Genomic DNA, 72,089 nt, shown 5'->3' with positions numbered 1-72,089 from the left:
TACCCCTAATTTAACCCGGTTTAGGGCCCCTAACGGCCCTAACCCTGGCCGTTTTGCACCCTAGGCTGTAGCCTATTCAGCCTATTAGTTAAATTACCCCTGGCCTTTGATCAATTAGTTTAACTAATTTTATTTTGGAGACATATATAGAGTTATCAAACATATTTAACATAGGTATTTCAATATTTAAAGCTACCACAAAAAGAAGGCACTAAAAATCAATATCAATTTTCAACCTTGAAATAGCAATACATAATATGATTATAATGTTAATTTTAAATTAAAATAGTGAGGATGACTAAAATATTATAGGGATTTGTAGGTAATCAAATTAAAAAAAGTGGATGTCGCTCTGCTGTACAGTAGGTTACAAGTGGGTCACTGTAATGGATGGTGTTAAATTTGAATTCAATGATATAATATCATTGTATAAGAAAAACGATTCTGAGCGAAAACGGTCAGTCAGCCTATGATATTACCAAGTATATTTGATGATATTATTGTGAATAAAGTAATTTATATATAACCTATTTACGTGGAGCCTTGTTTTAAATTTTAAATCCTTAGCCATAAAAGTTAAACATTTTATACATTTTTAACCACAAAATAATTAATAAATTATAAATTTGATAAATGTTGTCAAAATTTGAACTTTAAATGCTTATAAAAAAAAAATTGTGCCTATGTATTTTTAATATTTTTCAACTGCTATTAGAACGATATATCAGGAGCCTTATATTAAATTTTCACGCTTTTTTACCCGACAAATAAAAATTTATTGTTATTTATAGAAAAAAAAACTAAAAAAATTGAAAACTGACAATGTCCGTAAACAGCTCAAAAAGAGTCAAAATATTTTCAACATTTTATGGTGTATAGAAAATGCTAATATGAACATTCAGTGAAATTTTCAAGTATCTACAGTCATTTGTTTTTTAATTACAATAAAATAAGAAAATTGTTACATGAGAAATCGAGTAAATATCAAATGTTGTAAAAATATAAATTTCAGACGCTCATAAAAATTTAATTTAAGTTTCTTCTAGACATTTTTTTTTTGATAAAGGTAGACAAACTTATGAGTAATCTTATATTACATTTTCAAATCTTAGATTTAAAAAGAAAAATTTTTATGAATTCTCAACTCAAAATAATTTGCTATTTTTCGTGATTTTTCCGTATTTTGTCAAAATTTGAACTTTAAATGCTTATAATTAAAAACTGTGACTAAGGATTTTTAATTTTTTTCATCTGCCTTTGAAACAATAACCTAGGAGCCTTCTATTAAATTTTCAAGCTTTTTTACTCAACAGATAAAATTTTATTGATATTTATAGAAAAAAAAACTAAAAAAATTGAAAACTGACAATGGCCGTAAACAGCTCAAAAAGAGTCAAAATATTTTGTAAATTTTATTGTGTATAGAAAATGCAAATATAAACTACCAGTGAAAATTTCATGCATCTACGGTCATTTGTTTTAGAGTTACACCAATAACCAAAATCGATTTTGTTAAAAATCGATTTTGCGTAAAAATTCCCGTTTTTCCTTAATTTTTCTTTTGTTTTTCACATCGCTTTTGAAAACTACTGGGAAATTAAAATTTTGACCTCCCCAATGCACCAACGATATTCACTTTCCCATCGAACAAGATACTGAAGTCGAAAATCGAAGCATTATTTCGACTACTTATCGTGTACACAGACACAAAAATAAAAAAATAAAAAAAAAAATAAAAAAAAAATAAAAAAAAAAAAAATAAAAAAAAAAACACACATCATTGTAAAATCAATACATTCATCGTTTCACTCAGAATCTAAAAGATACATTTTATTATGTATTAGGTAAAAACTCACAACAAAATCTTATATTATAGTACGGACTATTATAATATATTATAGGTACCTATATTATTATTATTACATTAATCAGTATAAGAATATTATGCATCAACGATCAACGTATTTTAAACCCAATATATTCGTATATTCTTCAACGTAAAACGATTTAAGTTCGACCGACCAATAATATACGAATGATCGACGTTAATTATACGCAGTTTTACCACTGAAAATATACGAATATGCATCGACGTATTTTAAGCCTAATATATTCGTTATCCTTACACGTAAATCGATTTAAGTTCGACCGACCAATAATACACGTATTATTAACGTATATTATACGCAGTTTTTCCGCGGAAAATATACAAATATGCATCAACGTATTTTAAACCTAATATATTCGTATATTCTTCCACGTAAATCGATTTAAGTTCGACCGACCAATAATATACGAATGATCGACGTTAATTATACGCAGTTTTACCACTGAAAATATACGAATATGCATCGACGTATTTTAAACCTAATATATTCGTATATCCTTACACGTAAATCGATTTAAGTTCGACCGACCAATAATACACGTATTATTAACGTATATTATACGAAGTTTTACCACGGAAAATATACGAATATGCTTCAACGTATTTTAAACCTAATATATTCGTATATCCTTACACGTAAAATCGACCGACCAATGATACACGTATTATTAACGTATATTATACGAATATTAATTACGTATATATATACACCAACATTATCCTTAATATACCCGTATATTATACGTGCTGTGTTTACTGGGTAGTTCATTATAGTTATCCATAACAGATAATAAACTAGAATATCGTAACGTCTACCTAGTTGGACAAAACGGTCTTAGAGCAGTCACGTTCTCTTCTGTTTGTAACATTTTAAACCAAGATCCTCTTGGGTGATTGTTTGATAAATGTAATTAATTCTCTTATAAAATTTAGTATATCTCTAGCTTTTTCTACATTTCGCATACTATCTTGGGTAACAAGATTTAAAGAATGAGCTTGACAGTGAACAAACAATGCTCTAGGTTCAATTTCTTTAGTTCTAGCTTGTAATCCTTTGTGAATTCCAGAAACATTGCTAGCACCATCAAAACATTGTCCTCTAACATTATGAATATTCAACTCTAATCTACATAGAATATCTTTTAAAATATTGAAAAGAGTATTAGAATCAGTTTTAGGTGTTTCATAAAATCCTATAAAATATTCTTCAATTTCAAATGATTCTTTGTCCACTGTTCTTAAACAAAATGAAATTTGTTCTTTTACTGTAATATCACTAGTTTCGTCTAATAAAATAGCATAAAATGTGTTTTCTTTAATTTTTTTAATAATGTTTCTAATGACTTCTCTTGAAAGTATACTAAGAATTTCATTTGTTATATCGTGGGAAATCCATTTATAAGTAGTTCTACCTAACCAGTTTTTTAATTCAGTCGAATCTTCCGATCGAAGTTTTAATAACTGATTGAAATTTGCAGATTCATCAGTATGCCCTCTTATTGCTACGCCTTGTTTTGCCAAAAACACTATTGAAGATAATATTTTATCAAAAGCAAATCTTGATTCTTCCATAGATTTTTTATGACTATCCGAAATTTGAGCATATACATTAGCATTTGTTTTAATGAACTTTTAACAATATTTGTTTTGTGCAATTCTGAACGTTCATGCATATTAAACCTTTCCACCGCTTTTTTCCAATTATTAAAGCCCTCCAAGATAAATACAGAAACATTATTATTGCTATTACTACTCAGTCTACTCATAGATTTACATAATTTGCAAAAAGCTTTATCATTAATTTGATCATGTTCTAACCAGTCATATTTGTTTAACCAAGATGTTAAAAATGTTCTTTTTTTTTGTTTTGAAAAATCTAATGTAGTCGATGTAGATAAATAATTTTCAGAATTAATTTGATTATCATAATTTTCATTAACGCTTGAAGTTGAACTACTATTAGAATTAATTTGATTATCATAATTTTCATTAACGCTTGAAGTTGAACTACTATTAGAATTAATTTGGTGGTTAATTAAGTTTGAGTCAAGTTCGATATTTTTTTTTTGTATATATTTCCACATAGACATAATTGTTATTTGTTGAAGAATTACTTTTATTATTATTTGTAATGCCCTACAAAAGTTTTAAAAAATTAAATATTAAAATTTATTTTAAAATCTGATTTTGCCATAACTATTTTTAACAAAAACTAGATAGGTGCGTACGTAAAAATGTGGAAAAACGGCGTAGGCGCTAAATTGCATTTGTTCCAATATGATTTATAATATAAACTTACCTTAATGGCTTATTGTTATAATCTTCGAATAGTACACTTCGTAGGAACAGTAATAACTAACAATAATAAAATAATTGAATAGGTATTGGTATTAATACTGTAGAATAATCAGTACAAAAAAGGAAATACTATGGATCACTAGTTAAGTTAACACGTAATACGTATATCACCGCAGTCTATTTTCCGTTGCGTTACTGTGTCGCCACAATGGAGATACTAGTCGACTAACGAGTAGGTAACGACTACGTGTCGACTAGTTGGTGCATAGATACATGTATATCATTATAAAAACTATAAATATATTTGCTTATAATTTATAAAATGCCTATACAATATTATCATGCATGTTTTTATTTTTATATAGTATTAATGGTATACTATAAAAGTAATAAAATCAGCTCTGTCTCTACATTTTGGGAATAATTGAAATTACAGATGTATTTTTAGACCAAACATAAAACCAAATAGTAGTGAGCGATCTATAGTATTTTAGTATTTATAATTATTATCGATGATCATATTTAGGTTTTATATAAATATACAATCGTCGATGTTCATGTTCTAATGAATATTTTCATGTCATAATCTGGTATTTTAACCAAATAATTATTATTATACACAACGGGGGCGAAATAATACTTTTACCCCCGTTAAATCAATGCACGGGGGCGATCGCCCCCTTTGCCCCCGCGGAGTCGGCGCCTATGAATGTGGCAATAAATACTATTAATTGTTCTTTTGATAAACTAAACAACTCTATATATTTACAAAACTCAATAAATATTTTCACTATGAATATCTGTAGCATTAAAAAACATTTTGATGAACTATGTATCAATTTAGATAACATGAACACCAAATTTGATGTAATTATTTTAACAGAGGCTTGGTTAGGGCTTGGTAATATATCAATCACTAATTTCTCAATTTCAGGTTACTCAACTCATACAACTTTAAATAATAAAAATCAAAATGACGGTATTGTAGTATACTTAAAAGACACCTTATCCGATGTCTCGATAATTGAATTTAACACATCAGCACTAAAAACCTTAGAAATCTCTTTCAAATTATCAGAAACGGCCTTTGTAATCTATCCTACTTATAGATCTCCTAATGGTATTATTGATATAGCCCTAGAAGAATTTAACGATATAATACTGAGTAGTTCCAACCTAAAAATAGCTAAATATAAAATTATATTAGGTGATTTTAACATCGACATACTAGAACCTTCAAAAACAAGAGAAGATTATCTTATGTTAATGGCCCAGTTCGGATTTACACCTGTAATTAAAAACATAACTAGACCTGCGTCCAATACTTGTATTGATCATATTTTTGTTAAAACAAAGTCTTTAGATCACATAAAGCCGATAGTTATTAAATCCAATATAACAGATCATTACCCAAACATAATTAGTATAGGGAACATACTAGACAACCGACATAATAAACCAAATCCTTTAAAAATACTTATAGCAGATGAAGCGAAGTTAACTGACCTAATTCAAAATTTCGAGTGGTCTGAAATGTATAATATTATCGATACTAACAGAGCAGCACATTATTTTACTGGAAAAATAACTAGTCTTAAAAAACAGGCTTCTTCCGAAATATCTTTCAATTCTAAAACTAAAAAAATTAAACCATGGGCCACCACCGCATTAATTAATTCCATAAGGCATAGAGACCACCTTCACCTTCAAGTTAGGAAATATCCTTTAAATCTAAAACTAAAAGACTTTTACCTTAAATTCAGAAAAAAACTAACGTATTTAATAAAAGAAACTAAAACTAAATACTACAAAAAATATCCAGAAACAATAAATCAAATAATCTTAATAAATTACTAAATAATATAAAAGCTAATACTGAACCTAATGACAGAAAACCAGCTTCAATCTTAGCCGATAATTTTAATGACTATTTTATAAATGTGGCAACTGATCTAGTAACACAACTAAATAAGGATGCTAATATAAATAATTTGTCTAACATCCATCAATCTATCAATACAATTATGCCAAATAATTCCCCCTTAAATAAATTTGAGCTGATAACACATGAAGATATACTAGAAGCAACTTCTAAATTAAAAAATGGTGCATCGCCCGGTATCGACAACATATCCTCTAATCTTCTAAAAAAATATATTACTTTTCTTGTTAAAACTCTCACTCATCTTTTTAATCTATGTATAACCCAAAATAAAATTCCAGATGTTTTTTAAGTAGCAATTATAACACCCATTTACAAGAAAGGTCTAACTTCTATCATTAGTAATTTTCGGCCAATATCTGTAATATCAAATGTAGCAAAAATATTTGAAAAAATTATAAAAGCAAGATTATACTACTTAGAATCGAATAACTTACTATTTGAACACCAATATGGTTTTAGACCCGGTAAAAGCACTGATCAAGCCATAGTTAATGTAACCAAAATGATCTGTAATACACTGGAAGAAGGAAAAAAATGCGCAACTATTTATCTTGACCTGGCGAAAGCCTTCGATACTGTGGACCATGTAAAGCTTCTAAAAAAAATGCACGACATAGGTATTACTGGTTCGGCTCACTCACTATTCGAATCATATCTGGAAAAAAGGAAACAGAGGGTTAAAATAAATGATACCATCTCTTGTGAGTAAACTATTATATGTGGTGTTCCTCAGGGTACAACACTTTCTCCTGTACTCTTCAATATTTAGCTAAATGATATAAAACTTCTTAACTTAAATAGCAATATTATTTGTTTCGCTGACGATACGGTATTAATTTGTAATGGTTTAACCTGGGAAGAAGTTTTCACTAATATTGAGGCTGATTTACTGTCAATTAAAATCTGGCTAAAGAAAAACAACCTATTTCTTAATTTAGATAAATCAGCCATTCCTCTTCACTCCCTATCTGAATGTACCCTACCTACCTTAAATGAACTAAAAATCCATGAAACTTTATTATTAAATCACTACCAGTGTAAATCGGTTTCCATTGTCAAAAATTACAAATACTTAGGAGTAGTATATGGGGCACTTCTGGACACTTTCATAATTATCAAAATAAGATCACAAAATGAAATAAATCAGAATAAGATCACACTTTCATAATAGTTCAGAATAACATCAGAAATAAAATAATTAATATAAGTTCAGAATAACATCAAAAATTTAATAATTATTATAACATCAGTAAAAGATCACAAAGAAAAACAATGTGCAAAAAGATCAGAAAAACGAAATGCAATAATAATTGAAATATTTTTCATAAAACTTATATTATTAATTAATTAAATTCCAAATGAAATATTTCTTAAAAATAATTTCCTATGGGGGGGGGAGGGGCACTTCAGCACACGTGTCATTTAAATGCAAAATCCCCAGAACATTTTTTAATAGAATTGTTCTATCAAAAATAAAAATCAAAATTGAAAAAATTAATTAAAAAATTAAAAATATAATAAATAATGGCAAATATAAATTCTATAAGCATATTAGAAAATATGAAAGTCTCTGAGCTTAAGAGGATGTCACACCAAAATATGGTAGACAAAATATGGCATAAAAACATTGTTTCGTAATTCCAGGAATACGGCTTATTGAAGCGTTTTACAGTATAAATACCTATTACAAAAATTGTAGAGGAGAATTTTTTCTAGAAACGTAAGAAGCCCGATTTTCGATATTCTTATTAATTAGTAAAATAATTAATTGATAAAAAGTTTAAAAAACGTGTTAATTTACCATGCAATATTGGACGATTGGAACAAGATATCAAAAATCGGGCTTCTTACGTTTCTAGAAAAAAATCTCCTCTACAATTTTTGTAATAGGTATTTATACTGTAAAACGCTTCAATAAGCCGTATTCCTGGAATTACAAAACCATGTTTTTCGGTAAAAAAACATTTAATTACGCTCGTCATGTGCTGCGCCCATTATAGGCAGCGGCAGCGCTCGATACTAGGTGTTCATACCACCACCCCGCGCGCGATAACAGCAGTACCGCACCATAGGTCAAAACGGGTTTTCTATCGCAGCCATGCGCCCGTACATAGTTTATAAATAACCCAGATAAGAAAATGATTATTATATTATATTTCATAAAATCATGACAAATATTATTTAATTTTGTTCGGTTTTATATTTTGTATTCGTATCCGAATTTCATACCTACTAATAAAAACAATACTTTTGTTCTTCAAGTAATACGGCTTATTGAAGCGGTTTACAATAAAACTACCTATTATAAAAATTGTAGAGGAGAACTTTTTTAACAATCGTGAGGAATCCGATTTTTGATATCGTATTTCTATCGTCCAATATCACATGGTAAATTAACAAGGTTTTTAACTTTTTATCGATTAGTTATTCAACTAATTAATAAAAATATCGACAATCGGGCTTCTTACGATTGTTAAAAAAATTCTTCTCTACAATTTTTATTGTAGGTAGTTTTGCTGTAAACCACTTAAATAAGCCGTATTACTGGAATTACGAAACCGTGTTTTTATGCCATATTTTGTTCAATAGTGCGGCCACTTCGTATCCGAATTTTATACAAATAAAAACTATACTTTTGTTCTTCAAGTAATACGATTTATTGAATCGGTTTACAGTAAAAATACCTTTTATAAATATTGTAGAGGAGAACTTTTTTAACATTCGTAAGGAATTCGATTTTTTATATCGTATTCCAATAGTCTAATATATCGCATGGTAAATTAACAAGTTATCTTCTTACTTTTGATCAATTAATTATTTAACTAATTAATTAAAATAACATAACGTGCATCGTACGATTGTTAGAAAAAATTCTTCTCTACAATTTTGGAAACTGAAAATGTCCGGAAACAGTTAAAACAAATCAATATTTTTTGATTTTTGAAAATTTATTGTGTATAGAAAACGTCAGTATAAACAACCAGTGAAAATTGCATGAATCTATAAAGGTTATTTGTTTTAGAGTTACACCAAAAACCAAAATCGATTTTGTTAAACCAATTTTGCGTAAAAACTCCGAGTTTTCCTTCATTTTTTTTTGTTTTTCTCCGTGCTCATGAATTTTTAACTGATAAATAAATTATATTTAAAAAAATTCTCATGGCTATAAATAGCTCAAAATGTGTCAAAATAAATTGAAAATTTTACCTGTGAACACTTTGAGTTATTCGTTTCTAAATTACAACAAAATATCAAAAATCGATAAATAAAAATTCTTTGAACTTTAAATGCTTATAAAAAAAAATTGTTTCTATGTATTTTTAATATTTATCAACTGCTATTAGAACGATATATCGTGTATAGAAAATGCTAATATAAATATTCAGTGAAATTTTAAAGTATTTTACAGTCATTCGTTTTTTAATTACAACAAAATAAGAAAATCGTTACATGAGAAATAGAGTGAATATCAAATGTTGTACAAATATGAATTTCAAATGATCATAAAAATTTAATTTGACTTTTTTGTAAATATTTTTTTTTGATAAAGGTAGATAAACTTATGAGGAATCTTGTATTACATTTTTATATCTTAGATTTAAAAAGAAAAATTTTTAGAAATTCTCAACTCAAAATAATTTGTTAATTTTCGTGATTTTTCAGTATTTTGTCAATATTTGAACTTTAAATGATTATAAATAAATACTGTGACTATATATTTTTAATATTTTTCAAATATCGTTGTAAAAATATAGTAGGAGCCTTGTATTAATTTCAAGCATTTCTACCCAACAAATAAAGTTTTATTGACATTCATATAGAAAAAAAGACTAATAAAATTAGAAACAGAAAATATTCCTAAACAGTTCAAAAGAAATCAAAATATTTCGAAAATTTTATCGTGTATAGAAAATGCAAATATAAACTACCATTGAAAATTTTATGTAATATACGTTCATTTGTTTTAAAGTTACACCAAAAACCAAAATCAATTTTTTCAATAACAGATTTTGAGTAAAAATTCCCGCTTTTCCTTCATTTTTTTTTGTTTTTCACGGCGATTTTGAAAATTACTGGGAAATTTTTACTTTTGACCCGCCAGAGTACCAACTAGATTCACTTTCCTATCAGAAAAGGATACTGTTGAAGAAAATCTAAGCATTTTTACTGTGATAAAAGGTGATGACAGATACAAAAATAAAAAAACCCACATCATTGTAAAATCAATACATTCATCGTTCCACTCAGAATCTAAAATAAAATGCCTACCGGAAAGTTGAATTAAATTGTTATGAGTGTTTGAAGCTTACATTTTTACAACATTAGATATTGACTCGAATTTTCATGGAACGTTATTCTTATTTCGTTGTAGTTAAAAAACGAATAACCGTAAATTCTTGAAATTTCCACCAAATGTTTATTTTCTATACTTGATAAAATTTTCAAAATATTTTGACGCGTGTTTTGAGGTGTTTGCGGAAATTTTTCATTTTCAAATTTTTTATTTTTTTTCTATAAATATCAATTAAATTTTATTTGTTAGATCAAAAAGCTTGAAAATTTAATACAAGGCTCCTCACAAATTGTTACAATATATCTTTTTAAAAATATTAAAAATTCATAGTCCAAATTTTTTTTTATAAGCATTTAAAGTTTAAATGTTGACAAAATAAAAATTTGTTTTTTCTGTAACCAAAAAACCTAAAAAAAAAATATAAACACAGTGTTTTTAAAAGCAATTTTATGTTCATTTGTGGACAAAATTAGATATTTTAACCAAAATAAAAGATTTTAGTTAATTTGTTGTAACTTAAAAATATTGTTCTTGAGTACTTGAAACTTTTGAAGTATATTATTATATTATATTATACAGACAAAAATGAATTTTGCCTACTGTAGTACGAATGCCTAATACTAAAAAAAATGAATTTGACATCCAGCTTTCAGAAATAATTTATCAGAACTTTTTAATGTTAGTTTACGAATAAAAGATCGATTGTAACAAATTATTGTAATTTATTGTAGTAGGCTTTTTCACAAACCAATTATTTTTTTATTGTGTAGGTTAAGTTATAGAATTTTTTATATTTATGATATATTTCATTGAAACTATAAACAAAAATGTCAACAATTATTGAACAGTAATTGCTATTTTACCAAATAAAATATTTTGTCACCATCACATTATCTGTTTATAAGTATACAGTAGAAACTCGATTAATCGTCACTGTCGAGACCAGGACTATGAGGGTTAACCAAATAGACGATTAACAGAAAATCAGCCATAAGCCCATAAACTTACATATTTTACAACGTGTGTACATATATTTTCATTCAAAAATAATACAAACAACTACCGTACAAAATAATCTGTCGAAAAATAAATTACAAGACACCGTTTGTTATTTAATTTAAATAGGAGTAGTATATAAATGTATGTCCTGGGACAGTTTTCAATTTTCATATTATATCAATAAAAGATCACAAAGAAAGCAATGTGCAAAAAGATCAGAAAATTGAAATGCAATAATAATAAAAATATTTTTTCACAAAACTTATGAAATGCAAAAATATTAAAAATATTTTCCGCAAAACTTATTAAATTAATTAATTCAATTCCAAATGCAATATTTCTTAAAAATATTTTTTAATAGAATTGTTCTATTTAAAATAAAAATCTAAATGAAAAAAAATGTATTAAAAAGAAATTGAATAGGTACCTTAGTTAAAGGAAATGAAATTTATAATAAAAGAATGGATACAATTATCAAAGATTTTAATAAGGCACAAGAAATCGAAATGCTAAATGAAATAGAAAAATCAATATTATATAATGAAATCTTTGTTAAGTTTTGTAAATATGAATACTATAATACTAATAATAATAATATTAAAATAATAAAATATAATCTAAATACAATTCCAATTAAAGGAAATATTTTAATTGTCGATCATGGACACAATATTTCTGGAAATGGAAATCCTTATGCTTCTAAAATACTAGATTCGCCAACATGGCTTGAAATTTGTAAAATAGCTAATGATTTAATAAATACAACTGGTACTTATTTTTTCAAATATCTCTATGATATTTGTGTTGTTCAAGATTTAGGAAATATTAAAATATGTTGTCTTAGCATGGGAGGTGCAGATTCCGATCACAAAATGCTTAGAATATAATAATATTATTAATTAAATTTTTAATAGAATTGTTCTATTAAAAAAAAATGTTCAATATTTAACGCTCACCCAAATAGGGGACGTGTTATTAAAATCCAAAAATCTTTGAAAACGATTTTACACTATGTTACTTTGAGGGGGACTTATAAAGAATTAAAATTAAAAATGTTTGACGTAAAAATAAACATTCTAACATGAATATTCCCGGAGTTATACTTAAATGAACAATATGAAGCGGGGGGTAAACTTTTAATATGTAGTGTAGATAAGCATATAAAACATATCTGTGTTGATCCGACTTTAAAATACCAAATAATAAATGAAATATAGGACTTGTAATATTTAACTCTTAAAAAAATGCAAAAAAATTGCAAAATATCTGCGTTGTACAGACATCCAGAACGGTGGCCACCTCTCACTTTTTTTATTTTTTTATTTTATTTTTTTTTAACTGGTTGTCTGTACAACAGAGATATTTTTTTTTTTTTTACCTAAGCACTGTGACGTGGTGGGTTAGACATGTATATATTTGTAGAATTTAAAGTCAGAGGTGGACATTATATACGTCAGCCTTGAAACAAGACTGAGGTAGATACAAATCAAGGTGACAACGTAGGCCGCACCACGTGACAACCTACATTCGCATGTAAATCACCAATCGCCCGAAGCGCTACAATTGCCGGCTTTATAATGCCCCCCACCTAATTTCAAATCCCACTACGAGAACAAACACAGTAGGAACAAATCTGCTGCAGTCAGATTCGAACCTAATATGTTCAGTCTCAAAACACACGCCTTAACCCACTGCGCCACAATGCTTAGGCATGTAATGTATACTATGTAACACTATTTAAATAAAATTAAACTAGTATAATTATACCACGCTGTATACTTCACACTGTATACATCACACTGTATACTTCACATTGTATAGTAGTCAGCAGATAACATTCCACAACAGGATGTTAAAAAATAATCAGTCGAGTTACATATTATTATTAAAACTAGGTCATTACACTTTAATTATTATTATTCGAATCATGTAATTCCTCTTGTATTAATTTACGTAGTTTGTTTAGTGAAAGTTTAATTTCATTATAATATAAGTTTTTAATAAAACTTAAAATAGTTTCGAAACAACAATTATTAATTAAATGGAAGTTAAATGATTTTAATTGATTATTTAACTCGAGACCTGAATATATAATACTACGTAAGTATTATATGTTTAAAAAATAATTATTATTTATGTTTTTTAAATTTAATTCTTTCTAGTCGTTTAAAATTCTTAACATCATCATCACTATCATTATCATCACTATCATTGTCGCTGTCAGTGTTATTGTATTCATTAATCATATTAATGATATGTAATATTTTATGTTGTTGTTCAATCAACTTTAAAAGTAATTCCAATTTTTTATTTACCATTTCTATTATTTATTATAATATAAATATATTTTTTTTAACATCGAATTATTAAAACATACATATGAGTACATCAACGACTCGTTAACGTAAAAAAACGACTCGTTAACTCGTTAACTCGTTAACTCGAAATAATGAACATCCATTGTTTGGTGTTGTTTTTTTTCAAAAAAACAGATTAGACAATCAAGATAGTAATGCTGCTTTTTTTGATGATTGTAATGTTGTAAATTATTCTTTTAAAGTTAATGGAAAAAAATATCCTAATGAATTGCAAAATCTTGATTTTAATGATATGAAATTTTGTCAAGCATATGAAGATCATATGAGTTATAAAAAAACCTATTATAAATCACATGAAGAAAATCCATTAATGTATTTAGATAAAAAAATGCTTAGAAAGAGACCATTTTTTGTTGTTAACATATTTTATTTTCTACAACATTTTTTTTAACACCTTTAGCTTTTTTAATTTTTTTTCAGTATCTAAGATTCGATGTGAATATAATTTAGATCTTAAACCTATAAATTCAGTCATAATTTTTCCATTCAATTCATCTTTGAACTTGCCTAAGACTTTTTTGTTAACTAAAGGTAAACCATAAATATTATCTTCTGTATTATCTTTTGGATAATTTGAAGTGTCAAAATGATCTAACATAATTTTCATATCTTGATAAAAATCATTAATTTTTATTTCTAATATAAGTGAATCTGTATCTGTGTATAACAATCTAACTCTATTTCCATATTTTTTCTTTATAATATTATAATAAAATTCATACATTAACATTTTAGATAAATCTAAAATACACATTCCTACATATATTGGTTGTTCGAAAGTTATTTTACATCTTTTCATATGTACTGCAGCTAAATGTTCTGTAAAAATTGTTCTTCGATCAAAATTTGGTTTTGCAATTATTTTTTCTAGTTGGACTGCATTAGAACATAATCTTATATCAACATGATTTCGAACATTCATCATAGTACGTCCATAAACACTGTTGTTCATTAATTTGTAATATTCTTTTTCAAACTCATTCTTAGCTTCTGATCTGAGATTAGTATTAAAATTAATATACACTTTTAACCAAGGAGATTGACTAAATTTTAACACTCTGTGAATTTTCTCTATTTTTAAACCTAAATTAATATATAATTTTAGTGTTTCATAATGTATTATATATTTTTTCTTGTCATACAAAGTTGTTAATAATTTTGGGAGTTTTTTGTCATCAAAACGTCATTCCGGTGCTAAAGGGAAATCTGAATGTAGATCATGAAGATCTTTAGGGTAAGTTAAATCGACTTCTAAAATATAACCTTTACATGATTCATCAGAAATATTCATTACATTAAAATCATTCAGATTATCAACCCATTTGAAATCTCCAGTAGGTAAATATTTACTCATTGCCCACCCATAAAGATTATTTGCATCCAAGTATTCTAAAAATATTGATTCCTTTTTTTTTTTTAATATATCTCCCATGTATTTATTGTTTGCTTTTGAATACCTTTGACTACATTGAGATAAACCACCTCTTATTCCATTTTCAAACATCAACAATTGATCAACATCTGTTAATAAATCTAATTTTACTTTTGTCATTCTTAACATACTATTCCACGCAAATCCTGGTGTTGTAAAATACCACATAGGATCTAATTTATAATTTTTTAAAGAAATATCCCTAAAATTTTCTATTATATCTGTTAACAATAAAACATCAATCATATTATATAAACTTGTGAATTCACGCATATTTTGTATATTAAACACTTTCCAAATTTTTTGTGAGTTTTCATATTCCTTTTTAGTTATATTTTTATCAGTGAGAGAACTATAAAATTTTTCAATAGGAGGTAAACATGTTTCATTAAATTTTTCTTTACTATCCATATACTCATAGGGATAAGCTAACTTTCTAGTAACTAAATCTAAATGTTCTTCAGGAAAATATTTACTAAGTTCTTTAAATTTATTTTTTAAATTTAATTTTGAATCATTTCTTAAATTATTTGTTAATTTGTCTAAAGAACTTAAAATTTGAATGAATCTATAAATCTTAATTCTGTAGATAATTTTATGTCTTTACCATTCCTAGTTACTACACGTGATATCACTTTTGAAAAAGAAATATATTTTTCCTCATTATTTGCGAGCAATTTTATTTTTTCAGTATCGTTCCCAAATTCTTTTATAAATAGATGGGCATCATAACCTGAAAGATTATGAAAAACAATTGGAATAAAACGAGGATTTTGGTAATTAAGATTACATATAGAATGTGCTGCTCCTCTATATTCTCCAGTTAAGTGGTCATGATCCCATATGTTCTCATATTTTTATTTTTATTTTCTATTTCGTTTTTAAGTTTATCTTCATACAATTTAAATTTTTTAACATAATCAGTATTTTTATAAGATTCAATATCGTCTTTAATTATTTTAAGTTTATCTTCATACAATATAAATTTTTTAACATCATCAGTATTTTTATAATAATCAATAGTGTCTTTAATTATTTTAAGTTTATCTTCATACAATTTAACCGTTTGAGGACAAAGAACTTGTTTTATAAGATTTTTTATTTTACTTTTTTGTTTCAAAATAAATTTGTTAAATTTACAATATTTTATAATATTTAATAATTTATAATATTCAATAGCGTCTTTAATTATTTTAAGTTTATCTTCATACAATTTAAATTTTTTAACATCATCAGTATTTTTATAATATTCAATAGTGTCTTTAATTATTTTAAATTTTTTCTCTAACATTGGAGGTAAATCTTTTTTTTTTTTTTTTTAGAAGAATATATACAATCTATATCGTAGACATAATAAGTATATGTGCGATAGGGAGAGAAACAATAGGGTGATACTTAAGTTTGAGGAAAGAAGCCACCCACTGATGACACTTTCGTCTTGATTTAATTAAATGCGAGTTTAGTTAAATATTAGTATTTATATAATATATAATATATTATATATTTAGTTATAACTTGTATAATTATTTAAAGTAGTAAATCTCTGCACCATTTACGTTTAAGTCGCCTTGGTGGGCTACCTGGGATTGTGAGGGAAGATAAGTTTTTAATGAGTGGATAGACAGTTATGAAATTTTTTATAAAAACGTTTAGCTTCGTCATGAATAGTATTTAAGTTACAATCTAAATGTAGAGTATGATTTGATACATATGGAGGTGCGTTAAATACTTTCCTTAAGGTCATATTTTGGAAAGCTTGAATCTTATTCAGGTTTGACTTTTTAGCATTTCCCCATAGCTGCAATCCGTATGTCCAAATGGGTTTTAATAAGGTTTTATACAAGAGAAGTTTGATATTAATCGGGGTGGCTTTGTTGCCAATTAAATTCTTAAGCATACGTAGACGATTGTTTAGGTAGAGTCTTTTTTCACGTATGTGTTGAGCCCAGGTTAAGCGTTGATCGAGGGTTAGACCGAGGTATTTTACTGAAGGTGATGAAGGAATGGGGATGTCATAAAGTAGTACCCTTGGGTAAGGTACTTGTCTTAGTGTAAAAGTAGTGTGTATTGATTTATTTTGATTTACTTTAAATTTCCATTTGGTATACCATCTTTCCATCATACCTAGATGGGTTTGCAAATATGCGGAGGCCAAATATGGGTCATCGTTAATCGAGATAATCACTTTATCATCCGCGTAGTCCGCGACTGAGGTATTTGGAGACATGGGTTGATCAGATACAAAGATATTGTAGAGTAATGGGGATAAAATGCCACCTTGAGGAACTCCAGCATTTATACTTGCTATTTCAGACGTGGCAGTTCCATAGCAAATTTTAAAAGAGCGATCAGAAAGATAAGATTTGAAAAGTAGGAAGTAGGATGTAGGTAGGAAGGATTTCAGTTTGTATAACAGACCTTGATGCCAAACACGGTCAAATGCCTGCGAGATATCTAAGAAAGCACATGTGCAGTACAACTTTTTTTCAAGAGAGTAGGAAATTGCATCTACCAATCGGTGGACTTGGTGTATAGTAGAATGTGAGGTACGAAAACCAAATTGATAATCTGGGAGGATTTGTTTTTCAGCGATACGTTTGAGCAGTAGTCTTTCTAGGATTTTTGCAAAGAAAGGTAGAAGGCTTATTGGTCTGTAGGAAGAGGTAGAATCAGGAGGTTTATTTGGTTTTTGGATCATGATTATATTTGAAAATTTCCAAAGCAGTGGAAAGTATGAAAGTCTGAGTATTGAATTGTATATATGAGTTAGATGTACAATGGCCCTTTTTGGTAGATTTTTAGCAACTTCAGACGTAATGAGATCGAAACCAGGAGACTTATTGCGTGGGTCTTTATGTATGAGATATTTAACTTCGTTAGGTGAGAAAGGCTTAACTGATGGCGAAGGTTGAAGAGGAGCATCAAGAGCAGTATTCACAACATTAGTGTTTTCTAAATCTACAATATCTAAGTGTGGGTGAAATATTTCGGAGAGGTGTAGTTTGAATAGCTCAGCTTTTTCTAAATCAGAGGTGGTTAGACTCCCGTCGGATTTTTTTAATGGTAGATTAGAAGCTTTATGGCGTAAGAGTTTCTTAGTAGCTTTCCAGAGACTGCCGGCTTTTGGAGTAAGATTGGTTAAATTGTGAGTGAGAACTGTATCCTTGTGTTTAGCAATCAGTTTTTTCAATGAGTTTGCTAAACGGTTATAGATTTGTTTATGAGAGGGTAATCGAGTACGTTGGTAGAGAGCTCGGGCTCTGCGTTTTTCAACTATGATGACTCTTAACTGTTCTGGGATGGGATTGTATTTGGGTGGAGGTAGATTTGTGTTTGTAGCAGACCAAGCAGCAGTTTGTATTATTTTCGTTAAATTATTCACTGCAGAATCAATATCATCAGGCGTTTTTAGTTTGATATTAAGTTTAATATTTTCGTCTATAGATTCTTGGAATTTGTCAATATCAGTGAAACGGTTGAAGAGATAAAGAGGAGCTTGGTGCAACGAAGGAGAAGCATTAAGAGTAAATAGAACTGCAGAGTGATCAGAATTTAAGTCAAGAAGATTTGAAGCGTGGCAGTGTATATGATTGGGTATTCTTGTTACAAAGATGTCCATAATGTCTGGGTTTTTTTGGGGGGAAGAGGGCCAGTATGTAGGCCCGGGAGGGGCAAATATTTTCAGTTTTTTTGTATTTATAAAATTGTGCAGAGTGATACCTCGGGGGTTATTTGTACGACAACCCCATGCTTGGTGCTTGGCGTTATAATCGCCGCCGATAATGAAATTGTTTTTGATTGTAATAAAGTACTCTGAGAACTTAGAAAATGTAATATTATGTTTTGGAGGCGCGTATACAGAAGCTATGGTAAAATGGTTATTATTTAACTTTATGTTAATTGCACAAGATTGTATGAAGTCATGAGAAAAACTAGGAAGGAGTTGGAAAGAGATGTTTGACTTAATATAAATAGCTACACCTCCATGCGCCGTGTTGTCAGGATGGTTAGTATGGACTAATTTATAACCAGAAATGAAGATTTTAGTATATTTGGTGAAGTGAGTCTCTGTGATTAGTGCGATATCAATACGTTTATTATTTAAAAGTAATTCTAGTTCATGAGCATGATTTTTTAACCCGTTCGCATTAAATTGCAAGATTAAGAGAGAGCTGTTGGTGACAGAGTTTTTATTGAGAGAGTTAGTCATTTTTTTTGTCTAGGAGATTGGAAATTGCTTTGGTAAGTAATGATAAGAGCGGGCTTATGAGAGATTCAAATTTTTCTAAGAAGCTTGACAAAAATTTATTCACATCAGCATCAGGAGATAGAGGAGTTGAGGGGTGCGGATGAGTATTGGATTGGTTTGAAGTAGCTTGAGCATAGGTTTTAGATTGGTCAGAGGATAGGTGTATATTGGAAAAAGAGTCATTTTGTGGGTGGCTACTTTGTACATTTGAAAACTTATATCTAGTATTATCAGCTACAATATTACTTTTTGAAGTTGGTTTTTTCCGACGTTGTAGGTCTCTATAGATTGAAAAGCCTTTATAATTCACAGGATGATTTTCAGAGCAGAGTGCACACTTTGGTGGGGAGTTTCGTGGATTGGGACAGTCAGACGCTTGATGTCCAGCTCCACAGCGTACGCAGCGAGGATTATAGCCACAATACGCCCTTGTATGACCGTATTCTTGGCAATTTAAGCATTGACTAATTACTTTGGGTTTGTAGGGTTCTTCAATTTTTATTTTTGTGTGAAGAAGAGATGATAATTCAAAGATTTCTTTAGATTTGGGCGTAGGTTCCAAATCCACAAAGAAAAGTGGAAGAGGATTTTTGTTTACTCTGTGAAGTACGTTTGTAACTTGTCTAACTTCAAAGAGTCTGACTTCCAATTCTTCTTTGATAATATTAATAGGCGTGGAAGAGTGTAAGTTACGTATAACAATTCTTAAAGGTTTATCCTCTCTGAGTTGATAAGTGTGGTATTCCGCATCCTCGTCTTTGAGAAAATGAATTAGAGCTCTGTATGAATCCGGGTTTGAAGTTTGTATTTTTAATTTATCGGCAGACGATTTACACAAAAAATTGTCAACACCAATTAATTCAATTAATCTAGTGCACAGCCCAGGGAAATCTTGAACTCCTTTTACGAAAATTGGAGGAGGAGGTTTGTTTAGGACATTAACATTAGTATCAATGTCAATTTGCTCTGCAAGGAGAGTGGAGGAATTTTCAGCTTGATTTTCGTCTTGAGTGAGAGTTTCATAACGGTTTCTCGAAATGAAAATTTTTTTATTATTTTTGGTCTTTTGAGTAGTAGTTTGAGTAGTTGGTGAGGTTGGAGGTTCAGAAGAAGAAGAGGTGGATAAATTTCTTTTATTCTTAGTTTTTGTAACAGTCCAACCTGAATCGGATGAGTTGTTATTTTTTCCAAGTTTGATTGGAGTGATCGGAGTAGCTTGATTGTTTTGCTTATTTTTCATCACGGTAACTAGTTAATGAGTTAGTGAGAGTAAGGAGATTTAGTCTAAGAAAGAGCGAGAACGAGAACAGGCGATAGCGTGCGCAAGTAATTAGGCTTATCTTGACGACCCTCGGCCGCGGCGGCCAAGATAGGAGCAACGTAGATTACGCCAGATGTGTTTGGTGTGTAATAACAATATTTAATGAAAATAATTTAACTATTAAACAAAAGAGAAAATAATTTTTACGAATTATTCATACATATTATTGTAAAACTGATTTTTAAAACTGTTAAAAAGCAAAAAGCAAACGAAGATTTGAGTATTGATTGTAACGTACTCATAAATATCACATAGCTAATGGTGTTATAGATAAAACAGTTAATTAGTGAGTTAATTAATAAGGAGCGCAAAACGCGTGCGTATCGAACGACTGCTATCGCGAGACTTGAGGTAAATCTGATAAATATCTTTCACAAATATGACATTTATTAGATTTATTATAATAATTATTTAATTGTTCTACATTCAATGATTTCATAGGAACTATTTTATCATATATTTCAGAAATAAGTATTTCTTCATTTTTCATACATTCATAAAATTCTTTAGCTACGTTTGGACCAGAATATTTTACAGGTGGTTTATAATCACCATTACTATATTTAATATAATAACAAAAATTATTAGGTATATGTTTCTGATAACATTTTGTAAAAGACTCTGTATCATTTGGTTGACAAGTATATATTGGTTGAAGTGTACATTCAAAGTCAGCATAAATCACAAAAGGGACTCTTAATGAATGATTATAATTTTCAAATTCTAAAGTTTTATTATAGGGTTCTGGTAGAATTATTTTAGCTGCTTTATTATTAGTACAATAATGTTTATGTTCATTTAACATATTTTCTGTACCAAAACTATTTAAACACATTTTACAGTAAAATCTTTTTTTAGTATTTTTAGTGTTTTGTCTTCCTACTAGTTTCCCTAAATCTTTAATCCAACAATAATGTCCTTTATTATCCTTATCATCCACTGTCAAATATAATAAATCTATATGATTAGTTTTTTCGATTTCATTCATTTCTAAAGGTACAATTACTTTGTTATCTAAACAAAAAATATTAATAGAAATATCTTTTGTTCTTTTAACAAATTTCGGAACGTCTGTGATTTTTATTGGAAATTCAATATCTTTAAATTCTTTATCAAATTCATGTTCCCATTTTTTATATTTAGTTACTCTTTCTCCATGTTCTTCAACAGGATGTAAGGCAGAGAGTATTGCCCAAAGAAAACATTTATCATCTTTATTTTTAACATTTATAATAGCTTTTTTATTTCCAATGTTTTTAGGTAATGGAATATATGAAGAACCCTTAAAAGGAACATATTTATTTATATTTATTCCCAAACTTAAAATTTCATGAAGTCTCCATTGAGATTTTTTCATTATAAAATCTTCTTCTTCTTTTACAATTTTAATTTTTGTATTTGTATAAAAATCATTTAAGTTAGAATTTTTTGTTAAAATTTTATTTGGTGTTTTAAAACTTTTTTCCTCATATTCCATATTTTCTTTATTAGTACCTCTCTTATATATAGCATACAACCAAATATTTACTTTTAAATTTGTTTGTTTTATTTTTTTTATTTTTAATTCTTGTTTAAGTCGTCCTATTACTGGATTATCTAAACGATTTAAAAATGTTTGTATATCTTTAATACCCATATTATTTTTAATAATATAAGTTTTTAATCTACTTTGAAATGCTGTTTCTTCATTTTTTAAAATAGGTCGAATCGTGTTGTTTATTTCAAATATTTCTTCATTAAAATTAAAAACTCTATGTGCTTTAGGTATTATCTCTCTTGATATTCTTGGTCTTATACCATTATTTTGATGACGAATAGACTGTAAATGTTTAGACCAACTGTTGTATTTAACTGTTAGCTTACAAATATCACAAGTTTTATCTGTTTTTGGTATTCTCTCTTGTTTTGTTCTTACATTTTTTGTTGTTGTACCTCTGTATGTTCCTCTAAATCGAGGTATAACTGTTTGATCTGGATCATTGTTTTGATGACGAATAGATTTCAAATGTCTAGACCAATTTTTGTAACTAACTGTTAAGTTACATTTTTCACAAGTTTTGTTAACTATTTTATTATTGTTAACATTTCTTTTAACTAAAGGTTCAATTTTATTTATATATTCCATTTATTATATAGAATATTATTTTTTTTACATTCAATATTTTAATAAAAATAATTTTTATTAAAAATAACATTTAAATAATATTAAGATCCCATACTAAATTCACATATTTTAATATTTCCTAAATCTTGAATAAACTTAATATCATCTAGAAAAAGGTGAGTATAATCACCTGTTGTAATAATTTGCTCATTAGCTATTTTACAAAGTTCTAACCAAGTTGGTGAATGTAATAGTTTAGAAACATAAGGCTTTCCATTTCCAAAATCAACATCTCCTTGACTAATAATGAAAATATTTCCATCAATTGGAATTTTATTTAGATTATATTTAACATTCTCAGAATTTTCATAGTATTCAAAAGCACAAAATTTCACATAACATTTATTTTTTGTTATACTTCTTTTTATATTATTTCGCATTAATTTCAAATAATTAAAATTTTTTAGTCTATATTGATTAATTGATATACCCTTGTATGTTTTATTAAATCTAAAAGGTAAAACTGTTTGATCTATATCATTTTTTTTGATGATTATAAGATTTTAAATGAGTAGTCCAACTGCTGTATTTAACTGTTAAATTACATTTATCACAAGTTTTAGCAGGATATATTTTTTTATTATTGTTATCATTTTCTTTAACTAAAGATTCAATTTTATTTAATACATTCATTTTATTATATGTATTAGTTTCTTTAACTAAAGGTTCAATTTTATTTAATCCATCCATTCTTTATTATATTATGTTTTTATTTTTTTTTTACATTCAATTTTTTAATAAAAATAATTTTTATTAAAGTTAAAATTTAAAATTTTGTTTTTTGTAACTCTTCGTTATAAAAACTCCCTTCAATCTCTTCATTGTTTAAATCTATAATTTCATAAGTAATGGGATTTGTGTTTAAAATTTCATTAACTATAAATATTTCTTTTGTCCTATTATTACTATATTTATTATCAAATGTTTTTTACTAAACTGTGCAAGTATTCTAATATTATGTGTATAATTTTGAAAAGCGATTTAAATAATGTTTATTATTACTTTTATCTAAACATAAAAATATTGTTAATACTAGATTTAGAAAAATGTAAATATAAGTATCATTTAAAATATGCCTAGATGTTGTAAATCTTTTAATCTCAAAAACTTGTTAAATAGGAAATACTGCTATTATTAAAGCAAGGACTTATATTGAATATATATATAATAAGAATTTGAAAAACATATTAAAAAATTTAAATCTTTCAATAAAAGTCCTATCTTTATGAAACCTTCAAGGTTCGAAGCAGAAGCCTTCCTAGACCAGTTTCCAGTTTTTAAAAGTGTATTAACTCAATTGTTAATGGGGTAAATGTTGTGATCAAAATTTGATGATGGAAATTTTGTTTTGCCAATTTCTCAAACTTAAATACGAGACGCAGCTTTTTATAGAATAGAAATTTGATCTAGATGTGTCACTGCATTGAACCTCGAAGATTTCAAGACGATACGATCAATATTGAAGTTTTTAGGTTTTCTTGATATATTACGATTTTGAAAAAACCAAATCTTTCAATAAAAGTCCTATCTTTATGAAACCTTCAAGGTTCGAAGCAGAAACGACCTTAGACCAGTTTCCAGTTTTTAAAAGGTTATTAACTCAATTATTAAGGGGGTAAATTACGTATTCAAAATTTGAATTACTCAAAAATGAAATTGGCGGGAAATTTTCTTTTGTTAATTTTTCAAACTTAAGGTCGGTACGCGACTTTTTTGAGAATAGAAATTTGATCGCGAGGGTTGGCTGCTTGAATCCTTGAAAGTTTTATAACGATAGCACTTATATTGAATGATTTGGGTTATCAATAAAATACGAATTTGAAAAACCTATCTAAAAACCTAAATCCTTCAATAAAAGTCCTATCTTAATGAAACTTTCGAGGATCGAAGCAGAAGCGTGCGTAGATCATTTGTCATCTGGTAAAAGTTTTTTTAACTCAAATATTAAGGGGGTAAATTAAGGTTTAAAATTTTGAAATATTCAAAAAAAAAATTGGCGGGAAATTTTCTTTTGTCAATTTTCAAACCTTAAAGTCGATACGTGACTTTTTTAAGAACAGATATTGGATCTGGAGGGGTCACTGCATTGAACCTCGAAGATTTCAAGACGATACGATCAATATTGTAGGTTTTAGGTTTTCTCAATATATTACGATTTTGAAAAAACCAAATCCTTCAAAAAAAGTACTATCTTTTTGAAACTTTCGAGGATCGAAGCAGAAACGGCCCTAGACCAGTTACCAGTTTTTAAAAGTTTATTAACTCTACTATTAAGGGGGTAAATGTTGTGATCAAAATTTGAATTTTTTTAAAAAAAAAATTAGTCGGAAATTTAGTTTTACCAATTTCTCAAACTTAAATACGAGACGCGGCTTCTTCGAGAATAGAAATTTGATCTAGAGGTGTCACTGCATTCAACTTCAAAGATTTTAAAACGATACAAGTCATATTAAAGGAGCTAATTTTTGAAAATATACATCCAATTTTGTGTTGTTACTTGTTAGCTCAAATATTATATTAGAGTTAATTGACCTATTATTTTATAGGTTTTAATATTTTATTCTTAAATGCCTATCGATTTACATTAATAAATAATGAGCAAGCAACAGGCCTACTAAAATAAGTGTCAAAAAAAAGTTCAAAACAATTATTACTTAAAACGTCATACATACGTATACCATTAGGAAACAGTCCAATGTGTGATCTACCGACAAACGGTTATCTACGATAACGACGTGTTGTAGGTAGAACGTGTGATCTACTGATAACTGATATTTATATTATATTATTATAATTCGTAGATACGTAATGACATCTATATGATAATTTATTTTTAAAAAAAATTAATTTTACTACAGCGACTACGATACATTGCGGATGAAGTTATAAGTGTGTTGAACATTAAACCCTTTTAATTAACAATATGGTTTATCAAAAAACAGTTTTAACAGCACTGAATGTGGTGAACAATCACGTGAAACGATAAGAACCTGTACTAATACTACCTATAGTTTAAGACGGCACTTTAAAAACACATTTATTGCGACTGAGGTTTACTAAAAAAAAGATGCCAGTCATATTATTATCTATTCATAAGGAGTAGTATAAAAAGGGGGCTTTCAACACCTCGTCCTCGTCATTCCATCGTCATTCCCTCGCCCATACCTCGTCATCATCATCACCGCCGCCCACTCACGCACGTGCGCGACATATATTTTATTCACCTCCCACCACCGCCGCCGTGACCACCACCACCGCCGCCCGATTGCGCACGTACGCGACGTATATTTCAGTAATAACTGATTGATACATTTATGTACCAAGGTCTTATGTTACATTTAAGAATAATATACTTGTACAGTTACATTCGTCTCGTGTGCCCCGACATTTCTCGAGACAGATTTTTTCAAATTGTCGAGTATGGTGTATGTAGGAGTAAATGTTTTAGTAATAGAATCTAAAACCGAGGACGGGTGTAGAGTCCTTTTAAATCGTTCAGATTTAATTCAGCTACAGAACTTGGAATGGAGTATTGCTGTGAGTATACGGGAAAAAGATATTTTCATCAAACCTAAAATTATAAAACAAATGAACGAATATTTCGAGAATTTGATCGGGAAAATTCTTCAAGTGGATACACCGCCTAAAAATGTTGATGAAATGCAAATTTTCATTAACAACCAAGAAGTTAAGCAAACCAGTGAAAACCAATTCCTCAACCAAATTAAAATGTTTGCACCTACACAATTAGCAGAACTTTGTATGAATCGTCTGGTGACACCAAACACCCTGGAGGTAATTCAGAAATTTATTATTACATATTATATAAAATATTTAATACTTTTTATATTATTTTAGCCATATGACAAGAATTTTAGAAGCCCGTCATTAATGATACCAAGCTATTCACCTGTCAACGCTGGTAACTACAAATTGTACGAAGACTCCATTAGAAGTAATGGATTTAATCTGACGGATGAGGAATATGATTTATCTAAGGTAATTTATTAAATAATTTTTAGTAAAAACAATTTAATGATTTTATATTTATTTTTTCAGCCGATAGATCATTTTGATGGCCCAAGGTCACCCGATGAAAACTGTAGCCAACAACTGTCGTTCGACGAAAATGATGGGCCTGATTTTTTCAATCCAAACCATGCATCGTCTCAATTCAAGACACCACGGACATCTCGATCAACTAGTGCTGATCCCCAAACACCGTTGCGTAAAGTAAAACATAGACTATTCTAATAATTTATGTAAAATAAATAATTTATGTAAAAATAAAAAAAAAAAAAGACGTGATATATAAGAAAAAAGTTTTTTTATTTAATAATATTAAGGCTTACATTAAATATTAACGTTTACAATAAATATTTACAAGGTTCTTACTTCTCCATTAAATGGATTATAAGTTATAATTTGGTCATGTAATATTAAACAATATGCTGAAGTTGAAGCCGGGAACGCTTCATCAGATTCTAATTCAATTCTGAGGTCCACTGTCGACATTTTCACGTTGTCGTTCTGTCGGCTCATGTCGACAACTATGATTGGAGAGATACTTTTGAATTCTGATCGGTTCAATAGAGGTGTTACATCGTCGTGACCATAGTAAGATTTTTGAAACTCGGCATACGCGCGGTATAATGTCGCCATCTTATTTTTGTTAAAGTCACTTTGAAAATCTTCATAGGGGAATACTTCGGAGCTTAAATAGACTTTCAAGTTTTTAATTTTACAATGATCTAAATATGAGATTGGTTTACTTGAACTATTTTTCCTGTCAGTTTGAAAACCGATTATGACATATCTAGGTTTTTCTAACTTGTTGGAAGTCTTTACTTTCCACGAATGTGAAGTGTTTTGAGGTAAAAACGGATATTCACACAATTCCCACGATCTAAATGCACATGTTAGGGGTTTCTGATTGTCAACTACTTTCAACAGTCGGATTTTTTCTCTATCACTCACTTTCACTATAGGCATCCACCACAATATTTTTGTTATGTTTATTTTAACGTCTTTTAGTTTAGGAGCGTCCACTACCTCATTATTTTTATACTGTTTTATAGCATTTAAATAGATCGATGCTCTATTCAATATGAGTTGCTGGTTACAGTTTATTAAAATACGTTTATAATCTTCACAAAGACCAAACAAATCTTTAAGATTAATACATCCGTTAAAATTACCGATATCAATAAAATCTTTATTAACATTTTTAAAATCATTATCCCAGGCAGCGTTTTGATGTGAAGATATATTTGTTTTATTGTACGAACAATATCCTTTTAATGTTGTCGTTATTCCTGGATTGACAAGTTTTTGAATTTGAGTACCGTTTATTTCATATTTCATTTCGGAGAAAAGAAATGACAGCCCGTTGTTTATAAATCGAATCTCGTCGGTTATTTCTGCAGGTTTGCTTATTGTTCCCTCGATGTAAATATAACTCTCGCACGGTAAAGTATAAGATTCGGTGTTATGTAAAGCAATACGCACCTCATCATTATTAGAAAGAGCGGACGTTGAATAAGGTAAAAAAGAATGATAATCAATTTGAGTTATTTTACAATCGTCGATGTATCCAGCCGTGACATTTAAATATGTGTCGTCCATATTAAATGACGTTTATAGAGCGTTGAAAAGCCAAATTGTCGGGTGTTAGACTATGTCTAGTCTGTTTTCGTCTCGAATATTTTTTCTTCTTCGGAGTTGTTACCTTGTTAGTGTTTTTAACACGACTAACGGGTTTTTCATATACAGGGCTATTTATATTGTAAAATTGAAGACCCATCACGATTCTTGAATTAATAATCGTATTGATACCGGTTTGCCTCGTAGATCGATCAACTCGTTGTCTTGATTTTTTAAAATTATACTCGCGTGTGTTATAGATGTAGAATTAAGGGAGTAAAATACCAAATGTGTTGGTACCTCTATTATTTTATAGCCTGGAGGTACGTTCGGATAAAACTCGTGTATTGTATGGCACTGCTTACCGTTGACGAATGAACCCATAACCAAATTTGAATCGATATATATACAGTTCGTTTTGGTAATATTGACCAACGTATCTGATCAGTGGCGTTCTCAGGAATTTTCAATGGGGGGGGGGGCTCTGAAAATTTACTAGAATACGAAAGTGGGGGGCTCTGCCCCCCACACCCCCCGTAGTTATAAGAATTACAAATTTTGCACTATTTAAAAAAATTATATATATTTTAACACAATAACACATTATAATATAAAGTCTAATTTCCTTGGCTTTTTTGCCAGATCGTCCACCACTTCCTCAGCTGTTAGTGGCACATCCCCATGAATTGCCAACATTGTGAGTCCATTAAGACGGGTCTAAAATATTTTAACAGATACATTAGGTATACTTATAAATTTAACCAAACATTATGTTTGTAAATAAAAGTTAATACCTCTGTCATTGTACTACGTAAATAGTTTTTAAGTCTTTTAAGACAAGAAAAAGTCCTCTCTGGCGTTGCTGTAGATACTGGTATAGTACACAGAATTTTAATCAGGCGATGGATATTAGGAAATATTTCATTGTTACACAGTCTTAACGCCTCTAATGCATTTTTCGGTTCTTCTTTATTTCTCTCCAATTTAGTGTGCCATAGTAGTAATTCGGCTGTAACAATTTGTAGATCGGTATCTAGGTAATACTGAACCAGTTTGTCAAACTCTTCAGTAAAGGGTTTAGAAAATAAACACCCAAATCCTAACAAAAGAAAAATATATTTTAATTACTAAAAATTAATTAATTTATAAATGAAATAAAATAGGTATAACTAGCCTTTTAATATATTTTTGTGCTTCAAAAACCTTTCATTTAATTGTTCTATAAAAGAATCAATAAATGATATGGCTATTGTTATACGATAATATTTTTCTGGTGTAATATTATCAATGCAGAGGTTGGGCCGATTTTTGTTAATTTTATTCTGACGTTTAATTGAAATACTCGCGCCAACCACATCAGCCATTTTCTGAAAAAATAATAATAATCGTTTTGTCAAATAATTGCATTTTATCAAAATCTTTACCTCAGCTTCTCTGAACATTTTATTGAACTCTTCTTGCTCTATATTATCACGTAAACATTGAGTACTTGTCACAGTCACTTCAGCTAAGTCCACAGCTTCTTTTAAATCAAGTTCAACTTTTTGTAATAGTTTACATATAGGTAAACCATATCCAAACAACTCCTAAATAATAAAATAAAAATTGAAGTTGAACAAAAAAAAAACATTTTTGATTCATTAATCATCTTAATAACTTGTAAAGAGACAAAAAAATCAGAATCCATAGATTTTGACAGGATATTAGCATCTGTAGCTGTTGAGTCTTTCCACTCAGATATCTTATCGAGCGCACTGACCACACAGGAATATAATTCCACAAAGTCATGAATTGCCGAATATCTTTCAACCCATCTTGTGGCACATAGGCGTTTTAATGATTTCGATTTAGGATTAAAGTCACTTTCTTCAATTTCACTTAATAACATATCTTGTCGTTTAGGTGTGTTGAAGAAACAGTACATTTTTTCAACAATACCCAAACAGTTCCTAATTGATCGTATATCACAAGCAGCAGATACAGCCAGATTTAAAGAATGGGCTGCACAGTGAACATATATAGCCTTAGGGAAGTTTTCAGACACAATTGTTTGTGTTCCTTTGACGTGTCCTGCCATGTTTGATGCCCCATCATAACCCTGACCAACCATTTTACTACAATCAATTCCACAGGAATTTAAACCTGTTAAAACAAAATGTGTATACAAATTAATTATAAGTAGGAAATGCATATAATAAATATAAAATATTTACCATTTATGATAGAACTTGCTATATCTTTTCCTGTTAGGCTATGAATAACAATGTATTTTAAAAAAACTTCACGCAAATAGACATTTTTTCCAGTACCAGTTACAAAACGAACGCATAAAGTTAATTGTTCCTTCAATGAAACATCGGTTGTCTCATCTGCTAAAATTGAAAAACACTCAGATGTGTTAATTTCACTGACAATCTTTTCCAGTATTAAGTCACCACATGAAGATATAATTTGATTTTGGATATTTGAACTTGTATACTTATACCGGTTCTTGGATTCTAAAAATTCTTTAAAACTGGCCAAGTCTTTAGCCTTATACTTGAGTATGGCACGAAAATTACCTTCATTCACATATGGACATTCACCTTCAAATACATTTATAATTTAAAAACATTTCTAATAGTTTAGGTTATCTTCTTAAAATACTGACTTTCAAAAGAAATAGGACCAGAGTCTCTATGGCCACGTAAGGCAAGCCCTTGTCTCATAGGCGTGCGCACGGGGGGTTCCGGGTGTGCCTGGGCACCCCCCGACAATGTAATTGGGGCCCTAAAATTTAAGACCTATAGTATATATATAGGTCCGTATTTTAACTAATTTTACTAGAATAAAAATGTTATTTTTTCTAAAATATGTGATAAAAAAAAATATATGTTTGGGCCGTTTGGGGATAAAAAAATAATACAACGTAAAATATTTTAAATTTTGCATGGTAAAACTTGTTACGATTACAACAGCTAGCTGCTAGATGTTATCGACTACAAAAGTAAAAATAATAAATAAATAATGCAATTATCTAAAAATAGATTTTAGATCCAACTATTTAATGAAATATTATATATAACTTGGAACAGTTGGAACTAGTAATACCACTGAATAATTTGTGATTTAATTCCGTGATACCATTAGAGACCATTATACGGGTTATGGAGTTATTTTTACATTTTGTAAAATCGAAAATAAACACAACAACTGATATCTACTATTTGTTATAATAATTATAACATTGAAATATTATGATTTGACTGTTAACTAAAATAAATATTATTTACGAGTTATTCTACAGCGATCACTGTCCAGTGTTCACTGATTACTGAACCAACGTTGTAACTTGTAATATTATTTTATTTTTTTAAATTAAAATCATGCCACCTAAAAGCGGTTGCCAAAAACGTAAAGAAAAAATTAAAAACTGGAACTGAAGAAAATTCGAGGTTCTTTAGACAAATTTATTCTGCTCAAAACAAATCGTAAGTATATCAATTTTATAGTAATAGTATTATAGTAAAAATGTAAAATAGTAATGTTTAAGTCCTATAGATACTATTAAATTTAAATCCTAGATATAAAAAAAAACTAAAATATGTTTATTGTTATTTCTTTTTGCCATTAATTGTTATAAATTATTTATTAATTATTATTATTGAATTGAAAAGTGAGTTACCTACTTACTTAATAAAATAAATGAATAAATTATCGAAATAATTTTAATAATCAACTAAATATAAAATGTAATTAAAACATAAAAAAATCTGAATACAGGGCTGGATTTAGAGGGGGGCTCGGGGCCCAGGTCCCGGGGCCCCCACAAGATTCAATTAATAAGAGGGACAAAAATAATTACCAAAAAAATTAAAAATTACCAAAACCTTTTTTTAGATTCTGAGTGAAACGATGAATGTATTGATTTTACAATGATGTGTGTTTTTTTTTTATTTTTTTTTATTTTTTTTTTTTTATTTTTTTTATTTTTTTTTTTATTTTTTTATTTTTGTGTCTGTGTACACGATAAGTAGTCGAAATAATGCTTCGATTTTCGACTTCAGTATCTTGTTCGATGGGAAAGTGAATATCGTTGGTGCATTGGGGAGGTCAAAATTTTAATTTCCCAGTAGTTTTCAAAAGCGATGTGAAAAACAAAAGAAAAATTAAGGAAAAACGGGAATTTTTACGCAAAATCGATTTTTAACAAAATCGATTTTGGTTATTGGTGTAACTCTAAAACAAATGACCGTAGATGCATGAAATTTTCACTGGTTGTTTATATTAGCATTTTCTATACACCATAAAATTTTCCAAATATTTTGACTCTTTTTGAGCTGTTTACAGCCATTGTCAGTTTTCAATTTTTTTAGTTTTTTTTTCTATAAATATCAATAAAATTTTATCTATTGAGTAAAAAAGCTTGAAAATTTAATAGAAGGCTCCTAGTTTATTGTTTCAAAGGCAGATGAAAAAAATTAAAAATCCTTAGTCACAGTTTTTAATTATAAGCATTTAAAGTTCAAATTTTGACAAAATACGGAAAAATCACGAAAAATAGCAAATTATTTTGATGAGAATTCATAAAAATTTTTCTTTTTAAATCTAAGATTTGAAAATGTAATATAAGATTACTCATAAGTTTGTCTACCTTTATCAAAAAAAAAATGTCTAGAAGAAACTTAAATTAAATTTTTATGAGCGTCTGAAATTTATATTTTTACAACATTTGATATTTACTCGATTTCTCATGTAACGATTTTTTTATTTTATTGTAATTAAAAAACGAATGACTGTAGATACTTGAAAATTTCACTGAATGTTTATATTAGCATTTTCTATACACCATACAATTTTGAAAATATTTTGACTCTATTTGAGCTGTTTACGGACATTGTCAGTTTTCAATTTTTTTAGTTTTTTTTTCTATAAATATCAATAAATTTTTATTTGTTGGGTAAAAAAGCGTGAAAATTTAATATTAGACTCCTGATATATCGTTTTAATAGCAGTTGAAAAATATTAAAAATACATTTGCACAATTTTTTTTTATAAGCATTTAAAGTTCAAATTTTGACAACATTTATCAAATTTATAATTTATTAATTATTTTGTGGTTAAAAATTTATAAAATGTTTAACTTTTATGGCTAAGGATTGAAAATTTAAAACAAGGCTCCACGTTAATAGGTTATATATAAATTACTTTATTCACAATAATATCATCAAATATACTTGGTAATATCATAGGGTGACTGACCGTTTTCGCTCAGAATCGTTTTTCTTATACAATGATATTATATCATTGAATTCAAATTTAACACCATCCATTACAGTGACCCACTTGTAACCTACCGTACAGCAGAGCGACATCCACTTATCCACCTTTTTTTTTAATATTTCTAGTAATTTGCAAAAAAATATTATAATTTTTTTTTAAAAGTTTGACAAGTGGTGCTATTAGTGTGTGATTAAACGAATCACCAGATTGGGATTGGTAATATTATACCATTACTACTTAATTATAAATAAAATTACTCAACTACAGTGTTGAATGATGCGTCGTAAATCATTATAGTTATTTGAATATCAAAATACTATTGTAGTATTATTTCGTTGGTGTTGTATAAATTATTTTACATTTATATACACTACGTTCAAAATATGGTTTTTATTTCCCTTCAAAAATATTACTCAGTGTCTAAAAATAATGTTTTGTTTGATACTATCTGTTTTTTTTTTGTCATATCAATAATTAATATAAACTAGTCAACTAGATAGTGTTACTTTCATCAAGTTTATCTTTAGTGCAATAATACATTTTTTTCTAGAATAATAATTTATTTAAATTCAATGGTTTTGATGTACTAAAGTAAAAAATGAAAAGAGATGACTATAAAGGTTACTTGTATTTACTTATTAATTGTTTAAATTTAAATTATTAATTTTAAAGTTTAAGTTTTAAAGTATGTATATCAACTAAAAATTCTTATATTTCAATCTTATGTGGGCCCTGGTGCCCCTACAACCCTAAATTCGGCCCTGCCTGAATATAATGATAATATTAGGTAAAGTAAAAAATATAAATTATAATTATTTAAACAATAAATGGTCAAGTAGAAACTAATAGTTACAATATTGAATATATTTTTAAAACTATTAATTACTAAGTTTATATTTTATTATATTTTAATAATTTATTAATATTTTTTATTACACAAAATAAGTGCAACTTGCAGTTGCAACATAATTCATAATATCAAATTAATATTTGTATTATTATTATTATTGTTATTAAATATTAATGATTATAAATATTATATTCTAGCTATAGTTGGTGACGAAAAGAAAAATGATAATTTAGTATTAATTACATCTACTAGTTCTTCTTCTATACCATTTGTAAAGTTGCCTGCTGAAGAAGATAATATCACTAATTCTAATTTATCATATACTAGAAATATCGATGAATTAAAAAATGTTAATGATGGTAATTGAATATATATGGTAAATATTGTCTGGTAAATAGTTTTTCTATATGAATTATATTTTGCAGTTTGTATGGATGGAAATTTTCAACAGAATAATGATTCAACAATTACTGAATTAATGACATTAAATTCGCCTCAAAAAGAATGTTCTGATATTGCTATGAATGATACAGACTTACCATTTTCTACTAAAAATGAAAATATTTTGCTTTCATCTGATTCTTCAGAAAACTGTAAATATTATAATATCAATAACTAAATGTTTACATTTTTATCAATAAAATTGACAATTTTTGTTTCAGTAAATACGATTAGTCTTTTAGATCCTGTGCATACATTGCCAATAGACCGTTTTTGTTTCAAAGATCAAGTATTAAAAGGACCTTATCAGCCAATCTTAGACATTTATCCATCAACTATTCAAGGGAACAAACGTAGATCTTTTCAAAAAAATTGGTATACTTTGTATAACTGGATAGAATATAGTACCAAATTGGATGCTGTATTTTGTTTCCCGTGCAGATGTTTTAGAGGTAATGAAAGTAATAATAGTCAAACAACAATAACATTTTCAAAAGTTGGATTTAAAGGATGGAACAAGGCCAATGAAGCTTTTAAAAAACATCAATTGTCAAAATGTCATGTTAATAGTTCAACTTCCTTACATAATTTTTTAAATGAAAAATCAATTGACTGTGTATTAGACAATGCTAAAGAAGTATCATTGAGTAAAAAAGCAGAAGAACGTATTAAAAATAGACAGATAATGAATAGGTTGATTGATATAGTGATTTGTTTATGTAAAGGAGGAAGGCCGTTCCGTGGTCATAATGAAAGTTCAACAAGCAATAACCAAGGACTCTTTAAAGAAATATTAAATTTGTTATCAAAGTATGATGATTTACTTAAAATTCACTTTCAGGAAGGTCCAAAAAATGCACTTTATAGAAGTAATAGAATCCAAAATGATATTATTACATCAATACATACAGTTGTTCTACAAAAAATTATTTCAAACATTAATAGTTCATTTATTTCAATCATGGCTGATGAGACAAGTGATGTCGGGCATCACGAACAAATGTCTATTGTTGTAAGATATTTTGATGATAATGTTATTAGACCTATAGAAACATTTGTTTCGTTAAAACGCATGACATCAGTAACTGCTGAATCAATTTTCAATACATTATGTGAATTTCTAATTTTAATTAAAAAAAACTGGAAATCAGTGGTTGCTGTATGCTTTGACGGAGCGTCAACTATGGCAGGTAGTATAAATGGTGTACAAATGAGATGTAAAGAACAAAATAATGAAATTATGTATGTGCATTGCTATGCGCATTGCCTAAATCTTACACTAATTGATGCTGTATGTGAAAAATATTCTAAAAAAGTAGTTAAGAATCGATTGATTTTTAATTTCCTTGGAACTATACAATATGTACACAACTATATAGAAAGCAGTCCAATGAGACACTCAACACTAGAAAAAGTTGCTAAAGAAACAGGAATTACTCTTCTAACATTAAAGTCCTGTTCAATTACACGATGGGCATGTCGTGCGGAAGCTGTAAAAGCTATTAAAAATAATTATAATGTTTTATTAACTGCAATTGATGAAATATGTGAAAACACTTCAGTACCTGAGATGAGAGCAAAAGGAATTGGTATTTTACAACAACTCCAAACATTTGAATTTATTTTTGGCATGGAATTAATGAGTCCTGTTTTAAATATAATATTAAAAGTAAGTTCTATGCTGCAGTCTCCAAAAATTGACCTTTTGATTGCAGCAGAAAGTATAAATACTTTAAAGAATACCTTATTAAACATGAGAAATAATGAAGAAGAATACAAAATTATATTTTCCAACACTGAAAAAATGTGTACAATGCATAAAATCAATATTCCAGAAGTAAAAAAAAGAAAAGTTACAACTAAAATTGATCCGTCTCCTTCAAATCAAGTATTTTTTAAGACTAAATATGAAGAATTTAAAGTTTCTGTATATTATCCATTACTAGATGATCTTATTTCTGGAATAAATTCAAGATTTAAACAAGATACAATTTGCCTTATAAATGCTATTGCAAATATTATAAATTTAAATATAACTACTGAAATAACTACCATTTTGGAAAAGTTTGCGAAAATTTCATCAGACACTTTAATTGCTGAAATCAAACTTCTCAAGAACTCGACAGACAAGAATATTCCTAAAGGAACTACTAATGAATCTGTGTTTTTGTGGCTGGATTGGTTAAAAGATTCCAGTAGATATAATATTTTTAATTGTTTTTTTAAAATACTACAAATGTTTAGCATTATACCCGTAACTAGTTGTTCATGTGAACGGGTATTTTCAAAATTAAATATTGTGAAAAGTAAATTAAGAAATACAATGGCCCAAGACCGTCTGGAATCATTAATTTTACTTTTTACAGAACAAGAAATGGCCTCTAATGTTGAAGTAGATTTGGTTATAAATGAGTTTAGTAATTTAACACGTTGACTGCCACAAGCCCGCCGGCGACCCAAGTCGTATCAGCGCGTGTCAGGCCATACTATTTTTACATCGTATGTCGTAAATGTTTACATTTATAAAAATAGATCTAGTTGTTGGATTTTAATAAAATTGATATTTTTAGAAACAGTTAATTGTAGATAATATCATGAAAAAAAGAAAAGTCTTGGGTCGCCGGCTGGCAAGTGGCCTGCTAAAAAAGTAATATTTCGTACAAGCCACTTGGGTCGCCCGCTGTCTCGTGCAAGATAATAATAATATTTATTTATTACACATTTGTCAATACGTCAATTATCTTTTAGTATTTACGTTGAACAAGAAGTGTGAACGTCTCGTGGTTATCAAGTTCTGAATTGTATTATTATTTTTACTTTATTTTACGTAAAAATTGTTAATATAATATTATAATGGATGAACGCATGATTAATAATGCATTAGATGATGCTGACATTTTTTCTAGTGACAGTTTTGACGATAGTGATAGTGATCCAATATATTGTGTTGAAAGTGAAAATAATAGTGATTCTCAAGAGTCGTCAGATGATGAGATTGATGATAATCAAATTGAGGATCTAATTTTATCAACACCTAACAATAGCCAATCAAATTGGAAAACTGTAACAGGTGCGAATCAAAAAATGTTTAACTTTATGGGAAATTCGGGGCCATTAGTCATTTTAGACGAGGATATGGGACCTATGGATTATTTTAAATTATTTTGTACCGACGAAATAATTGAGTTAATGGTCATTGAAACAAATAGAAACGCTCAACAATTTTTAAATACTCAACAAATTACACGTGGTAGTAGATTTTCATTTTGGCAACCAATAAACCAAAATGATATGGAAAAATTTATGGGACTTTTGATGTGGATGGGACTCGTAAAAATGACTTCGATAGCTGATTATTGGAGCAAAGCTGAACGTTATAAAAATGGTGTTGCACCAAAAACAATGAGTCGGAATAAGTTTGAACTCATTCTTAGGTTTTGGCATTTTGAGGACAATGAGACTGCTGACAAAGCCGATCGCTTATACAAAGTAAGAAAATTACTTAATATGGCAAACGAATTAGTAAAAAATATACAGAAACCTGGAGAGATAATTGCGGTGGATGAATCTATGATACCTTTTCGAGGAAGACTGAAATTTCGGCAGTATATCCCAAATAAAACACATAAATATGGCGTAAAATTTTTCAAAGTATGTGGGACTAATGGTTACACGTATAAAATTATTATATACGAAGGAAAACAATCTAAACCCGGAGAAGCGTTGAGTGAAACAATAGTAACTTCTTTGTGTGAAAATTATCTGAACGAAGGGCGTACTATTGTCACTGATAATTTTTATACGTCTGTTCCACTAGCGGAAACACTTTTAAGGCAAAACACTCATTTGGTCGGAACTCTTAGAAAAAATAGACGTTTTTTACCAAAAACAGTGATAGAAAAAAAATTGAAAAAAGGGGAAATTGTCGGTCTGGAAAACGATTCTGGTATAGTAGTATCTAAATTTAAAGATAAACGCGACATTCACTTACTTTCAGCGCGACATCAATTAAATATGACAAACACTGGGAAGAAAAATAGGAATCATGAAGATATATTTAAACCAGACAGCATATTATTCTATAATGCTGGAAAAGCAGGCATAGATTTATCGGATCAGTTAGCGTCGTACTGCACTCCTATGAGAAAGAGTGTTCGGTGGTATCACAAGGTAGCAACAGAGATAATTTTAAATACATTTGTTGTAAATTCTCAAATTATGTATAATGAACAACAATTTCGAAATAAACTCACCATACATAAATTTCGTGAAGTGCTTGTAGATAAACTCCTTGAATTAAAACCTACATCTTTACGTGTTTCAAATTCTGAACAACCTCTTGAAAATAGATTTCAAAGACGACAAATAATAAAACATAAACTCGAGGAGACAGAAGAAAAATGTTCAAGAAACAGAAAAAAAAGAAAAAGGTGTACTGAATGCTATACAAAATTTTCAAAAGAACTAGGATACAAGTGAGTTTAAATTAATTTTTTTTAAATTAATATGAATTTTTGATTTTTAATTTATTATTTCTAGGGAAGCTTTGAACAAGGCTAAGAAAGTAACAACCTTTTGCAGTCTTTGCCCATCAAAACCATCGGTTTGCATACAATGTTTTCAAGACCATTTAAAAAAACAGAATGTATGAATACAATTTTGTTACTTTTTTGTATATATTTTTATTTTTAAGTAATTTAAAGTGAATTTTTTTTTATCAATTTCTCTAGGGTACCTCTTTATTTTTTTAAATTTAAATTTTAACGTTTTATACTACTATTTACTATGCATTTATATATTCAAATATTACATTTTTTTGTATAAAATATAAATGTATTAAAGTTGACGGATTTTATTGTTTTTTTTTTTAAAAATGATCAAAATTGTCTTGTCTACGCCATGGTCCAATCTAAATATTGTTCTCTCCAAGCCATAAAGAATTAGATACATTTAATGTTGATGTTAAATTTGGCAGCCGGCGACCCAAGTGGCGTCACATTAATAATAGGATTTAGGTCGCCGGCGACCCAAATAGCTTCACAATGAAAGACATCACTTGGGTCGCCGGCGGGCTTGTGGCAGTCAACGTGTTGTAATAGACGCATGTTATTATAAATTTATCGTTTTTATATTAGAATATTAAATAAAAAACTGTAAGTAATGTTTATTTGTGCATTATAATTTATTAAAATATGTACATGTCTTGTTAAGAGAGGGCCCGAATTAAGAAAAGGGCCCGAAAAAAATTGTAGGCACCCCCCGAATTTCAGGTCTGCGCACGCCTATGCCTTGTCTACCACATAGCATGACACATTCAATAATGGGTATTAGCATCAATCTATTTTGCTTCTTCTGTTTTATTCTAAATATTATCAAATTAAATTAGAATTAGACCATTAAAGTTTCATATTTATTATATTATTATAGGTAGGTTACCTACCTGTCATCATCCAAAAGATCAATTATACTTGGTTTATTAGTTAAAAATAGTTTTGAAAAATGTTCACCTCTAATTAAAGATGTTCTGTGGTATTCATGTTTATTGTGATTTTTAAAATACTAAAAAGCAGAAAATAGTTTATTTAGAAGAATTAAAGAAAATGTATTGGTAATAGTTAGGTGCAAAATATAAAAAATTAGTATGTGTTAAATTTAAAATAAAAGTAATTACTTCTAAAGCATTTTTCCAGTTTTGGTATGCAGTCAAGACAAGGCCACCTAACTTTTGTGATCCAACACCACCAACTTAAGTAAAAACTACACAATATTTGCAAAATGCACCTTCAAACTTTTTAGAGTAACATAACCAGCTATATGTCTCAAGCCAACGGTACTGAAATTTCAGGTTTCTTTTAGAGTTAATTTTTAATGTTGGAAATATTAAATTAACTGGTGGTGTCCATAAGTTATTTAAAACCTTAAAAAATGTTATGTACATTAAGTTACATAGGTTTTTAATTTATTTAGTTTTTATGAATAAAAAAAATTGAAAATAATATGTAATTAAACTTATCAGTGACAAATGCGCTCACTATGTTTTTTTCATTATCTGACAAGCTTCGATTTATAAAGAAACCTATATCATTTGTTGGTCCAACTTCAACAGGTGAATTTGATTCATTTGAATTTTTTTTCTTAACTTCCAAGTTCGTAGAAGTTTTGTGCTTAGTAAAATAGTACCGAATAATATTATTATACTTATTACTTACCGTTGGCGTTTCCACACAAACTTTTTTTTTGAAGTTGTTGAAGTATGATAACAATGTACTCTTTCTTTTATCTCCCATTGTATGAATTATAGTTAAGCTTAGGTAGTTACCAGTTATTTTAGTTAAATAAATATAAAACTACTAGAACTATCAACTAAGAAGTAAACTAGTAAATACTAAATACTAACACAGAAACGAAAGACTTTAATTAAGCATACATGAATACGAAATCTGTACGTTAACGTTATCATCACGACATCACATATTCACATTATCACAAATCACAATACACAATAAAACCAAATTATTAATTTAAAATGTGTGTTGATAATCATGGTAGGTACTGGTAACTAATGAGGTATTAACCACTATATTATAATCAGTAAAATCAATAATCAATTATTATTTTTATTTTTATTTAATATCATCGAGATAGATAACAATATTGTTATCTATCTCGATGTTTAATATATTAATTTAATCACTTAATCAATAACCATGATATTGTTGGTAAAAAAATATTGTATTGTGATACCCATATGAAATATAATAAATACGGCCAATGGGGGGGGGGGGTTCAAACCCCATGAACCCCCCCGTGAGTACGCCACTGTATCTGATTCGTGATTGATATTAGCTGCATATTTACGATTCTTAAACCCCAACAACTGTCCTATACTATTAGTCATGCTAAAATCTACAGTTTCGCTACAAAACATTGTACATTTTAGTGTATTATTATCTGCTCTCAACTCGAATAAAGTATAAGAATTATGTAATACACGTTTTATAGCCGCTTCAATTTCATTCAACTCGTAAGAGCCGGTAGGTATTACATAGCTAGGGTATGTCGGGACACACACACACGTCGTTGTCTGTATAAAATATACAAAGGGATGAACATGTTCAGTCTCGACCCTTGTTGAAGAATGTTATTGTTAACATTAGTTAGGGTTTATCAGACCCACACAAGACGTTTCATTCCTGTATAAAATATACAAAGGGGGTAACATATTTAGTCTCAACCCTTGTTGAAGAATGTTATTGTTAACAATAGTTAGGGTTTATCAGACCCACACAAGACATTTCATTCCTGTATAAAATATACAAAGGTGGTAACATGTATAGTCTCAACCCTTGTTGAAGAATGTTATTGTTAACAATTAGTAAGGCTCTGTCGGGGCACACGAGACGAATGTAATTGTACAAGTATATTATTCTTAAATGTAACATAAGACCTTGGTACATAAATGTATCAATCAGTTATTACTAAAATATACGTCGCGTACGTGCGCAATCGGGCGGCGGTGGTGGTGGTCACGGCGGCGGTGGTGGGAGGTGAATAAAATATATGTCGCGCACGTGCGTGAGTGGGCGGCGGTGATGATGATGACGAGGTATGGGCGAGGGAATGACGATGGAATGACGAGGACGAGGTGTTGAAAGCCCCCTTTTTATACTACTCCTTATGAATAGATAATAATATGACTGGCATCTTTTTTCTAGTAAACCTCAGTCGCAATAAATGTGTTTTTAAAGTGCCGTCTTAAACTATAGGTAGTATTAGTACAGGTTCTTATCGTTTCACGTGATTGTTCACCACATTCAGTGCTGTTAAAACTGTTTTTTGATAAACCATATTGTTAATTAAAAGGGTTTAATGTTCAACACACTTATAACTTCATCCGCAATGTATCGTAGTCGCTGTAGTAAAATAAATTTTTTTTAAAAATAAATTATCATATAGATGTCATTACGTATCTATGAATTATAATAATATAATATAAATATCAGTTATCAGTAGATCACACGTTCTACCTACAACACGTCGTTATCGTAGATAACCGTTTGTCGGTAGATCACACATTGGACTGTTTCCTAATGGTATACGTATGTATGACGTTTTAAGTAATAATTGTTTTGAACTTTTTTTTGACACTTATTTTAGTAGGCCTGTTGCTTGCTCATTATTTATTAATGTAAATCGATAGGCATTTAAGAATAAAATATTAAAACCTATAAAATAATAGGTCAATTAACTCTAATATAATATTTGAGCTAACAAGTAACAACACAAAATTGGATGTATATTTTCAAAAATTAGCTCCTTTAATATGACTTGTATCGTTTTAAAATCTTTGAAGTTGAATGCAGTGACACCTCTAGATCAAATTTCTATTCTCGAAGAAGCCGCGTCTCGTATTTAAGTTTGAGAAATTGGTAAAACTAAATTTCCGACTAATTTTTTTTTTAAAAAAATTCAAATTTTGATCACAACATTTACCCCCTTAATAGTAGAGTTAATAAACTTTTAAAAACTGGTAACTGGTCTAGGGCCGTTTCTGCTTCGATCCTCGAAAGTTTCAAAAAGATAGTACTTTTTTTGAAGGATTTGGTTTTTTCAAAATCGTAATATATTGAGAAAACCTAAAACCTACAATATTGATCGTATCGTCTTGAAATCTTCGAGGTTCAATGCAGTGACCCCTCCAGATCCAATATCTGTTCTTAAAAAAGTCACGTATCGACTTTAAGGTTTGAAAATTGACAAAAGAAAATTTCCCGCCAATTTTTTTTTTGAATATTTCAAAATTTTAAACCTTAATTTACCCCCTTAATATTTGAGTTAAAAAAACTTTTACCAGATGACAAATGATCTACGCACGCTTCTGCTTCGATCCTCGAAAGTTTCATTAAGATAGGACTTTTATTGAAGGATTTAGGTTTTTAGATAGGTTTTTCAAATTCGTATTTAAAAAACTGTAATTTAAATCTACAGTTTCGCTACAAAACATTGTACATTTTAGTGTATTATTATCTGCTCTCAACTCGAATAAAGTATCAGAATTATGTAATACACGTTTTATAGCTGCTTCAATTTCATTTAACTCGTAAGAGCCGGTAGGTATTACATAGCTAGGGTATGTCGGGACACACACACACGTCGTTGTCTGTATAAAATATACAAAGGGATGAACATGTTCAGTCTCGACCCTTGTTGAAGAATGTTATTGTTAACATTAGTTAGGGTTTATCAGACCCACACAAGACGTTTCATTCCTGTATAAAATATACAAAGGGGGTAACATATTTAGTCTCAACCCTTGTTGAAGAATGTTATTGTTAACAATAGTTAGGGTTTATCAGACCCACACAAGACATTTCATTCCTGTATAAAATATACAAAGGTGGTAACATGTATAGTCTCAACCCTTGTTGAAGAATGTTATTGTTAACAATTAGTAAGGCTCTGTCGGGGCACACGAGACGAATGTAATTGTACAAGTATATTATTCCTAAATGTAACATAAGACCTTGGTACATAAATGTATCAATCAGTTATTACTAAAATATACGTCGCGTACGTGCGCGATCGGGCGGCGGAGGTGGTGGACACGGCGGCGGTGGTGGGAGGTGAATAAAATATAAGTCGCGCACGTGCGTGAGTGGGCGGCGGTGATGATGAGGACGAGGTGTTGAAAGCCCCCTTTTTATACTACTATAAGGGTATATATGGCTAACTAAAAAAACTTATGTGGGCAATCTTGTCACCCAATAAAAACTCAATTATTTTATGATATTTTATCAGATTTAAAGAACACTTATACTGCTGCAGTATAAACTTAACAAGCAGTGGCGTATTTATATGCAGGCACTATAGGCAAGTGCCTACAGCGGCAAATTTTGAGAGGCGGCATATTTTTCAAGGGTTTTTTTTAGATAATTATTGTATTATATTATATTGACTTGGTGAGACTTATTATATCGTTTTCTGTTATTGTAAAATACTCTTATAGCCACAACAGCCTACAAGATTATTTTAAATTATTGAAAACAATGGCATTGGCTTAAAATAGAATTTGAATTTATTATTTTTATAGTTTCTTACCGCCGCGCGCCGTCTATTGGGAATATATTCACGCTGCGGCGGCGCGGTCAGTGAGCGTCTATGGAACATATTTATAACAATTGGCAATAATAATAATAGTATAATAGTATAATCTAATATTATCAAGACGGCACGCCGGTTCTATACGAATATTTTGTTGACGATATTTTATTTTATTTCTGGAGAAGTGATAATAATTAATTATAATTCAGACAATTCAGTCTGTGCGTACTGGCCGTATTGCGTAGTCTAGAGTTCTTACTGCTGTAGCTGTGTCGCTTTTATTTGTCTACTTATTATATCGTTGTTGGTTTTTTTTTTAAATATCCTATTTATTTTGTGAATATGAGTACGAATAGAAAACGGTTAAGTGGTGACCAATACAAAAAAATTGCCAAATTAAAAAGTGAAAAGTTGCATAATGTTTTAAATAAAACGTACAAATTGACTGATTTTTTTAAAAATCCAGCTTCTACTTCTGGTAGTTGTAGTAGTAATAGTAACACTAACACTATAGATATTCTGAAGAAAACAGATGCTCAGGTTAGTGAAACAACAATTAGTTTATCTGTTGAAGTGGACAATATTGAACCTGAAGGAAGTTGTGGGTCAAATGAGTTAACTAATATGATAGTAAATGAAACCATTTTCGAGACGGACCCAGTTAAATGGGTTATTAACGACGAATTTCGCGACTATGTTGCAAAAAATGGTTTTAATCAAAATATGACAAACGGTTTTATTAACTCCAAACGTGTATATTGTGATAAAACAAGATATTTGTCCAACATTATGTTTAATAGACGATTGATTAATGGAGAAATAATTGTTCGTTCATGGTTAGTTTATTCTCCAAGTTTAGGAGTAGTTTTTTGTGGGCCTTGTCGTATATTTCAAACATCTTTAGAAACTCAACTTGTTACTGAAGGATTTAATGATTGGAAAAATGCTATTAGCCGTTTCAGTTACCACGAAAATAGTAAAGAGCACAGAGATGCTATTATTAATTTAAAACATAGAGGTAATGTCTTGGGGCGTATTGATTATTCATTGATTAAACAATTAGATACAGAAATCGAATATTGGAGAAATGTGTTGAAGGGAGTAGTCGAAACTATTTAAATCGTTAGCTTCTCGTGGACTCCCTTTTCGAGGACATGATTCGTGTTTTGGTTCTGGGGGTTAGGTTAAAACAATTACAATGGTAATTACTTAATGTCACTCGAATTAATCGCAAAATTTGACCCGTTTTTAGCCGATCATATAGTTCGTTTTGGAAATAAAGGTAGTGGCTCTACATCGTATTTATCTCACGTGATATGTGATGAGTTTATTTTATTAATGATGAAAAAATTAAAACATAATATTATTAAAGAATTCAAAATATCAAAATATTTTTCCATAAGTATTGATTCGACGCCAGATATTTCGCACGTCGACAAATTATCATTTATGGTGAGATATGTCCTCGAAACAGGTCTTCCTGTAGAACGATTCTTATGTTTTGTTTCAAATCCAGGACATAAAGCTTTAGATTTGACTAATGCCATTACCAATACTTTAAAATCACACGATATTGACATTTCTGACTGTCGAGGGCAAATCTACGATAATGCTAGTAATATGTCAGGTCAATACAGTGGAGTTCAGGCACGAATAAAAGAAATTAATCCACTTGTTCATTATGAAACATGTAGCGCACACTCGTTAAATTTATTTGGTATATCTTCTGCTGAAAGTTGCTCACAAGCATCAATGTTTTTTGGATTTATACAACAATTATACAACTTTTTTTCAGAATCAACGCATAGATGGTCAATTTTGCAATCAAATATGAAACATAATGCTAATACAATTAAGAGTTTATCGAATACTAGGTGGTCGGCTCGCGCAGAAGCATGTCGAGCATTATATAATTCGTGGGACGAAATTATTAATGCATTGGTCACTATCAAGGATGACATTTTCGAAAAATGTGCTACGCGAAATGAATCAAATGGTCTTGTAAAGGAATAGCTTTACGTACTCAATTCATGTATTAGTATATAAGTATTATTATACTCGGAGAGGCAGTTCTCCTTGAGTTGTTATGGTCTCCTAGACGTAACCTCATAGTTAGAAACTATATCCTATTTTGGCAAACTAATCAAGGGGAGCGGCCAACTACAAGTCACGAGCGGCGGTTGCGAGAATAACAACCTATTGAACCAGCTACATACACCGCCCCGTCCATGCGCAGAATCCATCAAAGGAACCGACATCATATATAGGAGGGCTGGGAACACAGTAAAGACAGATGTACCTGGACCAGCAACGCAGAAGCGACTTCACGCCACTAGCCATATACAGGACGACGACTACTACTACTACTACTATTACCACGACGATACTATACATTTTATATTTGTTCTAATAAGACATTGTATTATAAATCTAATTTGGCTACCATTATTTCCAAATCATCTACATAGTGAATCCCTGAAGGGGCAGCACGTAACACTGGCGCAGTCGGTAGGATATTCATTCAAAGGAGGCAACCGTCAAAGGCTACAGTCAACAAGGAGGAATTGATCACTCTTCCAAGGCGACAACTCTGAAGAAGAACCTATACACAAAACAAATAAGTCACGTTGCAGCACCATCAAATTCATCAGCATGTCATCAGCATCAAGGAACACCGCTTTATTGTGAGTGAATAACTATTTTAAATTTGTTACATAGACGTATGCAACATAATTAAAACAAAAGTATTGTTAAGTAGTCGAGCATAGGTATATTGGTGTGAAACGTAATATTTTTTTGAATTTATTGAGGGCGTATTATTGAAGTTTTATTGAATTAAAGGGTATTATTGAATTATTATTGAAGTTTTATTGAATTAAAGGGTATTATTGAATTATTATTGAAGTTTTATTGAATTAAAGGGTATTATTGAGTTATTATTGAAGTATTATTGAATTATTATTATTATGAGAAACGTATTAAAAAAGTGGTGAAGTGATTTATGGACAAAGAAGGTACATCTCCCTTGAACGTAGCTAATTCATTGTATAACACTAGTGTAGAAGACGAGTTAAACGAAACGAATAGACAAATTGAATTATTAAGCCCGATTAGAAGCCCAGCCCAGTTGAAAACCCAGTTAGAAGCCCAGTTAAAAGATAACCCAAGTAGAAACCCAAGCCCAGCACTTAAACCCACTACGCGTAGCACAGTTACAGAGAGTTTTGAATTTCAATCATTAGATTATACAACTAAAAAGCGCGCAAAGAAAATGGTGGTTATAAGATTAGAAGACGCTTTTAAATTAATACCACTATGTACAGGAATAGACGATATTTATCAATTTATAAATGCATGCGTCATGGCAGTAAGTTTAGTAGAGGAGGCAAATGCACCAACGCTAGTCAAATATATTACTACAAGGTTAACAGGTAGAGCATTAGAAATGATTAAATATAAAAACGTGTCGAAGTGGACATATATAAAAAGTTATTTAACAGACGCATTCGAGGTCACCGCTACGGCTTCAACCTTACAAATACAATTAAATTCTATTAGGATGCACAATAACGAAGACGTAAATGATTATTGCCATAGAGTAGAAAAATTATATTACCAACTATGTACCGCCAGTACACTAGGTAAAATAGATACAGAAGCAAAAATTATACATGAAACACTTAAAGAACAAACGTTAGCAAACTTTATTAAAGGATTAGTAGAACCGATTAGGACAATAGTAAAATCACGTAATCCGAAAACCCTTGAAATGGCTAAATAGTTATCGAAAGCTGAAGAGGTCGAATATAATACGGAAAGGGATAATTATAGGCGTAGAAATGAAAATTCAAACAACAGAGGTAGTTTTTCACGTAACAATAGTAATAACTAGAGTTAGGATGTTGATGACTTTTGCATTTTTTTTCCTTTTATTCTGTACAATGCTATCCTAGCTAAAAATTTGTTTCATGCTCCCTTGATGCAGAATATTCTAATTTTATTTTGCATTTTTTTGCATTTTTTGCATTTTTAGCTATAAATGCATTTTTTTTGTTTTTTAACGTCAATTTTCAACATTTTCAAGTCATTTTTTCATCTTTTAGGGCATTTTTCGTACTTTTTATACAATGTGGGGCATTTTTTCACAAATTATAGATTTTAGGGCAAATGTTACATCCAAGTTTGGAAACAAATTTAATTTATTAAAATCTAACTTTGAATTTGGACTATTAGTAAAAATTTATATCATTTTATCGCGTTCCGATAAGATTTACTCTTTGAGTGTTATATATTGATGAAACGAGTGCTCTTTCAGACATACGTGGATCATACACGCTTATCGAGTGTTATATTTATAAATTGTATGGAATAAATCCGATAAACAAGATTAAATTGACATAGACATTAGACCTATTGATTGACGTGCTTATAGGAACTATTGTCAGTAGTGTTTCGGCATTCACCGTCACCATTTAACCGATATTTTTCAATTTTATACGATTTTAAACATGCCGAAAGCAAAATCGTCTGTAAGTAGCCGTTTACACAGTTATGTCAATGAATACGGGAACAATATTTTTTCTAGTGATGGTGAAGTGTTATTTTGTAAAGTGTGTAATGTTAAAGTCTCAGCATTGAAACGATTTACTGTAGAACAACACATAAGTCGAGAAAAACATACTCGGGGAGTTGAGCGACAAAAAGAAAGCGAAAAACCAAAAACTCAATTATTGCTGACTGATACAAGTATTACATCAAAAAAATCGTCATTTAATTTGGAACTATGTCAAACATTATTATTAGCTAATATTCCGCTTAATAAATTAAACAACGAACACTTTCGAAAATTTTTAGAAAAATATATTAAAGTTGATATCCCAGATGAGTCAACTTTACGTAAGAATTATGTTGAATTATGTTACAATGATACAATGCAAAAAATTCGAGACTACGTTGGAAATAAAAAAATTTGGGTCAGCATGGACGAAACAACAGATGTTGAAGGGCGATACGTGGTAAATGTCATTATTGGGACTTTGGAATTAGAAAACGCTGGAAAAATATTTTTACTGCATACCGACGTTTTGGAAAAAGCAAATAATTCAACAATCGCCAAAATGTTTGATAAATCTATGTTTATACTATGGCCTCTTGGTATTAAACATGACAACGTTTTACTTTTTTTATCTGACGCAGCTCCATACATGGTAAAAGCAGGAAAAGTTATACAAAACCTATATTCCAAAATGATACACGTAACTTGCATGGCACATGCGGTTCATAGAGTGGCTGAAGAAATTAGGACAAATTTTCAAGATATAAATAAACTTATATCAAATGTTAAAAAAGTATTTCTGAAAGCGCCATATCGAGTAGAAATTTTTAAAACTATTGCTCCCGGAATTCCTTTGCCACCTGAACCCGTACTCACGCGCTGGGGAACATGGATAAATGCAGCAAATTATTATTGTGAGCATTTATCTGATATAAAAAAAGTGATTCTGGAATTAGACAAAAATGATTCAGTCGCAATTAAAGACGCAATAGAACAAGTGTTAAACCCAAGTTTGGAAACAAATTTAATTTATTTAAAATCTAACTTTGGATTTATACCTTCGGAAATAACTCAGTTAGAGACGTCTGGGATGTTATTATCAGAGTCAATTAAATGCATAAAAAAAATTGAGTCTTTAATCCAAAAAGCTCCAAATAAAATCGGACAAACAATAGCAACCAAAATGGAGAATGTAATTTTAAAGAATAATGGATTTAAAATTGTAACTAACATCTCTGAAATGCTAGATGGCAAAAGCGCAAGAGGAGAAGATATTCCAGAAGATTTAACTACTGATGACATGACCTACTTCAAGTATGCACCCATAACGTCCGTTGATGTTGAAAGAAGTTTTTCATCATACAAAAATTTATTAACTGATCGACGTCGTCATCTTTTGTTTGATAACATCAGACACATATTAATTGTACAATGCAACAATGCAATATGAATATTATTATAACATCAACATACCAACACTAATAATAAAAATATTTTTAATATTATTTTTTTTTATTTATATTTTACTTTTTAATTTATTTTTAATATTGAAATTTATTTATACCCATATCTCTAATAAAAATTATTATTTTTTTTCACTTACTTAATTAGTATTTTAGATAATTTTTAAGGTCATTTTTTGAAGTTTTTAGGGCATTTTCGCACTTTTTTTAGGGCTTTTTTTCATTTTTTTTAGGGCATTTTTGTGTGTTTTTTAGGTCATCAACATCTTAACTCTAGTAATAACTATCAGAGAATGACTAACACGAATTACAATAACAGAAACAACGGAAATGTTCGATCAAATAACTTTACGAAACCGAATAATTTTACGCGAACAAATAATTACCAACGAACAGATAACTTTTCGCAACCAAATAATACTAACAGGCCAGTAATAAAATGCTATAATTGTAATGGAAATCATTATGCATCGCAGTGTAGAAACAATCCAAGGACTAACTATGCAAATAACAGTAGCAACAACCGTCCACCTAATAGAAACAATTTTACGCAACCACCAACGATCTATAATATACAAGTAGCAACATGTACATATTGCAATCGAAACGGGCATAATATTAATGCAAGTTACAAAAAACGAAATAATGAAAGTAGACACGACAATAACTCGGGAAACGCCAACGTATCGAACGAAGGGCGCGGTACTCGTTCGATAAACCAGATTATCGCAGAACAACCAATGCACGATGCTACCACATCGTTACAACTATAGAAAATAACCATATAACATTTAACTCGTCCGCTGCTAAAACAAAAAAATTACATTTAATGATAGATACAGGTAGTCAGGTAAACATACTCAAAATAAATTGCTTGCGTGAAGATTTAGAAGTAGACGAAACTCAAAGAATAAATTTACATGGGATAAACGAGGACCTCATTCAAACCATAGGGAAATTAATAATACCGATATAATTAAACGGAAAAAATATCAGTGCAGAATTTCATATAGTAGGAACACGATTTCCAATTCCCAAGGACGGTATTCTAGGAAACGAGTTTCTCTCAGCTAATAATGTAATAGTAGATGTAGCAAAAAACAATTTGATTATCCAAACGACCTCCCATTCACCAACAATGACTAATGAAATCGTAGAGGAAACCAGTTCTATCAAATTAAAACCACAAACCGAAACTATTATAGGAATTTTGATTGCCGACCCATTAGTTGAAAACAAGAATATTCTAATACACCAACAACAATTAGTAAAGGATGTGTTTTGTAGTAATACAGTATCCATTGTTAGCAACGGTAGGGCAATAGTTGGCATGTTGAACATATCAGAAGAAATAAAGACTCTAACCAAAACTGATTTAAACAAAATACTTTACGATACTGAGTACGAAATATATTCAGTAGAAACAAAAAACAATCACAACGAACGTATAGCAACACTAAAACAAATGATAATAACTGAACACATGGACGAAACTGAAAAACAATCTATTTATGAGATATGTGAACGATACAATGACATATTTCATATGGAAGGGGATATTTTAACTTTTACAACCGCGGGTACACACTCTATTAAATTAAAGCAGGACCAACCACCCATATATCGTAGACCTTATAGATTACCTCACGCACAACAAGACGAAATAAACTCGCAAATTAAAAAAATGGAAGAAAATGGAATTATTGAGAATTCTAGGAGTCCCTGGAATTCCCCTTTGCTGTTAGTACAAAAGAAAATGGATAATTCAGGCAAACAAAAATTCAGAGTAGTGGTAGATTTTAGGGCATTTAATGAGGTGACCATAAATTAATTTCACCCTTTGCCAAATATTACAGAAATACTAGATCAGCTAGGAAATAACCAATTATTCAGTAGTCTTGACCTTTCTTCGGGTTTTTATCAAGTGATGATGGACAAAGGCTCACGGGAGTTAACAGCCTTTTAGACTAACCAAGGTCACTGGCATTTTAAACGAATGATTCAGGGAATGAAGACGAGTCCCGGAACTTTCCAAATAATTATGAATTTAGCCTTAGCAGGTTTAATAGGAATTAAATGCTTAGTATATTTAGACGACATAATCGTATACGGGAAAAATTTGTATGATCATAACGAAAAGCTAATAGACGTTTTCAAGCGATTAAAAACTAACAATTTGAAATTACAACCAGACAAGTGTAATTTCTTAAAAAGAGAATGTATATACTTAGGTCATGTCATTACGAAAGACGGGATAAAACCAGATGAGCGTAAATTAAAAGCAGTAATAGAATTCCCGGAACCAACAACAGTAAAAAACATAAAGTCGTTTTTAGGATTAAGCGGTTATTACAGGAAGTTCATAAATTCGTATAGCGCAATAGCAAAACCATTAACTAATCTTTTAAAAAAGGACACTAAATTCGTATGGAGTAACGAATGTCAAAAATCATTCGATACCTTGAAAACAGCGTTATGCTCCGAACCAGTTCTTAAACATCCTGATTTTACAAAGACCTTCTTATTAACTACGGACGCGAGCAACAAGGCGCTCGGAGCCATATTATCTCAAGGTGAAATAGGTAAAGATTTGCCAGTTTGTTATGCATCACGCACATTAAATAAAAGTGAAAGCAATTATTCAACAACCGAATTAGAATGTCTTGCATTAATTTTTGGAGTTAAACAATTTAGACCATACCTATATGGTAGGAAGTTTATAACACTTAGTGATCATCGTCCACTAACATGGCTCTTTAATTTAAAAAATCCACTATCAAAACTAGCTCGATGGAGAATACAGTTAGAAGAGTACGAATATGAAATACGCCGCTACAAAGCCGGAGTACTTAATTCTAATGTAGACGCACTTACGCGAATATATTCAATTCAGGAAATAAAAAATGAAACATATGAACAATTTCTCGAAAAAATAGAAACACAACTCGTTACGAATAATAACGTGAAAGAAACTATAGGTACACTAATAGAATCACCAAAAGAATATAATATAGTGTCAGAAATTGCAAGGCAGTATAACTTTAGGACAGGAACAAATTACCAATTAAAAAAACAATTTGGAAACGGTGCGATGTTACCGCTCAGTAAAGTAATAGGGGACACGCCTTATTACAAACAGGAAAATAGATTCATAATATTCCTAGTAACAAAAAATAGAGATCGGCAGAAAACAACTTACGAAAACATGTATATATCATTAGTAAATTTGAAACTACTTTGTGAAGAAAACGAATTAAAAAAACTAGCTATGTCCAAATTAGGCGAACATGACGATTTAGAATGGGAAAAAATAAGGTCAATGATACGATACATATTTCGTAAAACAGGTATAGAAATCATTATATGTGCAGGTATAGAATATACTGAGGAAGAAAAAGCGATTATTTTAAAACAGTTTCATGATTCAAAACTCGGGGGTCATTTAGGCGTTAACAAAACTATTAAACGTATTCAAAAACAGTTTATATGGAGAAATATGAAGGGGGACGTTAAGAAATATATAAAGAATTGTATCGTGTCAGGTGAATAAGGTATCAAATCGGCATATCAAACAACCAATGGCTATTACGTCTACAAGTTCAAAACCATTTGAAAAGATATTTATGGATATAGTAGGGCCTTTGCCGACAACATTATCTAATAATATTTATATTTTAACTATGGAAGATGATCTAACGCGTTACACTTTGGGAGTCCCAATTCCTGACCAAAAAGCGAACACGGTCGCGGAAGCCTTTGTTATACACTTCGTTTGTGTACCGGGAACGATATTAACTGATCAGGGAACCAATTTCCTTAGTAAAACGTTTGCTGAAGTTTGCAAGTTATTAAAGATAGAAAAAGTTAACACTAGTCCTTTTAGGCCACAGGGCAATCCTGTTGAACGTGCTCATAGGACCTTAGCTGAGTACTTACGACATTATGTAGACAAGAATTTAAATAATTGAGATCATTTATTACCTTTTGCATTTTTTGTATATAATTCGACAGTACATTCATCTACTAACTTCCAGCCATACGCACTAGTTTATGGACGCACATTGGAGGTACCGATTAAATTAAAAACCGAGCCAGAACCACGATACAATTATGACGATTACTTATTTGATTTAAAGGAAAACATGCAAGTATCACATAAGATAGCTAAAGAACAATTAGTTAAAAACAAAATAAAAAGTAAGGAAAGATACGATAGGAACGAAAATCCACAAGAAATACATATTAAGGATTTAGTACTCTTAAAAGAAAATAATCATAGAACAAAACTCGATCCATTATGGTTAGGGCCATACGAAGTCATAGCAATAGTGGGAAATGAAAATGTAGTTATACAGCGTGGGCGGCGTAGCATCACTGTTCATAGAAACAATGTAAAAAAATATTATAATGATGCACAATCCGATTAATATATATATATATATATATATATATATATATAGTTATTTATATTTAATTAACGTGTAAATTATTAATTTGATTTTAAGAATAAAACTAAATAGGAAGCGTAATACAAACAATGTAGAACTAAACATTTTTTTTTAAAAAAAAATTCTTTAAGCAAAAAAAAAAAAATATAAATTATAGATAACATTTTAGGGACAGACAAAGGGAATTCATTTTGGAACTTGAAATCGCACTCCAACAAGAATTACACGAAACATATACTATAGGGCCGGAGAACACACCGAGGTGTTTTTTAGGTCATATCAATACTGCAAATAATAACGTTGAAGAACCTTTCACAACTCTCGAAATAACTAAAATAATAGAAATTATTACTAATATCATGTATGATTTGTCACCAAATTCAGTAACGTCAGTAGATACATTATGTAAACGACTAACAAATTATATGAAACTTTTAAACGATCCAAGGGATATACTAGATTATGATAGGTGGTTTAAAAAAAAAAATATATACATATAAGATAATGAAATAAGATAGTTAGTTTAATATAAATATAATTTTATACTTTTAGATTGGTGATGATGATTGGTTGTCTAGTCAAATCTGACGAAATAAATACATCAGAACACTTTAAATATACGCCTTATGGAAATGGCAAGGGATTATATTACGAAAATTTAGGACCTACTAGGATAATAGGGGCTGAATATAAACTTGTAACATATTTTTCGCTAAAGGAGTACAATACAAAATTTGATTTATTGGGGGAAAAAATGAAAAATATCACAAAAATATGTACCGATCAAAAACATATCGATTTATGCGGGAAATACCAGATAGTAATAACGGATTTATACAGCGAAATAAGTAAACAAAAAGAACGTATGTATTTGTCATTAGGAAGTGGTATGGAACAATTCGATAATAAGCAACGGAAAAGAAGGGGGTTAGTAAACATAATAGGTAACGCTATGTACACGTTATTTGGCGTATGCGATGATAAATGTACTAAGAAAACACGGGAAGCTATAAAGCAAACAGAAGAATCGGGGGCTAATATACTACACATAATGAAGGCTCAAACAACAGTAGTAAAAACAATAGTAAAAAATATAGGAAATACGTTAGAACAAACCGAACAATTATATAGAAACATTTCTACTAAGGAACAACAATTATACGTAAGAATGTTACAAATACAAACTAGAACTGACGATGTTTTAGACTTATTAATGGCAGGAGAAGTACATAATTTATACACAATAATCACAAATCAATACGCCTACGAAACTCAAACGTTAGGACAAATAGTAACAGCCGCTAGAGAAGGAATAATACACCCAAGTCTTATGACACCGCAAGAATTAGCATCAACTTTAAAATCAATAGAACTAACAATTAAGAAACAATATAGCATTCCTATGGGAACAAAAGCTTCAGAATTAAATGAATTTCAAAAAATTACTAAAATGAGTATTTACTATGAAAACGATAATTTAGTATTCATTACAAAAATACCGTTAGTTATTGGCATTGAACTTACATTATACCATTTAATACCTATACCAATAATCCATGTTCAAAATAATACTGAAGGGTGGTATCTTCCAACAGTTACTTATAACAATATTGCAATAACTAAAGATAGAAAACGATTTACTACATATACAGAAAAACAATTGGACGACTGTACAGAGACTACAATATATAGAATATGTAGAACACCACAACCAATTCAAGAAAACAGCGAACGCCAACCCTGCGAATTACAACTATTCAAAGGACCTGATACTACTTCTAATCAACGGAACTGTGCAATCGAAAAATTTAATCTACAAAGAAACATATACCATAAATTGCGAAACAAAAACACCTGGTTACATGTGGGAAGTGAAGCACTGACCGTAAGTTGTACAGATATGGTCGAGCCATTTACGCTAGATACAAATAAAATTGGAGAAATAACTATCGTGAACAATAATTGTCAAGTATTTACACAAGATGCAGTACTAACCGCCACAGAAGAGATTACCAACACGAATTATAAGGATTTCATACCTACAACTAACATAAAAAGCATTTTAGAGAAGATACCTGAACACATACGTAGATTCGAAGTAAATAAAGAATGGGGAGACAATCCAAATATACAATTAACGGATCTACACGGCGTATCCAAGTCCTTGGATAAAGTACAACAAATGATAGACCAAGAAGTTTTAAGAGAACAAAGCCAAAAACACCAGTTTATACACAGTAACTTACTATATGTAACAATAGTATTAGCAGCACTGTCTCTCGTACTCATAATAGCAATATATATATTAATTAAATGCAAATATATTAGTGATGAACAAGTAATAGATATACCCAGAAGGATAGTTAAATATAGACCATCAAACAGAAGTGACTACTTAAGGGGGTTTGAAGAGCCACCATTCACTCCACAACCGTCGCCAAGATAATAAAAAAAAAAAAAGAGAATAATATATAGAAAATATATATAAATAAAAAAAATATATAATAATAAATAATAAGCTAATTAATTAATATTAATAATATTTATAATAGTAATGCAATCAAATAATATAATTATGTTTCAGAAAATAACCAAGAGAACGTCAAAATAAAATATACGTTAACCATTAAATTAAAATTATAAACATGGGCGAAAATGCACAAATATCTTTAGATTATTCATTTACATTACATGCAATCGATTTTATTAAAGAATTAAAGGAAGTATTATTAACTAGTGCGCATATTCAATTAGTACGAAGAAACATAGTATACGTAAGCTGTTTTGAACACCATGTACTAGAAGCAAACAATAGAATGCCCGTACCATTATCAGAAGAAGAATTAGATTTAGTGATGATTCCTTTGACCACTTATCTTCATCCATTTTGTAACCTTACACGTCCGAATAGATCAATTTGTTTAACTATAGGTGCAGTATTAAATCAATTAATTAATAGACGTATCATTACCATCGATTTCTTTTTATAAATAAATCCTTGTAAAAAAAAAATAAATAAATAAAAATATAATAATAAATAAATAAATAAATAAATAAGAATAAATCAAATAAAAATAAATAAATAATAATAATATTAAATAAATAATAATATAAATTATAAATACGTACAAATAGAAAAAAATAATACGTACAAATAATATTTCATAAGTAATATTAACAGAAATTAGAATAGTAGTAATATTAACGTAACTATCGTAATAAATAATGAAATTTTAACTATTTCAGAGTATAAAAAGAAACGAAATATAAATACACGTAAAAGTTTAATATATAAAGATTTTAACAGAGACAAACATGAACGAAAACATACCATTGTCGGCAGAATTACCATTGACAGTACAAGCAATAGAATTTTTCAGAGAGCTGAAAAACGAATTATTAAACGGGCAGCACAATCAGTTCGTCCGGGGGGATATGATTTGTGTAGGATGTTTCAAACGACATGTCATAGAGGCTAATAGGAGAATGACTATGCCGTTTACACAACGTGTTTTAAATCAAGCTATGGTACCGGTAACTGCATTTATACACGCAGTAATTGTTAACCCTAGGGCGGATAGTTCAATCTGTGTAGAAGTCGGAATGCTTTTAGAGCAACTAATTTCACGACGTATATTATCCACGGACCATATATTCGAAGAGTAAAACATAATAACAACAACACAGGAAAATTAAATATAGTAGTAATATGTAACTATAGTAATAATAATATACATAAATTTAATATTTTATATATATATTCTAGCTCTCAAATCCGTTTTTTCATAATGGATTTCGAATTCACTATGATCAATAGGACCGAAATATTATTGGTATCCGGCGCCATCTCCAACAGTTTAGAAAAATATAAACCGATGAAACTGGAGGGGAATCCTCTTGTACTTACACAAGACGATAAGTTAAGGAGGTTCCGGCGCCGTGACTTGGGAAAAGTTGTGCAAACAATCAAAAGGGTATTCCGGAGTAAACCAAACTTGACCACACCAACATACGAATCATCATATCACGCATTGTCACGATCCAATTGCTGATGTTATTTTAACCAAATGCGTTTTTGACTATGTAGTCACGAAAATAAGGCCGATATATTTGTATAGACTAGGTAGAAAATATAGGAAAAAATAAAATATATATAGAGATTTTTAGGATAATTTCACGGTGAAGGTAATTACGTAGACTTAACAGAGTTATATTATTTTAGATTTATCGAAGAATTAAAAAAAATATTAAGCACCGAAGTACATATTTATAAACTTAAGGAAAATAAGATGGAACCGGTATGCTTTAACTGGCACATATTTTTTTTTTTTTTTTTTTTTATTCAAAAACCATCATAAATTACATAGGATACAAAAATATTACGTTAGGTTACATGGTTATCTATCTCTTTTAAGCTTTTAGCTTGTGTTAGAGATAGAGAGTAATAATATTTAATTAATTAAGAACTATATACATTAAATTATATGAGTAGCACAGTAAGTGATGAATGAACAATAGAAGTACCTAATGAGAAAAAATAAAAATAAAAAAAAGATTAATACAGATAAATAAATATTTTTAACAATAGAAAAATTGTAAGAATGAGAGATGATATTAAATATTACATATAAGATATAACATATAAAATATAGAATATAAAAAAAAAGAAAAAATGATAAATTAAAATAACAAAATATATAAAATATAAAATATAGCAAAGGATATGAGAAAGTTAGGTTAATTGAGAAAATAGCCAATGATAAACAATTTTTTTAACATTAATTTTGGAACAGTGAATATTTTTTTTATATTGACATGGCATACCGTTAAAATACACTGGGCCCAAATAATTTACAAAAGATTGACCAAAAGATTTATTCGAATATTTGACAGGTATATTATACCGTGTTATTTCTCTTTTACCTTCCAACAATTTGTTATCTTTATCTTGAGTGAACCTTTTTAGAGTGAACAAAATGGCAATTTTTTTATATAGAAATTTGGTTGGTAAAACACCCAGTTCCTTGTAATTTTGATTCGTAGAACCTTGCAGAGAGTACTTGTTTAAGCAAATTCTTATAATGTTATTCTGGTTAACTTGCAATTTGTATAAAACAGTATCACTTAAACCACCCCATACTAACATACCATATTGTAATATCGATTGGTACAGAGCAAAATAAATAACCCGCATTGTTTGCTTGGGAACTAAACCCCTTAATTTGTAGAATCTATAGGTTATAGAGCGTAACTTTCCAACTAGGTTTTGAATGTGAAGATTCCATCTTAAGTTTTCATCAAATATGATACCTAGATATCGAGTACTAGTAACTTCTTTGATAACAATACATTTATTTATGTTATTACAACTGTTACCATCAACGCATCTATGAATTGTTATAGGTTTAAGATTTGGAAAACTTTTATAAATTGAAAACGTCATAAACATTGTTTTTTCTTCGTTGAGTGTTAAATTTCTGTCACATAGACATTGATAAACTTTACTTAACCCAGCAGTCGCTTTTTCATGAGCCCCATCCCATGACTTATCGGAAAAAAGTAGGCAGGTATCGTCAGCATATGAAACAACTAATCCATCCAGACTTAAATCACTAACCAAGTTTATGTATAATAAAAATAAAATTGGACCTAATACACTACCCTGAGGGACTCCGTATTCAACGACACCGTCATGACCTATTATATTATTTATTACAACCATTTGTTTTCGATTGGACAAGTAACTTTCAAACCATTTTAAGCTAAGATTATTAATTCCAAAAGTGGGTAATATGTGAAGTAAAATTTTGTGGTTCACAGTGTCAAATGCTTTTTTTAAGTCCAAGAATATAGCAATCACCTTGTTACTGTTGTCTAACTCATTAAAAATAAATTGGGTCGTACTAAATAGAGCATCCTCTGTGCCAATACCTGGTCTAAATCCATATTGATTTTTAGATAACAGTTTGTTTTTCTCTAGGAATGAGATAAGTCTAATTTTAATTATTTTTTCAAGTATTTTGGCAAAATTATTAAGTAAAGATATTGGTCTATAATTATTTAGATTTTTGCGGTCTCCAGCTTTAAAAATTGGTTTAATAACTGCTACTTTAAGATTGTCTGGAAAAATACTTTGCTGTATACATAAGTTATATATATATACTAGTGGGTTCACTATAAGTTCGGTAATACATTTTAATAATTTGATTGTTATCATGTCTATACCTGCAGCTGTATCATCTTTGCAATTTTTTATTATGTTGATAACATCAGTATTTGTTATTTTTTTAGAAAAAAGATTATCGAAAGAAAGTTCATTATCCCGATGTAAGGCATAATTTTTCGCCGAATAATTAGAGCTCTCAGCTAATTTCTTTCCCATATTGATAAAAAATTTATTAAAAATATTTGACACCGCCAACGGATCATTGTTAACATCATATTTCTGTTCGTTAAAGATAACATTTTTAATGTCATCTTTATTACTATTAATTTTAGAGCCAGAAATTTCATTAATGAGTTTCCAAGTTAATTTAGGATTGTCTGAGACGTTCTTAAATTTTTTCTCATAAAAGGTTTTTTTTTGCCATTCTCAAAATTTTTGTATAGTTGTTTTTATATTTTTTATAGTGTAGAGCTAGTTTAGTATTATTTGGAGTTGTTCTAAGTTTTAGAGATAAGGACTGTTTATGGCGGGTAGAGCAAAGCAAACCAGCTGACATCCATTCTTTTAATCGGAAATTTTTTGAAGTAATTTTTTTAGAAGTAGTTGATTTATTGATATAAGTAGAAATTATTTTCATAAACTCGGAAAAACACTCATTTGCATTGTTTTTGTTATACACTTCCTTCCATTTTTCATCAAATAAAAGTTTTCTCATTTTATCATGATCAATGATAGAAATCATTTTACTTTTATTTGTCAAATCAGTAGTGGTTATAGGTATTGAAACGCAAGTTGTGAAATGATCGGTTATGTCTGTTTGTAATATACCTGCGTTTATCTGGGTAATTAAGTGTTCTTCATTGTGAACAAATATATGATCAAGACATGCATGTTTTTGCCCGCTGGGTAACCTTGTATATAAATTTATGAAAGACGAAAACCCGTTTTGTGACAATAAATTAAGATAATCATTATTTAGAGCATTGTCCCCAATTATATTTATGTTCATGTCACCGATAAGCACAGTGTAATTACCTTTTATTTTATTTTCTATTATAACTTTATTGACCGTATCATTGAAAACATTAATATCAGTTGAGGGTGACCTATATATACATAATAAAATAATTGGTGTACCTAAATTAGTAAGAGTTAGTTTAACAATATTTGTTTCGACAAAATCATATTCAAAAAAGTCTACACTGTAATTAGATCTAACAAAAACGAAAATGCCATCATTTTGGTTCCTTTTTATTGTAGAGAAAAATAATTTATATCCTTCAATAGTAAAAACATTTTGATCCAAAGTATTATGCCAAGTTTCAGTCAATATAATTACATCTATTTTAACACTATTTGGATCATTTTCTAAAAAAAGCGTAAGTTCATATAAGTTTGAGTTTACACTCCTAATATTACAACACAGAATGTTTACGTACCTGTTGTTTATATTGTTATTAACATGCCAAAATTCCGTAAAAGATTCATAGTAGTTTGTTTTGTAGCTAAGATATCCATTAATAATTAAAGAATTCTCCATTTATTATGAAAAATTAAGTTTTTACATTAAAATATTAAAAAAAAAAAAAAGAAACTAAACTAATTTAGATAAAGAGTGCTCATCATTTATAATAACGGCTTTGCTATTATCATTTTTTTTAATAAAAATTTTCGAATCTCTAAACCAAACAAATTTGTACCCTGTATCACGAGCAAATGCTCTAGTTTTGAAAAATAGATTTTTATTGAATTGTGTAAGACTATCGTTAATATAAATACTCTCATCATTCCAGTTTGGATTTACTACTTTGCCCTTCAATTTTGCTTTTTTGACATTATCCATCATAGATTTCTTGTTTTCAATTGACAGCAACTCTGCGACTATTTTTCTGGATTTATTTGTGATTTTTGAATGAACACGGAAAGCTTTTGATACGGAAATGTTTGCTCCTACTGCTGCCGCGATTGACTCCACTGTTTTTATACAGTCTTCGTTGTTGACTTCCGGGACACCCACAATTTCCACAAATTTTTCAATAGATTTTTGGTCAAAAACGTTCATTCGTTTGTCTAATAGAGCAACTTCAATTTTTAATTTACAATTTTCTTCTTTTAAAAAAGAATTTTCTACTTTGAGATTATTTATTGTAGTAACTAACTCTTGTAATTGTTTGCCGAAACTATCGAATTTATCACTCATAAAATTTACCGATTTGACTAGATTATTAATAGTTTCATTATTTACATTAATTGTGTCCGAATGAGTTGAGATTGATACTGTTTTTGAGTCCGGTTTATTCAAACAAATCTCGTTCGATTTGCACTTACTGCAGGACCATTTTAGCTTGGCTGTTTTGGACATATTTCTAAAAGCAGACTCCCTCAATGCAGCACATCCGAAGTGCAGTATTGAATTGCATTTGGAACAATTAATGTTATCATCTTCAAAAACGTCATCGTTACAAATAACACACAACATCGTTGTCATTGTTACAAAGTAAGAGTAAACCACTTAATTAAATTGGAACACAAGAATAATCGCATACACCGAGTTTAGAGATAAGAGAGTCAGCGTTCTCACCATACGTGCGTACAGGTCAAGCACCTGACGATTACTGAGATATTAAAAGCAAACAAAAGATTAAACGAACGTTATGATTTCAAAAAATTAAATAAGATAACCAGAAATATTGAACTCTTTATGAATGACCATTGTAACGGAGAATGTAAGGAATTACTTAAATTAATAGAGAAAACAAGAGATCCAAGCTATATACTCGAATATCCTAAGTAAATGAAATTATGTTGACATATATGTGTAACAGTTTATTATATTATTCACATAACTTATCAATTGGTGGAAGATTTATTATAACTAACAAATATTGTATTCAAAAGGGGAAATATAAACTTATATTATATAATAAACTAACATTTTAACACTTCTAATATTATAATTTCAGGTAATCAAAATTTTATATTATTATGTATTCAAATTTTATCTTAATGTAAAAAAAAAAAAAAAAAGAACACAAATGTAATTAAATAATATTGTAAATTACATTATAAATGTAAAATGTCATAAAATATGTATAACAAATTGTAACCTATTATAACAAAATTATAAATGTAAAACATATATATCTATCAATTATTGTAACTTGTTATAAACAAGATTGTAATGAAATGTAAAAATTATAACAAATTGTAAATGTAAATGTATACCAAATTGTAAAATCAACTACTGTTGACTATTGAACTTAATGGTATTGTTAAAGATTCTTAACCTTACAGGCTAATAATCTTTTTTTTGGCAGGAAGGTGTAAAGGAATAGCTTTACGTACTCAATTCATGTATTAGTATATAAGTATTATTATACTCGGAGAGGCAGTTCTCCTTGAGTTGTTATGGTCTCCTAGACGTAACCTCATAGTTAGAAACTATATCCTATTTTGGCAAACTAATCAAGGGGAGCGGCCAACAACAAGTCACGAGCGGTGGTTGCGAGAATAACAATCTATTGAACCAGCTACATACACCGCCCCGACCATGCGCAGGATCCATCAAAGGAACCGACATCATATATAGGAGGGCTGGGAACACAGTAAAGACAGATGTACCTGGACCAGCAACGCAGAAGCGACTTCACGCCACTAGCCATATACAGGACGACGACTACTACTACTACTACTATTACCACGACGATACTATACATTTTATATTTGTTCTAATAAGACATTGTATTATAAATCTAATTTGGCTACCATTATTTCCAAATCATCTACATAGTGAATCCCTGAAGGGGCAGCACGTAACAACGTCAACGTAAAAAAACAACGACTCGTTAACATAACAACGATTCGTTAACGTAAAAAAACATTATCATAAACGCTAACGTTAACGTAAAAAAACAACAACTCGTTAACATAACAACGACTCGTTAACGTAAAAAAAAACTTCTCGTTGACTCATTGTTAAATATATATTGTTATATTATTTAGAAATAAATATAATTTAAAACATATTAAACGAGTTGTTATTTTTTAATAGAAATATTTCTATTAAAAAAATATGATATTTAAATAAATTTTTTATAATTTTCAATAAATTCTAAACATAAATGACCACATATAGGTGGATCATTATAATATTGAAATTGGGAAACAGTACAAAAAAGATTATCTTTACCCAAATATTTTAAAAGTTCTTTTGGTGGCTCACCAACTATATGACCAAATGGATCAAAATATATTTTAAATGTTAATTTTTTTCCATGCAACCCAATGAGAACCATAAAAGATAATTCATTTAACATAAAACACCCTCTATAATTTTTTATTTTATTTCCAAAATAATTTATATCTATATTACTCAATGGATCAATTTTTATATTATTTTCTTTAATCCAAAACCGTGTATAAATACCTTCAAATTTTTCAATATTATTTCTAAATGTTTTTATTTCAAATTTATTCATTTTTTTAATTTTTTTTTCAAACCAGAACCTTGTGATCTAATTTTTTCCATCTCTTTATTATGTCGAATTGTTTCTTGTTCCAATTTTTTTTTATGTTTAGCATCAGTTATTGCAGTATAAACTGCACTTGCACCTGCAGCCAAAGCACTTACACCTTCAATCACAGCAATAGCTATTGGTAAAAATCCACCTTTTTTAATTTGAACATGTTTAAGTTCTAATCTTGATCTGGTATTATTTTTTTTAGCGTTTTTTAATTTTTTTATTTGTTCTGGCTCAATAATATATCTATGTTTTCCACTATCAATTTGATTATTTTCAATTAGAATTGATACATCTTTCTTACTATTATGAGCTTCCAATATTTTCTTTAATTGATTTTTATTTAAATTTAGATTCATTTTAAAATACAAAAAAAAATTAAATTAAATTCATTCCAAATCGTCTTTTAACATTCATTACATTTGCTGTAAAAATGGTTGCAGTTTTTTCACCTATAGAACTATGACATTTAACATAAAATCTTTCCATTGCTTTTTGTTCTAAAATTTTATCAGCAATATGTAATGTTTTAGTATCTTTATTATCATTATAAAAATAATCATGTTCTCTCGCAGCTTCATCTAATTTGTTTTTAGGTTTTTTATTTTTTTCTAACTTTGTTTCCGGTCCTAAATAATTATAACCAGGCCAATGTATTTGAGGTAAACTTGAACAATTCAAAAGAAAATTAACAATTCCTGAACCTGTAATAATTTTCTTTGGTAAACATGAAACATATGATGATAAATAATCTGCACCATAAATAGGTATATCAATTAATTTTTCCATTTCTCTAATACAAATATTAAGAATATCAAGTTTTTCATTATGATAAATATTATTCCCTTTACTTTCTTCAATTGATATATATTGTATATTTTTAATTATTTTTTCTTTTGATATATTTTTCACTTCCTTTGGTAAACAAGTTACATATTTTAGTAAATATTCAATACCTCCAGGAGTATCAATATGGTTTTCCATAATTATTTTAAACAAATGAAGAACACCAAGTTTTTCGTTTTTAAAATTATTATTTCCAGCTCTTTCCTCTGCAGAAATAAACTGTAAATTATCTATAACTTGGTTTACATTACTAATATAACGATATTCAATACGATTTTCTGTGTATTTCTTTAAACCCTCCCCTATTTGATTATCATCAGCTAATATTTCATTATCTTCATTATTTTCTTTCTTTTTATTAATTTTTTTATTATTTTTTTTATTATCAGTAGTTTTTTTCTTTTTATTAATTTTTTTATTATTTTTTTTATTATCAGTAGTTTCTTTCTTTTTATTATGCGTAGTTTCTTCATTATTTTCATTCGTTTTAATTCCATTCATTTCTCTCCAAATGTTTTTAATCATATCATTATATTTTTCACCACGACTTGATTTAGCTCTTTTCGTTGAAGGATCATTGTTTTGATATATAGAATTAGTTTCAATTAATATATTTTTATAAATATTAAAATCATCATCTGTATAAAATTTCAGATTGGTAGTATCTACATGAGTTAATAATCTCCACAAACCTAGAGTTCCTGTATATGTTTTTCCATTTAAAATTATATTATCATTTTCAAAATTTATTTTATCTTTTCCAATCATATGAATATCATCTTCTTTATTATAAAATATTCCAAAAGAATTAGTATCTTTTGCAGTTGGTAAATATCTTGTCGCTATAGCACCTAAGTTTATAACATTTTTAGGTAATGGAGAATTGCTTGTAGATTTTTGACTAGAATATTTTGGAGTTTCAAAAGTCTCTTCTGAACTTGTTAATCGTTTTAATTCTGGATTTCTAGGTTGATAATAATAGGGTTTATTTAATTTTTGAATGTCTCCTTCAGTTTTAATAGCAACATCTTTAACTGCATTCATTGTTGTATTAACATTTGTTAATGCGTTTATTATTGGTCCATACTTTTTTTGTTGTTCTTCAATTACATGTTTTTGTTTTACAATTGTATTTCTAAATCTATCCTGTAAATTTTTTTGAATATTAATTATTTTATTTACATCTGTAGATTTATGTTGTTTTTTTTCTTTTTTAATATTATCTTCATCTTCATCATCTTTTTTATAATAACAGTCTCTTTTTCATTAGGTTTAAAAAATTTATCTTTAAACCTATTTTGTAATTTTTTTTTAGTATTAATTATTGTCTGAATCTTTACATCTGATGTGTTTTTTTTAACTATTTCCTACCTTGGAATTGTTTTGTGTTTGATCTGTAACATTTTTTTTAATTTTTTTTTTAAATTCTTTTTGAATTTGTTTAATATCCATTTATTAAACAAAATAAAAATAAAACATAATCATTCATCGATATATAAAATCTTATTACCTTTATTGTCATAGATTAAATTTTTTATCAAGTCTATTGTTATGAAACCATATGATTTTATTTTAGTTTTTTTATCATATTTTTTACAATAAGTTCTATTAATTTCTTTAAATTTTTCTAAAGCTACATCTTCACTAATCAAATCGGACCATATTTTTTCAATATAATAATTTTTGATTGATTAAAAACAATTAAAACATTCAAATTATTTCTTATTGTTTTTATATCTACTGAAGTATAACTTTGTGTTGAATAAATAACACTAATATTCTTTGATCTTGATATTATAAAATATTCAATTATCATGTCTTGTTTTTCTTTTAGAAAATCATCAAAAATCACTAAACTATTTGGTTCACAATCATCTACAGATATTATTTCATCATTAGAAAAATGTGTGTTTATAGAAGGTATATCATCAAATATTTTTTTATTTTTTTATAGACTGGTTGATCAATATTTTTCGTAAAAATATATAGATTTAAATAAGGAATCCAATAATTTATAATCAGATTATACAACAAAGTTGTTTTACCACAACCAGATGGCCCTATAATTAAAACACGTGAAGGTAATTCAAATAAAGATTGTTTTTTATTTTCATCATCAATAAAAAATGTTACTATTACTTTATCCATTTATTTAAAAAAATATATATATTTGGTAATATAAATAAGAAATAGAAAATAATTTAAATAAATATGATAATTATATAATAAATATGCCCATTAGATATGTTTTGCATAGAACTAAAACGAAATCTCTTTACGGGGTTCCTTTCTGAACCAAATTTTTCATACAGTTCACCATTGAGGTACACCTCAATAAATACCAAAAATAATTGTCCGGCTGCCCCCAGCTCACATAAACCTCCATAAGTATTAAATTTTAACATATCAGCAGTCAGCAGTAGTCAGCAGAACTACGATAATTATTTCCATCACTATCATGTGACATTATTGAATAATCTTCCCAATTATTTATCACATGGGTTACTATCTTTTCACGTACTTCTTGGGCCTTATCTTGAGTGTCATATAACACAAAAGATATTGCCCTAAACAGGCAAGCTCCGTCACCAATAATTGGAATGATAGTGTGGGACATCATTATGCCATTTATGTTCAATAATTCGACAACCAAAATAATTTATTTTTTTATTAATTTGTAAGTATGTAAATTTTATTTTAATACACTTCAATGTTTAGAAAGAACCGTACATAAACTGGGGTGCGTATACGATGACGCATTAATATTCGTAATAATAAGTAAAACACCTTGTCCTTGTGTATGCGTAGGATATTTTACGAATTCATTTTATTTATATACACTTTAAAACTACTAATGGCAACCAATAATAAATAATTACTAATTTCTACTGTAGAGTGTAACCAATGGCAACTATTAATAAATAAAAATAAAATTTCCAATTTCCATCTTGAACCTCAATCTCCCTGTTTGAGCAGCTATTTAAAATGCGAATTTCGAAAAATCCTTTCTTAGTGCGCCTATACATAGTAATAAGTACATTTACTGAAAATTTCATATCCATAGCTTCAGAAGTTCCGGCTAGGCGATGATGAATCACCCAGTACAAGTCTTTTTATATATATAAATATGGAGATGAATTAACTAACTCTGTATCTGATGAGTTTGATAACATACCCAGCTCTCAGAAGCATACTAAAAAAAGACGGAAGAGATTTACAAATAATATCAGAAAAAAACAGCTTATACAATCTGCTACTAAATATCAGCTCAAAAATAAAGAAGTTCATAAAGTAGCAGCAGCCAAGTATAAAAAAAAAAATCCAGAAGTAAATAGAGTGCAAGTTCATAGATATGAACAAAATAATTAAGGGGACGATCAGAAAGGCGAATCCATCCATGGAAAATAAAAGCTTTTTCCGGCATGAATCGGATGTTACATCGAATGGTTGTGCGAGCGAGCCATCTTAACTCCAAAGAACGACAAGGCAGCCGAAATCAATGAAATTCTACTAAAGGCATTTAATGAAAAAGCTGTTGAATATAAATCTTTTGATTCTGTGATCCAATCAGATGATGCTGTCCATTACCCTTTAGAATTTCTTAATACTCTGAATCCTTCTGGTCTTCCATCACATAAACTTATCCTTAAAATTGGAGCACCTATAATGTTACTAAGAAATCTTAACCCACCTACATTGTGTAATGGAACTAGATTGCAAGTTAAATCTCTGCACAAAAATGTAATAGAAGCTATAGTTATCACTGGGTGTGCTAGAGGAGATATAGTTTTAATCCCGAGAATAACGTTAATTCCAACTGATTATCCCTTTGAGTTTAAAAGGATACAATTCCCACTCAAAGTTTGCTTTGCTATGACTATTAATAAGTCTCAAGGACAATCATTGAGCATGGCAGGGATTGACTTAAGAGAAGAATGTTTTTCACATGGACAGTTCTATGTCGCATGTTCTAGAGTTAGCTCTGCTAGTAGTTTGGTTATTTTAGCACCAAAAGGCAGTACCAAAAATACTGTTTATAAAGAGGTATTGAGATGAACAATATATGTCAATATAAATATTGGTGGAATAAGAAGTAAAAATAGTAATAATAGGAATAAACTAATAATAGTAATAATAATTATAATTATACGTAAAACATTTTTTTCAATTACAGAAAGTTATAATTTTTTTGGTATATTTTATTTCAACATTTCGTCGATTAGAATTGTATCTTACAATTTGTTTTAAAAATATTAAAATAAAGTAATTTTTTGCTGACTTCTGATTGTTACAATACTAGGATAAACTTATCTAAAAGCAGCCTGTAATAAATATAAAAACTGATAAAATAAAAGTTATAGTAGGTTACACAAAAAAACTGTACACGGGCGAAGCCGGGTTATTCAGCTAGTTAAATAATAAAATTATAGATGGAAGTGAGAATAACGGAAGAGTAAGTACAGTAAAAGGTTATATGAGTTATGCTGTTGATGGAAATGGTCCTACACAAAATTCAGGATTTCAATCTACATCTGAAGGGGGAGGAAGTGTCGAGCTCATCATTCCTTTATCACACTTTGGTTTAGGATCAATGAAAGATTTAAATATTATTTACAATGCTAGATTTGAAATAATTTTTACAAGAAACACTGATGATGATGCATTGATTCTAGAAACAAACACTGAAGCTACAGCAGAGACAAAAAATATTAAAGCCAAACAAGGTAAAATTAATATTTTAGAATTAAAAGTTCAAATGCAAACAATATAGAATATGATGAAATAACAAAAATTCAAATAGTTGATGAAATAATTAAGAATCCATG

General features: G+C 29.1%; 4 protein-coding genes across 4 annotated transcripts; 3 read left to right on the top strand and 1 right to left on the bottom strand.

Annotated features, from left to right (window-relative positions):
- Positions 1 to 26,388: 26,388 nt before the first annotated feature.
- LOC132932924 (uncharacterized) lies at positions 26,389 to 27,222 on the top strand. Its single transcript, XM_060999268.1, has 3 exons — positions 26,389 to 26,763; positions 26,827 to 26,967; positions 27,028 to 27,222. Exons 1-3 carry the CDS (start codon positions 26,389 to 26,391, stop codon positions 27,220 to 27,222), a joined length of 711 nt encoding a protein of 236 aa, XP_060855251.1.
- A 1,992-nt stretch (positions 27,223 to 29,214) lies between these two features.
- On the bottom strand, positions 29,215 to 31,319 carry LOC132932923 (52 kDa repressor of the inhibitor of the protein kinase-like). The gene is made up of 7 exons (XM_060999267.1): positions 31,262 to 31,319; positions 30,825 to 31,196; positions 30,269 to 30,753; positions 30,036 to 30,197; positions 29,786 to 29,978; positions 29,406 to 29,710; positions 29,215 to 29,328 (listed from the first exon to the last, which is right to left on the bottom strand). Exons 1-7 carry the CDS (start codon positions 31,317 to 31,319, stop codon positions 29,215 to 29,217), a joined length of 1,689 nt encoding a protein of 562 aa, XP_060855250.1.
- Positions 31,320 to 31,976: 657 nt separating this feature from the next.
- Positions 31,977 to 37,962, top strand: LOC132932922 (zinc finger MYM-type protein 1-like). Its single transcript, XM_060999266.1, has 7 exons — positions 31,977 to 32,004; positions 34,921 to 35,072; positions 35,175 to 35,316; positions 35,386 to 36,942; positions 37,000 to 37,345; positions 37,409 to 37,581; positions 37,913 to 37,962. Exons 1-7 carry the CDS (start codon positions 31,977 to 31,979, stop codon positions 37,960 to 37,962), a joined length of 2,448 nt encoding a protein of 815 aa, XP_060855249.1.
- Positions 37,963 to 38,017: 55 nt separating this feature from the next.
- On the top strand, positions 38,018 to 39,815 carry LOC132932921 (piggyBac transposable element-derived protein 4-like). Its single transcript, XM_060999265.1, has 2 exons — positions 38,018 to 39,639; positions 39,704 to 39,815. The coding sequence occupies exons 1-2, from the start codon at positions 38,018 to 38,020 to the stop codon at positions 39,813 to 39,815; spliced, it is 1,734 nt and encodes a 577-aa protein (XP_060855248.1).
- Positions 39,816 to 72,089: the final 32,274 nt, after the last annotated feature.

The sequence above is a fragment of the Metopolophium dirhodum genome, chromosome 1, assembly GCF_019925205.1.
Source record: "Metopolophium dirhodum isolate CAU chromosome 1, ASM1992520v1, whole genome shotgun sequence".
Classification (NCBI taxonomy): domain Eukaryota; kingdom Metazoa; phylum Arthropoda; class Insecta; order Hemiptera; family Aphididae; genus Metopolophium; species Metopolophium dirhodum.
The sequence above is the reverse complement of the archived record's forward strand: the minus strand, read 5'-3'. Positions and strand labels throughout refer to the sequence as shown.

Bases quoted from the DNA above. Each gene is read 5' to 3' on its own strand.
- LOC132932923 (XM_060999267.1), bottom strand. From the start codon at position 31,319: ATGAGACAAGGGCTTGCCTTACGTGGCCATAGAGACTCTGGTCCTATT. The intron at 31,197-31,261 runs GTCAGTATTTTA...ATGTATTTGAAG, and splicing joins TGGTCCTATTTCTTTTGAAA to GTGAATGTCCATATGTGAAT. The intron at 29,979-30,035 runs GTAAAGATTTTG...TTATTTTTTCAG, and splicing joins AAATGTTCAGAGAAGCTGAG to AAAATGGCTGATGTGGTTGG.
- LOC132932921 (XM_060999265.1), top strand. From the start codon at position 38,018: ATGGATGAACGCATGATTAATAATGCATTAGATGATGCTGACATTTTT. The intron at 39,640-39,703 runs GTGAGTTTAAAT...TATTATTTCTAG, and splicing joins TCAAAAGAACTAGGATACAA to GGAAGCTTTGAACAAGGCTA.
- LOC132932922 (XM_060999266.1), top strand. From the start codon at position 31,977: ATGCCACCTAAAAGCGGTTGCCAAAAAC. The intron at 36,943-36,999 runs AAATTATATTTT...TCAATATTCCAG, and splicing joins AAATAATGAAGAAGAATACA to AAGTAAAAAAAAGAAAAGTT. The intron at 37,346-37,408 runs GTTAAAAGATTC...ACAAATGTTTAG, and splicing joins GTGTTTTTGTGGCTGGATTG to CATTATACCCGTAACTAGTT.
- LOC132932924 (XM_060999268.1), top strand. From the start codon at position 26,389: ATGGTGTATGTAGGAGTAAATGTTTTAGTAATAGAATCTAAAACCGAG. The intron at 26,764-26,826 runs GTAATTCAGAAA...ATATTATTTTAG, and splicing joins TGACACCAAACACCCTGGAG to CCATATGACAAGAATTTTAG. The intron at 26,968-27,027 runs GTAATTTATTAA...TTATTTTTTCAG, and splicing joins AGGAATATGATTTATCTAAG to CCGATAGATCATTTTGATGG.